The sequence below is a fragment of the Pyxicephalus adspersus genome, chromosome 5, assembly GCF_032062135.1.
Source record: "Pyxicephalus adspersus chromosome 5, UCB_Pads_2.0, whole genome shotgun sequence".
Lineage (NCBI taxonomy): Eukaryota > Metazoa > Chordata > Amphibia > Anura > Pyxicephalidae > Pyxicephalus > Pyxicephalus adspersus.
In genome coordinates this window covers 61,285,788-61,357,876 of record NC_092862.1, presented here as the reverse complement: position 1 = coordinate 61,357,876, position 72,089 = coordinate 61,285,788, and the positions used below count along the sequence as shown (strand labels likewise).

The 72,089-nt window shown below is 37.8% G+C and overlaps 3 protein-coding genes across 4 annotated transcripts in view; 2 read left to right on the top strand and 1 right to left on the bottom strand.

Moving 5' to 3' along the window:
* The window catches only part of NEDD9 (neural precursor cell expressed, developmentally down-regulated 9), a 75,902-nt gene extending 47,402 nt beyond the window's left edge, over nt 1–28,500 (top strand). Inside the window, exons 1-7 of one of the 2 annotated variants that reach the window (XM_072411686.1) lie at nt 4,558–4,687; nt 13,509–13,925; nt 22,401–22,499; nt 23,259–23,348; nt 23,971–25,110; nt 26,704–26,793; nt 26,878–28,500. In XM_072411686.1, the coding sequence (XP_072267787.1) occupies nt 4,676–4,687; nt 13,509–13,925; nt 22,401–22,499; nt 23,259–23,348; nt 23,971–25,110; nt 26,704–26,793; nt 26,878–27,387 (2,358 nt within the window). In that variant the 5' untranslated portion in view covers nt 4,558–4,675 and the 3' untranslated portion in view covers nt 27,388–28,500. Of the gene's footprint in view, nt 1–4,557; nt 4,688–13,508; nt 13,926–22,400; nt 22,500–23,258; nt 23,349–23,970; nt 25,111–26,703; nt 26,794–26,877 lie in introns of those variants that run through there. The other variant, XM_072411687.1, reaches the window with a different exon arrangement.
* A 15,693-nt stretch (nt 28,501–44,193) lies between these two features.
* On the bottom strand, nt 44,194–52,019 carry SMIM13 (small integral membrane protein 13). Its single transcript, XM_072411685.1, has 3 exons — nt 51,872–52,019; nt 48,359–48,443; nt 44,194–47,300 (listed from the first exon to the last, which is right to left on the bottom strand). Exons 2-3 carry the CDS (start codon nt 48,432–48,434, stop codon nt 47,107–47,109), a joined length of 270 nt encoding a protein of 89 aa, XP_072267786.1. The 5' UTR covers nt 48,435–48,443; nt 51,872–52,019; the 3' UTR covers nt 44,194–47,106.
* A 13,682-nt stretch (nt 52,020–65,701) lies between these two features.
* ELOVL2 (ELOVL fatty acid elongase 2) overlaps nt 65,702–72,089 on the top strand; it is a 54,034-nt gene continuing 47,646 nt past the window's right edge. Inside the window, exon 1 of the mRNA XM_072411684.1 lies at nt 65,702–65,782. Coding sequence (XP_072267785.1) covers nt 65,780–65,782 — 3 coding nt within the window. The 5' untranslated portion in view covers nt 65,702–65,779. The remainder of the gene's footprint in view (nt 65,783–72,089) is intronic.

The following is a 72,089-nucleotide window of genomic DNA, read 5'->3' as shown; positions in this document are numbered from 1 at the left end:
ATTCCTGCTGTGCATATTTTGGTTAAGAGAGGATGTGTTCCTGCATTGTTTAGTAATCTCTTTTGGCTGGCTCCTTGTAGCCTCAGGGAACACATTTGTAAAGCCTACATGCATGCTAATGTACTTGCATTTACAAAGAGCCCTACACTTTCAACCCAATTTGTGAAAAAAAAAATCCTGGGCATTGATAAGATAGCTGTACTTTGCAATTGTTTACTGCAGATATGTTAAACGATTACCTTTGCAAGCACTGGGAAATGCTGGGGTAAACTAGCCTTTTCCTGCTTGCAAAAAACTCTAATATATTATTTCTCAACCTTCCTACTGTGAAATAACTTACTTTGAAATATCTTTCGGGGCGTAGGGAATCCCTTTTATAATTACTATATCCACAGCTCACAGTACATTAGTGTGGCGGTCAGTGGGAAGAATGTCTCCTACATTGCCGGCCAGTGGAAAGAATGATCCTTTTGGCTGTAGGATGTCACCAATACAGATAAACAAAGTCTGTAAAGATGACATTCTACAGCCAAACAGTCATTGGCATTACTGAATCTGATCTTTGTGGTACGAATTGCTTATTGCTAAAGGAACCCCTAACAACCTCTGAAGAAACCTCAGGGTTCCTGCTTGAGAATAGGCTCCCGTTGGAATTTTTAAGGAGAACTTATCATTGTCCAGTATGTAATATACCTACCTTCTACTTGCTCCCTCCTGTTCTGTACCATAACAACCTCAACCTTGATTCCTGTCTATGTTTTCTTTCTACACGTATACTCCTTCTGCCTCCATGTGACAATGTTTGGAGCTAATAACTGGCCAATCACGTACCAAGCGTTATACTGGGGGCTGGGTGAGTGTCATAGTCTCCTCCATACTGAAGGTCCATCAGTCTGAAGGACTATGTAACTGACCCAAATGATTGTGTGGATGAAGGAATGGGACAAGAATTATTTATCTATAAAAGGATGTGCCAAAATGTTTTCCTACAGAATAGCCCAGCATTGATTTTAGAGTGGCTGTTGAAAGCTGATGCAGGAGTTACAGACACGTCTCTGTGTCTGCACTTTCTAGCTGCTTGTAGCTATTCACCAAGTTATAATGGTTGATTTTTGCCTGAAAATTTCCATCACATGGATGAATATATTAATCTTTATGAGAAAAAAATTGGTATAGTATATTGAATTAGACCCAATGTCTCCTAGGCCAGATTCTTTCACAAAAATGCTAGCGGTGTGTAAAACTTCTGTGTAGAGCAGTACTCACCAACCTTTTGGAAGTCATGGACCACTAAACCCCCAGACTCTGGACCGCGCATGAGTGGGGAGCCGTGTGTCACTCAGTGGGGAAGAAGCTTCCCCCCGAGTGATGTCATGATAACAGAACCTGCCCCCTCTACCATCGCAGGTCTGACCCTGTCATGGGAGAGCGGGCGGGTTGTGTCCAGAGAGACAACCCCCCCCCCCTCGCCGCCTTTAGCCTGCGATGCATACGGTGGACATATTCCGTGGCTCTGGCTGGTGCACCCCCCAGCAGGGTCCTTTTCCTAACCCTGCGGCGGGGGTTGTGCACTGGCCAGAGCCACGAACCACCAAAATTTTCTCGCAGACCACCAGTGGTCAGCACACCACTGGTTTAAAGCACTGGAGGAAGTAGGGGTAGCTGCATGAAGACAGTTCTAAAGCCTGGGAAAGATACGGCAAATGGGATAGTTTTTTTTTTTTACTGCCAAAGCCTGGCTGTTGCTGTTGTATGAGACCCATAGACACTGGATCATCATCTAAAAGTAGTTACTGTACTGGTTTTACATCGGTGATTCAAAGAATTATGTGGAGTAAATTTTAGAGATATCAGTAAACTTTGCTTATCTAATAGGACAATATGAAATCTTTAAATGGCATAGTAAAGTTTCTTTGTATGTGCACATCATGTGGTACAGTGACAGCTATCTGATCACTGAAGACTTGGATATCCTGCAGCTACTTTATACTCAGTCTAGCTGATATGTTCACAGTGAAAAGACCATTCCAATGTCTCATTGACAGCTCCCACTTATTGTACAGATTTTCCAATATGTTTGTATGTTTTTAAAGCCTAATGATCTGTATTATTGGTATGGTGATAAATATTTAGAGGACTTTTAATAATCATAGTTCATACCACAAACAATGTTCTTTTAGAAACCATTAAAGTACTTATTGTAGCTTTCTTATAGTGATCCTGGGTATTGCCTTGTATTTACAACTTACTTTTAAAAACCCCACACTGCATCTTCAATGGTTATATCATTTACTTACTAAATCCAGATCTAATGAATACCGTTTGTTGATGTACTGTCTATCAATTCACATTTCTGGTCCCTATGCTAGGATAATTTCTCCATCTGTAATGACACACTAATGTTTAAGGACTGTGACAGCTGGAAAACTTAGATGTTCTCAAAACAAGGGTTTAAGAAAGAGAATCATTACACAACCTGCTCCCATGAAAGTAAACCTGTAGGTGTAGGTTTTCTGTATATCGGACATGTTATTGTTATTGCAGTTACCTCCCTGCTTTTCAACACGACCATAATCACCGTAATATGCCACCAGCAAACTCCAAGATTCTTTGACAAGTTTCCTCTTTTTTAGGTGCTCAACAAGCTTTTCTTTACCCCACAACTAGCAGTGTGCAGGCCTGTCCCACCAAACTGAACACTGAGCAAATGATAAAAAAAAGTCTATCCCAAGTCAAAACAATAATTGGATCCAATAAATGAAGGCAATTAATGTTATGTAAAAGTGTTGACTTTCTTGGTAAAGTAAATTTGGATGTGTCCCTTTATGCCCCTTATTGGTCCTTTTTATGGCACGATCACCCTAACCGATGAATAGGTACGTTTAAGAGGTAAAGAGGGCAAACTTGATTGTACAACAACATTGAGCTATTCAATACCTTATTTTGCTCCACCCAAATGATAACAAATTAGATAAGTAAACAATGGGAATGTCTTTGACTTTCTCTTTGTGTTTTCTCAATTTGCACATGTATGGACACTTTAACCTAATATACCCACAGGGAAGTGCTTGGAACACTTGGCTCTGAAGGCAAACACAGCCATCCCTTTCATAGTAGTGATAGTGTCATATGGGCTAAAGAAAGTGTCCTACCCAAAGCATGCCTCCTTTTATTACTTGAAAGTTATTTTTCATGGATGTGGATTGAAGCTGAAGCTAAAGGTGGTCTTACCTACAGTCTTGTTGTACAAGCTCCTTTCCTTTCCAGAAATTGCTGATTTCACTGCACAATGTGGGCTTCTCAAATTGAGCCTGATTCATTAAAGCTCTCCAAAACTGGAAAAGATAGACTATCATGGGAGAACCTGAGTGACCCAGCAAACGTGGAATGGATTTCATAAAATCATTTGCTTTTATTTATCTAGTCTAATTATCTAATCTATTTCAGGTTTACTTGATCACCCAGGTTCTTCCAACCTGAACCAGTCTTGAGAAGCTTTATTAAACCAGGCCATAGTAAATGGTCTAAAAGAACATCATTTATAACACCTTTTAGAGATTGTTTTGGCTGTGGGTGGTAAAAGATGAACTGAAAAAGATAAAGCATGATATGACTATTGCTGTGAACAAGATAAATGCTCAGCTGTCACCTTCATGAAATACTAAATAAAATACAATGCGCCATTATTATTAAAAAGATCAATAATCTTCATTTAATGAATTATCACAATTTATTGTACATTTTTACATTCTTTTTATAATACCTTCCAGTGCCTTCCGTCACAAAGTCAGTTAAAGCTGAAAGTCTTTCCCGCGTTTATTCACAGGTCTGATTAGGTAGCTATATAATATCTCATACACATGGACCAATTTTCACTCATGGCCCAATAAAATGATTGGATTTGAAGTGAATTTTAACAACCGAATGATTGTAACTAATAATATTTTTTGAGCCTTGATTGAACGTGAACAACAATCAATCAGACATGTAGGTAAATATTGATATAAAGTACACGAGTTGAGTCATGTGTAAGAATGATGTATCAAATCCAGACAAAATCCCAAACACTTTCTAAACAAGGACGGAACATCATACACGTGTGTGCCATGTATGGACTCCCAACTGATCCATTACAGATCGGAAAATCAGACCGGGCTCATGCACAAAATTGTCAACAGATCTGTCTGTGTATAGTAGACATTATTAGAACTTGTTGCTGATTGAACAGGATAGTATTTCTGGGCAATCACTTGTAATTGCCCCTGGAGAAATGCCCCCCTATCCATAGCCCAGCTCACCCATAAGGACAAATTATCTAGCATGTGAATAAAATGTGCAGGTTTACAGCAATCTCTTGTCAGTACATAGCTATGTGATCGTGCTTCCTTGTGTGAATACAACTATGCCCCGATATAGAAGTCTCAGCACAACTCCTAACACCATGCACACACAAAGGAATGGCAGACCTCACTGCCAGGAAGCACCACCTCACGGCCAATCAGGACAGAGTATGCAAATGAGTTCCCACTCTGCAATCCGCTCTCCCAAACAGCGGTATCAGATAGCAGTGCGGCTCGTAGTAAGGACAGATCGCTAGGCTCCGCTCCACCTCCCCTCCTATACAAACCATTCCAATGCGGGATTTCTAACAGCTAGCACGGGAGATCGGGCTAACATGAAGTACAAGGTGAGGAAATCCCTCTCTCCCTCATAGAACTTTGTGCTTGCTGACCTGTATAAGTTTGTAGAAGAGTCCAGTTCAGTGATAAGTGACAGCAAGTTGTTTTAAACTTCTTTCCTGGCTGATGTATGTGTAAAGCTTTGCTATTGTGTATCATGTGTTTGGTGTGATACAATGGATTATCCTGATGGGGATTGGAAATTCCTTGCTTATTATAGTAGGAGTCTGGATTGCCCCCAGCTCCTCTATGTCAATGTAGGATCACAGTCTGATTTTCTAATGAGACTCTATGGCAAAGGTTAACCCCCAGTGTACAGGCACAGGGGCTTTCATCATTGTCCTGGTAGTCTAGGGGAATTTGGCAAGTCTCCTGTATTAAGTCATTGCCAGCAGACTTATCCCTGGATTTACTATGGGTCCTCTATGCTAAAGGCTTGTGTTAAAAGATCCCATTGGCTATGTGTGTGCTTGGTAAAGTTATGATTTGGCAGATGCCAAGGAAGGTCATGTAGGTTTATTCAAAATGGTAATAAACTTATGACAGCTAGTATAAATAAAAGTCCTTGTTGGTCTTGGCACTGCCTTTTGAAAAATGGCCAAAAGCACTGAGTATTGAGGACTCAATGCATGTAATGGTCATACATTGGATAATGGTGGAATGTTGGGTTTAATGTTCATCTTTGGCGACCTGGATACTAGTTTATCCATTTAAATTCCTCAGATCCCAACTGGGTATTTGAGATGAACACATGCACTTAAAGTGAATGTAACCTTACCAATGTCCTTTTCCTGTTTGATCCCTTTTGCACTGCATAATATATCATCAAAAGTAAAATCTGTTGCTGATCTTAGAAATCCTGAGCTGTCCTGTGCACACTTCCTGTGATATCTCAAAAAATTCCTTCCAGTTCTTTTCATTCACTTTTATTTTGCAGAGATCTAAGGGCTCTCTTTATAAAACAAGGAATCTGACATTCCCTGGTGGGAATCAGTTACTGCCATTGAATTACAGGGAGATTCCCATGAGGGAATATCGTATTCCCTGTTTTATAAATAGAGACATATAAGTGATTGAGTGATTTTCAAAAGTCACATTAGGCAGGGCTGACACCACCAGTGTGCAGGGATGAGTTGTATTGCTAAAAGATCAACAGGTATTGTTCTGTACTTGTAGGGATTTAAAGGTATAAAATACGAGAAAATTTGCATTATATATCTTTTTCTTGTATTTTGCCTTAACGCACACTTTAATAAATGAGCCAATTTATCTCTATATAGCAATATATAAAGAATATAAATATTCTACTTGTCTGTTTTTTATACAATGTGCTATTTGAGTTGTAAGAGTACAATTGAATATATGTATGTGAATTGCCATGGCTAATGCAGAGCCAGGAGCTGCTAAAGGTCACCATTCATGTAGCAGCAAGCAGAAGAGGTGAGGAGTTCCTGTCCCAGCCTGTATGCATCCTCCGGCCTCATCTACATGACACTGTGTCACTGTAAGGCTCCAAGGAGGTTCTTTGTCATTTCTCTTCTCATGTTATCTCTGCCAGAATAAAAGACAGTTTGAACAGGACTGAGCACAATACACTACTTATTATTCTTCAGGGTTTGTTCACAAGACCTTGAGGCAACCATGATCAGTCTAAAACTCCCATTCATCTAGCTTTAGGGTTTGTTAACCCTACCCATAGCAAGCATTCTGCAGAAAGACTTGAAAATCCTTCATAAGCACATTAACATCTTTCAAACTGATTCTAAGTGACACTTTCCCACAGAATCACACAGATTATTTTGTGCCTACAAATTGCATTCCACAGATATGCTAGGATTTTATTTTCCTTTTAATATTGCTTTATACTTTAGTGGTAGGAGGACACAATTTGTAGATTTATTTACCTTGCAGTGACAGGTATAAACACCTGTCTGTCATTTTGCTTGACATACTGAAAGGTGATTAAATATAAAATAGCTTTACCCAACCCTCTCCTGATTTCTGTTGTCTGTGTTAGAAGCATATGTCAGATTTGGAATGTCATTACACCCCTCCTTACTGGGAGTACCACTAGTGCTTGGGAATTGTTAGGTTACCAGATTCATTTAGATAGGTAATGGTTCTGACCAAGCAAGGCACCAATGATTAGACTAGTAGACTAGCCTTTAATATACCTGTCTGAGATCAAAATAGGACCTAATAATTTATTGTGATAGCTAATAATTCATGCACAGAATGTACTGGTCCTCATCTAGACACAAAGGCATTGTTTCCAGGGCGCACTCCTTTTTGGCAGACCCAGAAGCTTGAGAGTGTTATATGCAAAGTAACATAAATACCAATACGCCTATTTCCTTTATAAATGTAAAATAAATTAAGATTGTTGTATGCTTGGCATGTTTCTGTTCCCTCATACATTCTTATTTCCTCATGCTGATATAGAAAACCATACATCACAAACCTCCTCAAACATTGTCACTTTGGTCTTTATTTTATAAATCAATCTGTAATAAAACTATATTAACTTATTACATCATTCTGCTTTGCTTTGCAACACTGTGATTGTGCTTTACAGCACCCTGTGATAATGTCTATAAGTTGGCCAACCAGATATCTGGTCTTTTAGAAGGTATTAAGGAGTCAGGAGTCATTTGTGGATAAAGCTACGTACACACTTCCAATTATTATCGTTGGAAAACGAACGACGAACGATCCTGCACGATATCTACGAACGATCGTATAGCACCGATCCTTCGCTCTCCCCCTCCCCTCTCCATAGAGCATGAATGGTGCTGTATGTACAGCATCGTTCATGCATCTTGCAGCACCTTGTCGTTGGAAAGGATCGTGAAAGATCCTTTCCAACGACAAAAATTGCAAGTGTGTACGCAGCTTTAGTCACAATGAACTTAGCTCCCACAAAACACATTTCATTTGTACTTAGAAGATCAGATGTTGGGTGGAGCATTGTTGTTAAGTAAACAATTTAAACCTTCTAAGAAGATTACTGACAATGACTAGATTCCATGACTGTAGATGTAAGAAGTGGCATCTTCTTCTGTTTGTATAAAGCAAGGTTTAAATACTAACCGAGAACTAAGCTAATCGCCTGTTTCCATAATGAAATCTGTCATCAAGTTGTCATCAAATCCTAATCACTTTTTGTGCCTATTCCAATATACGTATAGCAATATGATACAACTATATGTTGATGTAGCAATTAATCCTGCCTTGGTTCATTAGATCAGTAGGCTCAGATTTCTGGGTTGGAGAAATGCTGGTGTTCAAACACAAGTTTGTAGGTTTTGGTTGTAGTAATGTCATTTTCTGGGCCTGGACTCTTGTGGTTTGTGTGTAGTTTTTTGCCAATGTTTACTGTGCACAATATGTGACTTTTTTATATACCCAATACCTGAGGAGAAATATTAAATATTACTAGTGTCAAGAAGTTTCAAGTTTTTACTGTTTAGATCCTCGTACTGCTGTGGTTTCCTTCCAAAAGTACCTATATATATAAGGTAGGTGAACTACAAAAAGTCAGTTTTTTTGGGTTCTGCCAACCACCATTATGTCCTGAACGCAATCTTGTCTGACATTTATCTACTTAGATCTACTTAGGTGATAGAATTGGAAAAGTCTTTTGGAGGGTTGGTTGGCCTTGGAGGTTTTGTAAGCTATAAATAGGAACATAATGTTAGGGGAAAAAAACACAAAATCTAGTAAGAATAGAAAAGCCCAAATGTTACCTTTGATAACCACAACAAAGTGATTTACCCCTCATCTCCTATTTAATTTCCAAGTTTTGACTAGAATTTACAGCCTGATAATGTAATGTAAATAAATATATTTACTAAAATGATTTACTAGATGGTCACAATGGTATGATAAAATGAAATCTCTGCTTTCCAAACAACTATGGGCTCTGGTCCCCTACATCAGTATTTCAGATATAGACACTATTCCACAACAGACACATTTCTTAAAAAAGTGCCGGCTGGGTTAATGATTCGTGTTTTACAAGCCATTGAAAATATACCCAAAAGGCAAAACTTTCTCCTTTGTCAGATGTTAAGGTGTGTCATTGTGTGACCAGGAAATGGGATAAGGAATTTTGCTGTCTGGAGGTACACTTTTATTTTTAAAGCTGAAATTGTGAAAGAAAATGAACCGCCTGTTTCCTGCCATGAGATAACAAATACTTCTGCACGTAGACCTGACTAGAGGGTGAATTCATTGATGAAGGATGAATACGGAAATTCCATTATTTTCTACTACAGCCCTGAAGATGACATGCATTGCTAACCGCCTGGATTCATGCAGTTAATAAACACAAAGATTGAAATGAACCAAGAATGGAGTTGTGTGATGAGATAAATAAATGAGCTGGTTACGCTCATGAATACAATAATCAAATCAGAAGTCTTTTAAGAAAAGTATCCTATTCACTGAAGGCCTGGCAGCTCACTGGAAGCAAGCCTGTGCATTCCAAATACACAATGGGTGCTGAAGGATGCAATAGTTGCTTGGGAATTCAGTTGAATTGGATATGACTGCTGGTAGCTTTTGATAGCTGGATACTTCATCAGCTATTCAGAATGGCAATGCTGCCTGCAAAGGTTCAAAGGAATGCTGTGAAACAACATTAGGAAATCACTGTCTAGATCAGGATAACAATAAATATGGTAATGGGCAATGGTCTTGGTGAACACTGAAAGGGGTTGTTTTCTGGTAATACCATATTACATAAATTAACATTTTAGTAAGTATACCATGTGAATGATTAAGCCACAGCCCATAATAATAGGAAAGACTTAAAAGGCTGCAAGGCACTACAAATATTATATATTGAAATATATCTGGAGTTAGGATTTAAAGTGTTACTAATGCTGCAACCTTTCTAAAAGAATAGATGACCATACTCTATTCAATACTGAATAATAATACGTTTTGTCTATAGATACACTTTCATGTTGTTACTTTTGAAAGGACAGGGAATAATTTCCATGTTTATATGTTTTTGTAATAGGTAGCTGTAGATGATTCTTTCATTGATGTCTTATTCTACAGGAACAGGTGGAGGTTCTTAACACATGGCAGCCTTTTAATCTTATTAATAACTGCTTAGCTTATTAATTAGTGTCTCTGAGTTCTAGTAGCCTCAGGCATCAACAACTATGCTTTTCTTTCCTAAGTACTTAATAACACACCTTGACAGCTCCTGCACAAGTGAGCATATAATTTCTCACACGCCTACCTCCGTACCAGTGTGTGTGTTCATACGTGTATGCTTTTACTTTGGTGTGGCCTCACTTGCTCACTATGAGATCATTTCACTTCACAATCAGTTGGTAGTTTTTGTATTCATTGGCCTCTCCTTTCTTGGACACTGACAGCCATCATTAGGGAAAAATAACAAATAGACATACCTGACTATTTTTATTAACCTGTCAAACCTTGCCCTGAATGCTCTAAAGATGCTAATAACAGGGTTAGTGGCACAGTGCATAAGTCAGATGTGCACATACACGTCTGTGTGCTTCTATAATATGTTTTCTTTGAACTTGTGAGGCTGTTAAAGTAAGTAGGAGAAGTTTACTGCACTTTTGAAAGCCAAGTTGAACCCAGGGTCTTAGAAGAATGCTGTTTTTTTACTCTATGCTTGGGAAATTCTGGTTTTCATTGTATTAAAAGACAAAATGTTGTGCAAAAGTTCCACACACTTCCAGCTGAATATACTTATCATTCCTTTGCGCCTCTACCACTTTGTACAGTGCTACAAGAAATATCCAGTACGTCTGGGTATAGTGGAGCATGTACCTTGCCATCCTTTTCCTCTATTGCCATTGGGTCAAAGAGAGTCATCATCCCTGCTTAAAGTTACAATAGTGGGATTCATATTAAGCCAAATTTCATGAGACAAAACTCTAGTACAAGTATCTTTGCCAGTGTTTCTCAACCAGGGTTCTGTAGAACCCTATAGCTTCTCTTTAGGCTGTATGGGGTTCTTTGAGCAATGAGCAGTTTGTGACTCTCAGGTCAGTTTAAATGACACCATCGATCTTTTTTGGATATCTGTAAGGGTGACATTCTTCCAACTGACCCGCAATGTAAGGCATTCTTTTTACTGACTACCACACTGTACCCTAGTAGCACTGTGAGCTGTAGATAATATCCAGGGGAAGACCTAAACGTTATTTCATGGCATTCCCCCACTGTAAAAAGGTTGAAATTAATGTTCCCCCTGTCTCCATTCTTGTGTAGTAAGGAGTCGCTATTGTTTAAGTATTGTGCCCTGAAAAATAAAACCAGGAAAACAATGTTGCCAAGTTGTAACGTAAACACTTGTAATAATATTTTGCCCGAATGAGGTCCATTCACAGGGTACTGTCCATGCCAGCTGGACTGGCAGGAACTGATAACATTGTATAATAATTGAATTTTTCAACAACAAAATTATACGTAATCTGCTGTTCTAATGCAAGTGTAAAGTGAGATGCCTATAAGAATAATCAGACCATAGAACCAGAGAAGAAGGAAGCGATGGGGGTGATGAGTCTAGGAAGCTTAACACATAGGTTTTGATTACTCCTGTCAACATACAAATTTTACAAAAACATATTTTGTTTCAAAGACAGCTTTGCCCTCCTCCTTTTTTAGGTTTTATACATTTTTTCCTGAATATATCATCAAGTGATATATTGATGAAAACTTCTGTGTTCATGACCAATAAGCCATCTTGACCATAAAAATCTGCAGAAGACAGTTTCATCATATAAGTACATAAAACAGAATAAACTGAATAGTTCTAACATAATACTCAATGAAATACAGTTTTCCTTTAGTTATGATGCTTGAGAATTCCCAGTTCTCCACCGTTCTAATTAATCTGACATTATTTTAGGTTAATGAAAAATAGTGTTTCTATTACCAAATATTGTGTACTGACCTCTATTACAATAGAAACCAGGTTTCTTAGGAGGACATGATAATATCTGTCTATAATTATTTTTATAAATTTCAAAAATTTTAAAGAGACACTATCAGGTTTTTTAATAAATTACACCAATATTTGTCTGAGAAAGGAGAGGTTTTTATATCTGGTTCTCAGATCATCGGGTTACTGATCAAAGGGGTGTTGGTGGACTAGTGCGCTACAACAATGCTTGGACGAAACACTAAAGCAATAGGAAGGTAGCATATGCTGCTGGAATACTCGCAAGATTTAATATTTAGGTTTGAGTGAAATGTGTTCATAAGTTCTATTATGAGTACTGAATGAAGAACTGTATGAGAATCTTTTGACTTCATGGTAACCTAACATAGATGCTTGCAGTGCCCTTTGCGTGTAAACCTGGGAGGCATCTTCCTTGGTTACATGGCAATAAAGGTAAAAGGTTTTCTTGGGACAATATAGAACAAATCAACAAAGCCATAACTTGCTTTATCTGCATAGTACGTGAGTTTATGCAGCTTTACCAGTTTATGGTGAATACAAAATTACTTTGTTTAGAAAGGGTTTACATGCTTGAAACTTCCTGTTATTCTGCAGTAAATTATTAACAGAATCTAATTATTTTTCCTTAGAAATCCCTGATCATGTTTGTAGTATTCAATAATGGGTTTGGATGAATGATTCAAGTACACTAATCTTGTAAAAGAAAACTGGCACAGCACTGATGAGCTCCAATGCTTTTAGGTCTAGTTATGACATGACCTGTGCAATCAACTGAATAATGACTGTCTAGAGACATCCTTAAACTTTAGGGCAGAGCCTGCATTTTTCTCATGAAGGGCAAAGTTTAATTTATTGGAGATCACACTAGCAGCACATAATTCTCTTTTTTGCTCCATGTTGTTAGTTGCCAGCAGTCAAATAAATAATGCAGATATTGGGAGGGTGCAAGTGTCTTACTCCACTCTTTCCAACATGACAATGTAGGTGTTTGGCCACTCAGGTTCCCATCCATGTTACATGGCTGCCTGAATATATCTTCAGCTAGTGGAAGGGTAGGAAGGGAGAGGTAAGTATATGCATGTTGCTTGGCATTAAAGTAGCATTAAATTACACTTTTTGCTTACCTTACACAAGTAAAGAACAGGTTTATTTTACCAACATTTGTGATTATAATCCCTAGAAAATTCTCAGCAAGTGCTGCAACTTTTATCTTGTAGTTCCACAATTGATATGTTGCCATGTATTATCTTACTTAAAAAACAGGAACATTCTAGAAGAGTTGCTATCATGAACTAACTATGAATGATTTACTGCCATAAAAAAACAGAAATACATTATGTGTCATTCTTATATTGGTGTTAATGTCACATATGCTAATTCAGACAAGCAACAACAGATAGCTGACATTCAGGTCAGTCCACTTGCAGCAACTTTAGCCAAAGGTAACCATATGCTTCTGGGAATATTCACTGTGAGACAACATTTTGCTGATTTCTTGTATTGTGAAAAAGGTGGTTACTCGTTCAGTGATAAGAACGCCCTGACACTTTTCACATGAGAATATGATAAGTACTGATACAGTTCTTGTTATCAGTCTAATTCCCAAAAACTTTAAATAGTTGAATTGGACATCATTATACCTCTGTGGCACACAGTGGGTTTCTTGCACCATTGCGCCATTGTCAACTGAAGCTTAAAGTAGTACTATGATGTCACCTTGTAGATAGTGTTTTCTATAGTTGTAAATATAGTTTCTGTAGTTATAGATGGACTAAAAGTTCATTTTTGGACAGTTAAAGCAAAAGTTATAGAAGTGGCATTGATTTGTAAGATGCAGTAATCATTTCCTAATTTATTTACTCTTTTTTTTTTAGAATCTTATGGCAAGAGCTTTGTATGATAATGTGCCAGAATGCGCAGAAGAATTATCATTCCGGAAAGGAGATATCTTAACAGTAATTGAGCAGAACACTGGAGGTCTGGAGGGATGGTGGCTTTGTTCATTACATGGACGTCAAGGCATTGCACCAGGAAACAGACTAAAGCTTCTCATAGGACCAGTGTCTGAGGCTTCCAGACATGACATTCCCAAACAAGAAGCATCACCGCAGCCTGTCTATCAACATCAGCCTTACCAGAGTCCAAAGTCTTCATTTCCAGATCCTGTCTACCAGGTTCCCCCCTCTCACCATAGTCCGGTCATGTTTAAAGCCTATCGGGGTCATGAATTAGGAGATTTCAAGCAAGGTGCTCCGTTTATGGAAAATGTGGATGGCTCTCCGGGCAACAAAGTAAGTGTTAATCCATAAATGTGTAGTTGCAGTACACCAGGAAGTTCAAGTCATTATTGTTCTTAATATAATCCTAAATTGAGTCCCCAGAACAGCACCAGAGAACAGATCTTCCAATAAGAACACTTGTAGCAAGAACTGTAAAAGAGGGAATTTCTATTTCCATTCCTTTGTATCTATGGGACTAGAAATAAAGTGAACCACCATCATTGAGACACAAGAAACATATAATACCCATCAGACATTAAGTGGGTCAGGTGCTAAGAGGGTGATCATGAGGGCATAGCCTGTAAGTTTTTGAAGATCTGTGTAGCATTTGGGATGGGATTGCCTGCTAAAAGATTACCCATACATGCTCAGCATGTGCAGCTGTTTATGCCAAAATTATTCAGTTTTGTGGCAATGACACCTTCCACTGCTCATCTGCCATTTCTGTGGGCAGCTTCATGGTACCCTAATATTTTTTATACTATTTTATTAGATAAAGTGTCATATGGTATATGCCTATGTACACATTCTATAAATTAGCATTTTGTAGTTATGTTTCCCTTGTGTTTAAAAAAGGCTTAAAATCAATATTTGCACCCAGCTTATAAAGATTATTGCTCAATTCCAGCATCAATTATTTCTTGGCTTCAAAAAAACCAATAAAGTCTAAGTACTTTTGGCTCTATTTCATCTTTAGTCAGCCCTTTGTTGGAAATATGAAATTAAGTTTAACAAATGTCAGCTGTTGATTTTAAATGAAAAACAAAACATTTGGCTGTAGAATAGTGCTTTATGTTGTTCAGCTTGGATGACAACATATAGATTTAAAATGTCAAAACACTTCATAGTTCTTACTAAATTATGATTCTATGTTAGGGCTTTAATCTTACTTAGTTGAAAGAAAGCCATATTTCCCAATTATAGTGAACCTACACCTATATAAAATAAAAATACACACTTCTTCAATCATTTGGGTAATGTGATAAGCATTATTTTGGGTTAAAATAACCCTGTCACCAAAAAAAAAAAAAAAGCTCACCCCAAGCAGCCCATATAAAAAAGTCTCTCTAGCCTCTGCAACTATTACATTTCAGTAAAGTCTAATGCTTGCCGACTCCCACCGGGTGCTGTGGTTCTTCTCGTCAGCTAATACACCGTTACAGGATGAACTAGCTGGTGGAAAGAACCACAGTGGCCATCAAGGGGTGAAGTAAGCCTTTAATTTATATGGTAATGGAAGGCTTTTTTTTTTAAACACCTGGCACCTAAGTAGCCCTTTGTATCAAGAAAAAATTGTTAATTCACATGAAAAACCAGTAAAACTCCAAATAGAATTCAGAAATACATTACAATCTTTTGTGTGTGTGTGTGTGTGTGTGTGTGTGGAGTAGTCATTCCAGATTAGTCGTTCATCAGCCTGCCGATGGACTGAAAAACAACATTGGGAGCTGATGGACACTTGCCAAATTTTTGCCTAGATAAGCGGGACTGTTCATCTTGGGGAACAATCATTTGATTTGTGTATGTAATTTTAGTTTCCTTGTTTTGTTCTACATTCCTGTTCTGTCAATCATCATAGTATTGAATAGGGAGAGAGCATAGACACAATATTTTCCAGGGTGTCAGTTCCCGAACTGCTCATTAGCTGCTCTTCCACTGGGAAGGGTTTAAATTGTCTGTATTTAGTGATCTGTGCAGTTAGACAGTTAAACCAGGTCTTGTTTTTCAATTAGAGCACACTTCTTTAAGCATTAGACTTTACAGGGTTGTTGTCAATATGTTTTCACCATTCCTGACTCTGCCAAGTAGACAAAGGCAGGACAGTGGAGGATATGCTTGGCTGGATTTACCGCTTTAGCCTTTGAACGCCAGCTTATATTGGCAGCGAGGTCAGACATTTTCCTCTCTAGACTTAATGCTGCTGCTTGCAGACCTTTGTAATATTTCTTGTGGGACTTGTACTCCAGACTACATTTTTTTGAAGCCACTATAATGCATATTTGGAAAACTGAGGCTCACATATGGAATTTCTGTTTCATAACACTTGCAGAAGCTCCTCCTGATTTCGATCAAAGCCAGGTGGTGGAATATTTTTCAAGCAGTGTACATTACCCGTAGCCTGTAGAAAGATCAGCTCTACAGCCAGTGCCTTTGTTTACAGGTCTACTCACTTAAGAGCACCTTGTTTTGTTAATCCTTTTCCTAGCAGTATCAAATACTAATAAATGAAGACATGCATAACATGGAATCTTATGGCCATGGAAGAGCTTAGACACAATACAGGTGGCATGGCTGTTATTTATATCTGAATTAAAAATAATGACTTCATTTTGAGGGTTTAGATATCAAAGGGTAAGAAACTGTTCAGAAAATAAGGATACAGGATTTCATTGAGTTGTCTGAAACGAAGCAAAAAGGAGCAATTACATAGCGATAATTCCTGATAAATCCCTACATAGTGAGGAGAGGATTAGGCTCTGTGTTACAGGGACATTGAGACTTGTTCTGTGAACTTGTTAAGTTTGGAGAAAGTTGACATATTATACTCATCCATCTGTTACATAGGAATGCAATAAAGAACTGATGAAAACCACCAACGAGCCACAGGGTGACCTTCAGCCAATCCTTGTAGTGAGTGAGAGCATTACTGTTGAAAAATGGCATTTCTAAAGCACCTCTGAATACCTTTGTTGGATCTTTTATAAGCATAAAGAGGCAGCCATTTGAGGCTTAGGTATTACATTTCACGATAATCAGTTCAGCCACCAAACCTGTGAAAGCATGATTAGGATAGTAGGGGAAATGAAGGTAATTCAACTATTATAAAAAATGCAGTCCAGGCAGATATATAGGCAGGGAGTAATATATTGATAATAAATATATTTAGATAGACAGCATCATGTGTTATTTAGGCAGGATCAGGTTTTCTGCACTGCCAGACAGCTGTGTAAATCTCACGATTGAATAGACAAAACAACAAATCTTTTGTCAGGCTCTCTATATGTATTTTAGCTGTGTATATAGCTGGAGTTCATCTTGAAGTATTATTTTTCTAGCATTTATTATTGGCAAAAATTATCTTTATTATAGAAAGAGATTACAGCTTGTTCGGTTGGTTGATCTCTTTGCAGGTGAATGCCAGTTCCCTTTCCCTTGTTGTAAAAAAAAACTGCATTCATGTACTACCTGAGCTAGAAAAAACAATCACACAATGCATTCATTATTCAAGGATAACCAGGTATCTTGTCAATAATCTACAGTTATCCACAATTGTACGGCCACCTTTACAGACTTGGCTTTATCCATGCACAGACTCCTCTCCTGTACTAAAACTGCTGAATCTGATTTCACTGCACACTGTGTCTGCTCACAGTATTCATTGTGATATGTATATGTAGAAGCTGCGGCAAGACTAATGCAAGGCTAATGGATATCCAGCATCTGCCAACCCCTTACACTCCAGCTGAACAGTCCCTGGCCTATTGGTTTTCATTATTTTGATTTTATTTCATCTAATCATGGAGACTCTACATCACATGTGGGCATTATCCAGGGTAGTCTATGTGAGACAGGGTACTTTGACATTTTTAGATGGTATGAAAAAGAATGGTATGCTTATAATGGACTGATAACCAGGCATTCACACTATAGAAGATGTCAACACAAAATATTCTATAAAATTCAGCCAATATGGTCACATAAACTTCAGTGGCTGTTACTTTGTGGTTGAATGCAGTAATACATTAATATGGTAAGGTTAATTTCCATAGAGGTGACTTCATATAAAAGATATCGGTCACAGTAAAATAAGCACCACAGTGTTATTTATTATCACAATATGATGGAATATTCCAAAGGTCTCAGAGATAACTGCAATGACTATGCTGTTTTCTGCTTTCTGCTCCAATCAGAACCTTTGTAGGAGACAGGTGCTCTGATGTAGTTGTGTAACCGGTGACGAAATGTATGCTCTATCTAAATTACTCATACTGCTCTTGCTTGCAGTTCTCAGCTAACAATACTTAAAAGTGTCGATCTGGCAAAAAGACGGGCTTTAATGTAATACATGGTGCCAAACTTTATCAGTGGTGTCAAGCTAAGGGTTGCAACTAGGCTTATGGTAGACCCGCAAGCCATCTATCCTACTTTTTCCAACAATGTGCAGGCATGCTGAATGACCTGTGATTGGGAAGGAATGCAGGCACAAACTGAAAATTACCACAGGACATAGGCTGTCCACATGCACAATTTTTTATGGCCGAAAAAATGGCCTCCGCATATCACGAGCAGCATATGTTATAGTAGACAGCAAAAGTGGTTTAATACCTGTATGTGTTTAGGAGTCTAAATACATGTCTTTTCAGATCAGCCCGATGTATCTATAAGAAACCCTTTTTTGAATAAACCATCCTCACCTACAAAGGAATCGATGATTTAGCGTGTTAATATAAAATGACTTAGAGAAGCTGCCACATTTATATAAGCACTTGTTATATTGGCCTCCCAGTGACTGGTTTTATTCATACCCATGTTGCTATGTTAGCAAACAGACTGAATCATTACTATAGCCAGGGACTTGTTGCTTTTTTTAGCCTCTGAGTTTCAGAGAAGAGAGTTGGTTAACACGATTCACATTTTTGGCCACACAAGAGTATTATTCAGCTTGAGAGCAAACACAGCTAGGAAGACGCAGAATTCACGAGTAAACACCATATGCCTCAGACCATTTGGGTGTAGAGAACACTCTACTAAATAGGCACAGCAATGTAAACACATTTAGTGGCTCAGTATAATTATATGGAACACTGTATACAGCAGTATTTATACTGAGCTATATTATTGAATCTAAATTGGACGATAGATATTTATAGACAGTGTTGCAATCTGTGAATTTCACACCATGAAAGCCAATTTAGCTTTTCTAAAGTAGTCTTTGAGCAGTGCAAAGCTTGCTAACATATAAAAAAGTTAGAGCCAGTTCAACATAATAATGCTATATTGATATATGTACAGCATAATGGGTTCTTTCAGCCCCTGGTATTTTTATGTCTGTAATACTTCTTGCCATAATTTACAGCCCTGTTTCTGTCTGCATAGGAGATTTGGGTGTTACCACCCAGTATTGTGCGATTCAGCACCTTCTGTTGTTCCTTTTCTTCATGATTTTAGGAAAAAAAATAGACTTCCTCAAAATTGACACAGTTGTTTGCAGGCTTGTATTAAGGTACAAATGTCTCACCATTTGAGAGATAAAATAAATTGTTTGATGGTATTATTCTTTACATCTACCAAAATGCAAAACTATCTGTTTTGGGTAGACTGGCCCTTTAGTTTTCAAAGGTAAAAAAAATAGGTATAATTTTGACAATTCAGGGCCATATTGGAGATCATCAAAAGATATAATGATAGACTTTCCACAGCATCAAGTATCAGTCTCGAAGAACTTGGTGGAAAATGTATGTCTCATGAAACAAAAATCATTACGTTGGAGAGTAAATAGTAGAATAGATAGTATAGAATAGTAGTAATAGAAATTACTCCTTACAAACAGGGCTTCTCCACCAATAAAAATACGTTACCCAAATATTCGATTTATTACTACAAAGAACTCACATAAGTGATCATAAAACTTTGATGTCCTTTGATTCTTAAAAGTCTGCTTCAGTTATCTTACCTTGTCTCCAGTTGTGTAATTAATGGGTTAGATGAATGGCATTCATTGAATAGATGGGTCCTGAATGTTCTGTTCTGTCCTGTCCTAAGTGTTTGTACAGCATGAGCACCTGCTGTTTGTCCAGGCTCTTCTGTTGCAATGGTGATTCACCTGGGACAGCTGAAAAGCTTTATTGAAAACCTTCTGAAATGTTATTTATATCCATGTCTTATTTTATACCGTGTTTCGTGGAATAAAAACGAGATCCTGGTACAATATATATGTTACATTTACTTTAGGTATCGATAACACATGTTATAAAAAAACATTTAACCTATGCATATCTTGTATTTTGGATATTACACTGAAACATTTGAAGTCAGTATAGCACTTTCTTGAAACTACAGCAAAATATATTTAAAAAATATGTCTGACGGTGTGGTTATGTATGCACCATTAAAGGTGCTGGTGGAAGTACTGAAAAGAAACACAGATGTGGATGATGGTGTAGTATGCTAAGTGTTAGGCCTTTCTTTATAGCTTTTTCAGGATCCTACAAACCTGAATCAGAAGGAATCTCAGGTGTCATAGTGCAATAGAAGCGTGATCTATTCTGCTTTTTTTAAGCAATGATGTACATCATTGTTAGTTATGGTGGCCAATCAAGTATGGTAGAATCAGTTTTATATGACAATATTGAATCTTATTTGTACAACTAATTAAACTATAAAAATATAATAGGAGAGGACATTGTTCCCATGTCAGTGGCCAGTACTGGTGACATTGCAAACCATAACACCTGCCTCTGTCTATAAGAAGTGACAGCAGAGGTCAGACCTCTTCCCTTCTGATCTCAGGCTGGTTTACAGGCTGTCACCTTGCCTTTCAGATGTCTGGAGCATGTCCAGTAGCGGAAAGAAATGATTTGCTTCACTATTATTTTCTCACACAACATCCCTCATTGTTTTCCCCACCGCTTCACCCTGAGAAAATCAGAGCCTTAATGGCAAGACCAGGAACCGAAATGTGAGCAACAGGACGTAGTGTAACCTCTGTGTATTCGGAGCTGCGGAGGAAATTACACAGTACAGTGTGGGCAGATACTGTAATAGGCTGCTTTTATCTAAGCCTCTGTATTCTTTCAAAGTCCATTACATTGTCCTTTTTGTTTCTCACATTTCACTGTGGACGCATTGTTTAAGGGCTTCTTCACACCAAGGGAACCATGATATGATACATTCACATTTAATTATTGTACAGTTAGTAAAATGATACAAATGTATCTACGTACAGGGAGTTATAGAATTACCATTTAAAACATGTTTTTTTAAACTGGTATGTTTCGTTTTCAATGCATGTTTTAATAGATTTTTGCTCAAAATTAAACAACGTGAATTTCCTTTTTTAATATAGAGTTAAGTTGTGTAAGTATATTTCTTTGTTTATAGGTGATATTCAAGCACAGATACCAAGTATATATTCAAAAACAATAACTTCATTGCTGATGGACTTCAAACATTTAATTTATGAGTAGTCCATCCAAGTCTAATAATAAACCCTCCATAGACATGGCATGGTAATGCCAAAATCAGCATTTGGCCAGCACTCCAAACTGAAAAATACTTTTTACAGAGGTTATAAATGCAAAAGTATAAAACAGACCTTATTCCACCAATTTTTCAGAGACATGGAGGTACCCTTTGTGAAGGTGACAGACACCTTAAAAAGGGGGAGACGCAAGTCCCTGAAACTGCTCTGTCTGTTTTTGTACTTTTGTACACATGACCTCATTAAAAAAAAAGGTTAAGGTATTTTTTCAATTTGGACAAGCGCTAAACGGATAGTGTTCTTTCTCTGGAGAGGGAAGGGGGAAGGACAACTAGGAGGCACCCCATTGCGTCCTCCTCTATAGGTCATTAGCTGACGGTTGTTCAGTGACCCAGCAGCAACGGATCACTAAACTAAGTCAGGGGACAACTGTGCAAATGCTAGATTTTTACCTGAGACAATCAATCGCAAATTTTTGTCTCGTGCAATGAAAATCTAGCATATGTATGTCGTTTAAGAGATCCACACTGCTTGTAGAAATGTGGACAGGCCTGCTTACTAGGTGTTTGGGTCAAGGCCTTAAAATTATCAGCAAGCTCTCCAGCTGTTTCTTTTGTTGCACAAGAAAGTGATTATAAGATTGGAATGTTTTGTTTGTTCCACAAAATGACTGCAGGAATGTAGTGGAAACCTAAATAAGTGAAATGGCAGCGAGTTCATTAACATAGAAGTCAGGAAGTACATTCCAAGGGAGGCAGCACATATAACCAAAGAAATAATTCCTTTTACTGGAATGTCCCTGTTTTTCTTCACTGGATAAGAAGTTTATAATAAAAATATTCCCCATTCTTTAGATTGTATTTTTCTCTCGAAACTATAAATAAAGACAGAAGGTTTTAATTCCTGTCATTTTAGTTATACACCATTTGTTGTAAATTACAGGAACATACAAACTATGTGTATGGTTAATGTATTGCACCGCACTGACATGAAATGGCAGAAATGTATGTAGATGATTATATTAAGGGACTATTATTGCCCAATTTTAATAATTGCTTGCAACATACTATATGTGTCCAAAAAAACTGACTTTGTTTCCCAAAGCAACCAATTGACACCACTGAAGCCAGTAGAATTCTGGCAATAACAGACTTCCTAATAAATGAACATTTTTATATTGTGCCATTTATAGAATAATTATATGCTTCATACTACATATGTATCGCAAAAATGTTATAAGTTATAATAAGTTTAATGTAAAGTATCTATTTTTTTTTTTGTTATAGGTCATAAACCCAAATAGACGTTGTCAAGGATATAACTATGAATCTTCTCCAAACTGGCAGGCCAGTGTCTATGATATCCCACCAGCTCGTTCTCAGGGGGTAGGTACAAAAATATATACTAACAACTCTGAATAATTTGTAACAACAAAAAGTTGTTGAAGTATTACATTTGTTTTCTGATCTGCAAGGTTTTTTGCGACATTTATTGCACTTGTTCTGACATACTAACATCCACTAAAATGACAACCACCAAACAGTTATTAATTGATAGCAACATAAGAAAAATGGCTATAGTTGTGTGTATTGCGTAGCACAGTAAAGTTTATCTTATATAAGCTAAATTGTCCATTTATCTTCACACTAAAGACCCTTTCTAAAGTAAACATACAAACAGTTCCCATCAGGGTGAGATAATGAGCAGGTGATAATTGTCACATGTAGCAGCAAATACCAGTAGAGAACCCCTTACAAACTGTTCTTTTTAGCTGGGTTCTGATATTTTTGCTAAACACTATAGTTTTGGGGCTGTACTATGTCTCCCAGCCCATCCTCCTCTTTTTTCCAGAATTATTATCTTCCACAATCAAGTAACATGAAGCAGTGAAGGAAAAGATTGTTTACCAAAAATGTGTCCTGTTTATTGCCAAGGAAGGAAATAATGCCTGCAAATTGAGGATGTATTTATTCTTCTGTGGGTTTTATGTTATTGTAAAGCAATGGTATCTAGTTAAAAAAGGACATTAACTATACCATTATTCAAAGTAGTTTTTATAATGTCCTGCTATTAGAGGCATTTTGCAAACTCTGTAATTCCAAAGACTATGAAACTCAAACCAGTTTATCCAACTTTTGTTCCAGGTATATGATGTTCCTCCAGCTTCTAAAAATAGCATGTGCTCAAGTCCAGCCAAAGAACAAGGAATTTATGATGTTCCTCCCCCACAAGCGGTAAGGATTTCTGTCTTCATTATTCATCATTTAAATCTTAGTTATCTATGAAGGAAATTGTATTTTTTATTCATGACAAAAATTAGGTACTTTTTTTTACTAGTTTACTTTCATTAATCCAGTTTAAAGCTGTGTTATTATGGCTGGATAGATTAATGATGAATAATTTGGTATTCTCGATGAGCTGGCCACAGGAACAAAGTCTTGGTCCTTTTTTTTTTGTATGTTCCCTCTGAAAGAAAGGATCGCCAAGCTCAAACTGCCTTATCAATACAAATGCCTAGACATGAAAGCATCACTGGAGAGACTTTTAAGCAGTTGTCCTTTACTGATACACCCAGGAAAAGACTGATAATATTTGGGTATTGGTCCTGATTAAGCAAGTTCACTAAGGCTGGGCAGAGTGGAACACAGAAAGTGTTTCCTTGCTAAGATAAACAATTCAGTTCATCTTTGAAGTATGTTATGGTATATTTTTTTCTTTCATATCATGATGGACTCTATCATAGTTAGTCTTATAAACAACAGTCTAACATTATTAAGTTGAATATCGCTGTAAACTGAAATGTCTAAATTAAGACATTTTTCCTAGTAAGTAATTTTGTTATATTTGTTTTTGTAGATCTATAACACATTGCCCCCAACTAAGGATAAAATGTATGACTTCCCTTCTTCAATGAAGCAAAATCCTGAAGCTGTATATGACGTCTTGCCTCCAAGTTCAAAACCATGTCAAGAACAATGCATGAAAATGAATGGTCATTTACATTCAGAGACACCTCCAAGGAAAGGCAGTTTATACGACTTTCCTCGTAACCAACAAAATCCGTCTGCTTCTGAAGATTATGATTATCCTAGAGGAGTCCATTTCTCTGAGACAGAACGTTTTCCTGATGATCAGGAGGGGATCTATGATTTCCCACCACAGGTACAACAGGACTGTAAAGGGATTCAAGATGTTACTGATGGTGTAAATAGACTTTCATTCTCTAGCACTGGAAGCACAAGAAGCAACATGTCTACATCATCCACAACTTCCAAGGAATCTTCTGTGACGTCCTCACCTTCTCAGGACAAAAAGCTCCTGATGGATCCTGACTCTGCTATTGAACTGTTGTTGAAACTTCAGCAAATGGTGGAATGTTCTGTCTCTAAACTGTTAGCATTTGTCAATGCTGAATGGCGTTCTTACGTTTACATGGAAAGGCATATTAATGAAATACATTCTGCTGTAGACAGAGTAAAGCAGTCCCTTTTTGAGTTTCTCCAGTTTTCAAAAGGGGCGACCATAAATGCATCTTGTGTTTCAGAGCCTGGACTTTATAATAAAATGAAAAGAGAGTTGCAGAGACTGGAGGACTCTCATCAGATCCTAACACAAACCAGTCAAGAACTTAATAACTGCAACTGGTCAACTAATGTTCTTTCTTTTAATAAAACTGCCAACAAATGTGACAGCCTTGAAAGGTTTATCATGGTTGCTAGGACAATTGTGGACGATGCAAAGCAGCTAACAACAACAATTAGTATTAATGCTGTGCATTTATTTAAGCCCGTTTCTTCTAATGTGCAAAAAAGGAGACCATCAGAGGTAATCAACAGTGTTTCTGAAATAATGTACAGTGACTCGAAACCTCATATTATACAAGATGACAACAAACAGGCTTTTCCACATATGGTGAAGGAGCATAACCCTCATTTTATGGGCCGGGATAGTACAATGAGAAGCTGGATGGATGACTATGATTATGTCCACCTACAGGTAATATTAAACTTACAGGCATATTTAACTAGTTTGCAGTTTTATTATATTCTAATTTAGTTTAGCACAGCTAGTATACTTTTGCAAAGAAAGCAAGTCAATTTATAATTTATCACCACTAGAATTGCTCCCACACACCATCAATAGGCTGGTTATGTCAAAGTCAAATACATACAAAGTCTTCAGGGGTCAGCTAGGTCAATGTGCAGCATTCCCTTTCACTTAGTAAGAAGGTTTTCTGAGGACTGAGAATACACTTGTTGCACACTGGTGGCCTAAATATTTTACATTCTTACTATATAAGACAAAACCTAATAAATCCATTATGCAGTTAAAGTGTTTGAAATGTAATCAGCATTTTCTTTGAACCCTAATAATATAAACGTCCCTGCTATTGTTAATAACCTGAGCAAATACAATCATTTTAATGCATTAATTGCTGGACACCAAATGGCATTACAAATGAGCTAGAATTTGATATTGATGAGCTAGTAAATTATTACAAATTCCTGTTGCAGTTGCTATTTGTTTTTCCCTAAGAGCGTTCAGAATGTCCCAAGCCATCCTGGTTTGCAAGAAAAGTTTTGTTGTAATTGTTGTTAGTAAATTCCTTATCCAAAAACTGAAACATAGAGTTGTATCTATTAGATGATAGTTCAATAATAGACAAAGGATCAGTGTAAGCATCATAGGTCATCATATATACAATGTAGTTAACTATAGCTAATAAAAAAACATGTTAAAGTTTTGTTCTGGCTTTACTATATAACAAATGTTCAGTTCCACTTTAACAAGACTCATTTCAAAACTACGCAAGCCATGATATCTATTAAGCATATGACTTTTTATGTACTTGCGTGTTGTATAGCCAAAACCTTTTTTTTTTTGTTCTCTAAAAATAGAGTTATGTTTGCATGCATAATGAAACTTCAGACTTTTCATATGCCTGTATTTGTACAAGGTTTTTTTTTATATAAGATAAGATAGTAGATTGTTTTATTCTTTAATAAAACTTAATCTTAACCCAGGTATCAGATATTTATTGATATAAAAATATTAAGTTATAATCTTGTAAAATTAAAGCTTACATGATGTATAGAATATCGGTCTTGTACTTAATTAAACCACAGTGCTGCATAGGACAAGGAACACCCTGCAAGACTTTTTCAGTCTAGGCTATCTGGGTATAAACATACTACAGACCAATGATAAAGCAGCAGATTTCTATATCACAAATGTGGTTTTCCTTTGCAGCCTTGCTATTAAATTAAATACCACATGTGTGCCATAGCCAGTAAGAACGCTCCTACTACAGGCAGCCGGTGGTGTTTTTTTATATTCTGGGAGTGCGGGACACTAAATGCCCATCAAAAACATTGTACTTAGATCATTTGCAGCATTCAAAGTATTTACAGACAAGCAGGATTAGTAGTTAAACACCACCTTCAGCTAGCTTTTACATTATGACTTTACCCAAAAAAATGCTTGGCGGATTCTATATATAGAAATGACCTCACCGTGATTTATATAATGATCTGGTGTTTCCACTACATAATCACTGAAATGTTTTAACCTATTTGCTTTCTTTCTCAGGGAAAAGAAGAATTTGAACGTCATCAGCGAGAGCTTTTAGAGAAGGAAAATATTATCAAGCAAGGAAAACCACAACTGGAACAGCATCAGGTAAGCAGTTTCCTCTTTCTTTTCATTCACCGTTATTTTTAGAGTTGACAGAGGAGATCATGTTTTTCATTATCTGTGTTGCAGCTGAGTCAGTTCCAGCAGCTGGAGCAAGAGATTACCACACCAATGGAAAATGATATCTCAAAGTGGAAGTCACCTCATAGCGTCCCTGCTGAAAACAGTACCCTGACTTCTCAAGATAAGAAGCTGCTGTCTTTTTACTCTGACCAATGTGAGAGAATCTTCATCTCCCTATTGAACTCCATTGATGCCTTCTTTAACTGCATGAGCTCGGGACAGCCCCCAAGGATTTTTGTTGCCCACAGCAAGTTTGTCATCCTGAGCGCTCACAAACTGGTATTTATTGGAGACACTTTGGCAAGACAAGTGTCCACAAAGGAAATCTGCAACAGACTAATGAATTCCAGCAACCAGCTATGTGAACTGCTTAAAAGTATTGTGATGGCCACCAAAATGGCTGCTTTGAACTATCCGAGTTCTGCTTCATTGCAGGAAATGGTGGACCGAGTGACAGAACTTTCCAACCAGGCACAGCTTTTTAAACTTTCTTTAGTTCAGATGGCATCCTTATGAGACAATCCTTATATATTATAGCTGTAAATATATATAATGTCTATGACTAGGGATTCAGAGATGTTTCTGTAAATAATAATGTTTTATTTTTGTAGATTTTTATATTGTGTAAAAACATTGTGTTTTTTTGGCTTGACCGTAACATTTAGAACAAAGATAATGTTCCTGGACATACAATGATATGTTACATGCTAATGTTTTTCCCCAAAATAAGCACCTTATGTGATGTAAAAAGGATATGGTGGAAACTTTTTTTTCTGTGTATGTATTCTTCTGTGAATGTATGGGACTATCAAATAACTTTCACCTTTGGAAGATACAATCATGGCTTTCCTATAGTAGCTATATTTCTGTTCTGTACCAGAGCATCAAGGTTTATTTTTATCCCAGCCATGCCAATTCTGCTGACAAGGTGGCCTTTTTTGCTGAAAAAAGATGATGTAAATAAAGTAGTGTGCAGTGTCTTTTAGCAAAGATATCACCTTCTATCAAAGTAAAAGGTGAACAATGGTTGCACGTGGTTGCTAAACTGTCTTCATCACCATTAACCTTAATGAAGCCCAGCTACGGTTAAGCTGCTTTGGAGTTTTAGAGCGTGTGCGGAAAGGTTTGTGTCTTTTTTTATCAGATTTCCCCTTACTTCTTCTTATCAGGACAGGAAGTAAAATGAAATGTCCTCAACGAAGATATGGACAGCAATGAAAACACATCAGAAGATTGAACGGGGTTTATACCTTATGTCAAATTCTATTACGGCCTATTTCATTATTCTATAGAGTTCTCTTCTGTTCCTGTCCCAGTTACACTATAGAGTCTAATGATTATCTTACCATCAATGTGGTTCAATAGGGTTTCACTGGACTAGGACATGAGTGGAATCCTTGGACATAGACATTAAATAAAATATGCCATTGGTTATTTTTATCCATTACTAAAGTAAAAAATATATGTATGGGTTGGGTTAGGGTTTAGCTTGGGGTTTCTGAAAGTGAAAACAGTGTCATAACTTATATTAATGTTTATTAGATTACTTTTGTACCACAGTTGTGTGAGAGAGAAATATTTAAACATTTTTATGTAAAAAATAAAATGAAAAACACAATTGAATTGAAACTCATCACAATTTACTGAAGTTTTATTTCCCTGCATGTTATGATTTATTAGCAGTGCCCATGTGTTTTTTCTAAAGCTCAAGCTTCAATATTTAATTAATTGAGCTTTTGCATAATGATGTAAGGAGTGACAAATATATAAAACTGCACCATAGTATTTGAACTTCCTTAAAATGTATGTGTCCTTATATATAAACGTTCATACAGATGTTTTTCATTGGCCAAAACAATTGCTCATAGTACTTTTGGTGAAAATATAGTGATTGTACAACTGTCCTACAACATTGTTCAGTGATCTTCTTTGCTGGATGACAAACAAGCACTAATATTTGTTTTCATTAGGCAGGGTGCCTTCTAATTGTCTTCCCCCTCCCTTCTCTATAGAACAGAAAAGCACCGTCTGTGCAGCACTTGTTTATTCTTCTGTTGCTGGAAACAATCACTAACAATAAATTCTAGAGACAACTATTGAGCCTGTGTACCCAGCTGAAGTTTCAAAAGTTTGGTGTGTATGCAAAATGTAACTACTATACTATATATATATATATATATATATATATATATATATATATACCAAATATTACCACCACCACCAGCATTACCAGTAACCACCACCATATATTTTATTGGTTTATGAGGATGTCTCCATCACCATTAAAGAGTAATTTCCTAATAACATGTTCTTTGGACCAGTTCAGTTACTGCAAATAAAAATTTTAAACATAGCAAATCATAAGAAAAAGGTATGTCGCTACAATCCACAAAATAACACCCATCCACACATACAGTAAAAGTAAAGTATTCCCCACATGTAGTGAAGAAATGTAAATGTCACTCTCTATACAGGGCAGGGTACTGGGTCTTCTTCTGGCTTAAGGTCCTACAGAAAACAGTAGGAGCTTGGTCTACCTTTGGGCAGAAAGTGACAGCAAAGTAACTTAACCACGGTCCTACCCAGTTGTACTTGCCTTTCTTTTATTCTCATGACTTTCCACTAATAGCAAAGTGAGAAGCTGTGTGAGCTTCAAGTGACACAGGGCGAGGAGAGGACCCTGCCCTGAAGAGCTTACAATCTAAGAGAAATACCATTTCACCTTTGTTTAAATGATGGAGGGATTAATCCCCCACTACAAAATATGTAGTCCCTATTTAGTTTAAAGATCCCTTGAAAGTTGTAGGTGGGTAGCTTTGGAATGCTCTTGATTCTGTTTCACCCTGGGGAGCTATGATAGGCCAGAAAAGGAACCCAGCCCTAGAACGGTAGGAACCAATCCAGCCTGGTGCACTACAAAGAAGAGCCTAGGAAAATGTAACTGCTCCTGGGGAGGGGTGAGTGCAATATAGACTTTATTCCTGATGCGTTTTGATAAATGCTACTGGCTTCACAAGAGAAATGTCTGTAAACAGCATAAGTGCCTCTGTTGGTAAATTAAGAAGTGTGATTGGACTGCAAAGACTGCTTACAGTAGGACAGCGATCTAAAAACGTCCACCACCATAGCGTGAACAGTGATTGCATGGTGACTTGATATCTGGGAGCACTGTCCATTATGTATCCATTTTACAAAAGCCTATTTGCTTAGGGGAGAAGTGGTAGTCCAATGTAAAAATCACAACATGCACATCTGTGTATCTTAACCTAATGGTGAACAGGGATATATCAAATCATTTCGAGCACGGGAAAAAAATGAAGAAAAGCAACCTACACAGTACCATGTTAAAACAAACCAATATATTCCCCAAACCTGTAAGCATAGTAATACCATTACAGTACAATTCTTCAGCTGTTTCAAAAACACCTTTTTACCTAAAATACACATTTTTTGTCAGTATCTAAACATTATTCTTCATCTCAAACCCCGTAGTCTGGCAGAGAACAGCGACATATGACACAAGAAGATCAGAGGTATCACTTACATGCCTGCTGTGATTGACAGCTTGGATTTAAATTCTTAATACTGTCCCAGAGGCAAGATGGCCGTGCTGGGGGGGGGGGGGGGGGGGGGGGGAAGTAATTGGATCTTGCAAGCTAGACTGGTACAGAGTCTGATTATGCACCAGTAAATTATAATTGTATCCAAATAAATTCATTGGATTTTTCAAACTCAACAAAAAGCTGAATGACATGGCTACGTATGCCACCTTAGATTTAAAGCAATCAGCCCATACATCTTAGTAAGCTTATAAATCATCTAGGTGTCAGTATGTACAGGCTGACATTCAAAAATGTACCCATCTATAATCCGGTTTCTTCAGATTTCCAGCGCATTTTCAAATTCACCGTGTTGTTTTCTGGAGGCACCGTTTGTGTTTTGATGGCACTGTACTCCAGAATCAGCTGTTGGGTCTTGCTTGCACGTGCTAATAGGCATTTCTGCTCATTCCTTCCCATTTTATCATTTATTTCCTGCTGTATAGTCCCATCATGGATTCAACAAGGAAAAGAGGTAGCCCATCTGCTATTTCTTTTCAAGGGTACAATAATGATTAAAATTCTGAGGCACTATTTTATTTAGTTGAATTAAAATTCTTTAGAACTAATTTATTTAGTTGAACTAAAATTCTGTAGAACAGTTTAGTTGGTGAACATTAAAAGTTCATTTGCTTTTCATTTAGTGTTTAATTTTCTTTCTTTGAAGGACTCTACAGGTAGTCATTTTCTGTTAAATTAATACAAAATATATAACCATAAAAAATCCGGCATTTTTGAAAATCTGGCACTCCTCAGGTCAGGAGGTACCCGGATTTTTGAATTTCAACCTGTAAAAGAAATTCATACAGAAACTTCCCACATTGTAATGACACGGTGCTTGTGGATTTCAGGAAGATACGTCCCTTCTAGCACCTAGGAATTTATATTTATATATATGACTATTCAATCTATATATATAAAACTGGATGTATGTGTGTGTGCATGTATGTATGTATGTTCCACCACCACTCAAAAATGCATGGAGACATTTCAACCAAACTTGCCTTACATATGACTGAGACTCTGTACAGACTTTGTAAAGCGCTGTGCTATATGTTAGAGCTATATTTGGATGTGTGTATGTCATCACTGGGAAACGTGTGGAGGCATTTAAACCAAACTTGCTAGACATATGACTCAGACTCATGTGAGTTCACCGCTGATCTTTGTGCAGCACTGTGCTATATGTCAGAGCTATATTTGGTGATCACTAGGAAATGCATGGAGGCATTTCAACCAAACTTACTATGTTCCACCATCACTCGGAAACGCATAGAGACATTTAAACCAAACTTGCTGGACATATGACACAGCTTACCTTTGTACAGGGCTGTGGTATATGTCAGAGGTATATAAATGTATATTAATAGTGTGTGACTGTGGGGGACATTAGAGTGTCAGCTCCTCTGTACAGAGACTGGTAGGCCTAGCTCAGTGTTTCATTGTACAGCACAATGGTATATGTCAGAGCTATATAAATCTATATATATAAAATTGGATCTATGAATGTGTGTATGTATGTGTGTATGTTCCACCATCACTCGGAAACGAATCGAGACATTTAAACCAAAAATGCTAGACATGTGACTCAGACTCATGTGAGTGCACTGCTGATCTTTGTACACCGCTGTGGTATATGTCAGAGCTATATTTGCATGTATGTATGTATGTATGTACAGTATGTACGTATGTGTGTATGTATTGCTCAGTGACAGTGTGCCTTTTGCTTATATTTTTACATACTTTTTTGGATTCTTTTACAAATTTCTGGCCTGTAATAATGCCTTTGGGAAAACATAAGGCAATTGGCTGAGTGCAATCAAAGGCAAAAAAATTAAACAACACTGTAGACAAGAAAATCACTATAGCTTTATTTGATTTCTTTTCCTGTATAATATAAGATTACAATAAATAAATACCTGGGCAACACCGGGTTATCAGCTGGTTATATTAATAAAGTGTCAAGGTATTACTCAGAGCTGTACATAAAACAGGGTTGCAGAAGACAGACAGATACAAACAATGACACAGGAGGAGGGGAGGATCCTGATATTACATGGAGCATTATATTTAGCATAGGTGCTGCTAGTAGTGTGCAATACCAATGGACAGTTTGCAAGTGTCCCTGCAGCTCATTGTAAAGGAAGGCCTCTACGCCATTCCTTGGCTCGGTCACATGGCACAGCTGCATAGGACTGAGTACTGGGGCAGAAACATTTCTGATGGTGGAATGGTTGTGCAATGGAGTACATGGGTATGTACTAGGGATTTGGAAGGAGAATTACAGCTAGAAATGAGAGAGGAGATCAGTTCAAGAGGAAGGCATTTTGTTTTTGCTCTAAACTACACAAAGCATCCCCAGCTGCATACGTAAGAGTCACATCATCCAATCAATGAACAGGATAGCCATCTCCAGGAAAGTCTGCCGTGGAGCCAGCCATAAAGATGGCAGCGCCCATCCATACAGTCATCGATGCATGGCCAAAGCACAAGGTAAGCATGTAGCATATATATGAATATGCCACCCGGGGGTAGAATTTTTAGAGGGGATCGTTGTACTCAAATTGAGGAACCAGGAAGGGGGCTTCTGCTCTGAGAAATTATTCTTGAGCGGGTTAGATTTTTACTGGCGATGGATTTCTTGCTTGGAGGCACAGGGAAGGGGGATCTGTTGTAACATTTATTTTCTCTAGGTGCCTATTGTAAATAATGTCATAAAAGGGTACTGGTTCTTGCCAAAATGCACAGAACAGGCTTCTTGTTTTTGTTTAAAAAAACACAAATCAGTGAATAAAATTATTTCCTGCATTAATAATCGCCAGAAGTGTCTTTTAAACACTCCCTAACATTCTGAATATTTCAATTTCCTTTCACCTTTGTAAAGAGTAGATGTTTATTCTTTTTGAACATGGATCCCATTGTGAGTGTATGCTTAGAATAGCTTTATATGATCTTTAAGTTAAAAGAATGACCCTTGGCCCCCAGGAAGGGTCAAGGAAAACTCCTGAACTCCTTGTTTTCTTAGAGACTTTAGACATTTAGCCATAAAAATCTTTTAGCACATCTTTCACTAGCAATTACATCTAAGCATCCTCCTAAAGTCTTGAATGATTAACTTACTTTTCTTTGTCTGTTGACAAACTCAGTGGGAGGTATCAGAATTGTTCAAGGTTAACTGTGAATACCTCCTTCATTAATCACGTGTTGTTCTTTACATGTGTTAAACACTTTTATAGAGCTGTTTTTTCAGGGGGTAGAATGTTGCAGATTTAATATTAAAAAAAATATCAGTTTAAATTTATCTATGGTCCTCTGGTCATTGAGGAACATATAAACATGATAGAACATTGGCATTTTCAAAAGTTTGAAATGTTATAAAACCCAAAAAGAAAACTAATTTAGTAATAAATCCAGGGATTTATTCCTTAAAATTCCTATTTAAGTGATTTTTAATGCTTTTATCTAGGAATCCCATATAAATTGTTTTCTCTTGTACAAAAGCATTGTCAACTTTGGAAAATACCCTGCAAATAAACAGCAAATGTTATTTTACATGTTATTGTCATAATAATAAAATGTGTGAGTTTGTGGGTGTGATTCTGTTGACTATATGCACATTCCTTTACACTCTAACTTAGTTCCATCAAAGTTTGCATTGCAGACATAGTTCAGTTTGGCTGTAAAGACCCCCCACCTGTTCTAGATCTGTACAGAAGGTGGTGAAATCAGTCGGGTGCTTAAAGACTTTAGCCAAGAATGCATTTTTTTAGAGGTTACTGGTCTTTACCGGAGGCATTTATGGTTTGATTGAAATTTGTACAAAAAAAGGCATATATAGGAAAGTGCAAAGTCTGCAGCTGCCCAAAGGCCCCAGACCCTCCCTAGCCAATAAGGATCCCCAGAGCGGCTGATAGGCCCCTCGTTAGTTCTTCACATGGGCCCACTGTTGGCTGTGGAAGTGATCAGACTGCAAACACGGATATGGATTTTTTGGTGGCAACTGGCAAAACAGACAAACCAAGGTTGGACACAAAGAGACCCATACTGATGTCAGATAGACACCGGGGCAGATTGATGAACAACGTTGGGGGACCTCTGTGCTCTTGCTAGATTGTAGCTCAAGGTGACCACAACCGTTCATCTCTGTGACAATCTTCTGACGTGTGGGTGTGTGTGTGTAGTTTAGGGCTAAGAAGTGGTTATCTAGTTCAGGCCAAAGGTCAGATAACAGGAAGTCAAACAGTGCAATCCACCAGGGCAGAGACAAAAGCAAGGTCAAGAACAAAGCAGAGGTCAGGGCAATCAGATGAGAAATCAGGTCAGGCAGGAAAACTATCTTAGCATCAGTGATCAAGTTTTATCCAATCTCTAACAAAGCAAACACACCTCAGTAAGCATTGCACCCTAGGAGTAATGGACTACTTAAAGATTGCAGGGTGAGTTTTCAAAGTTGGGTGATTTTTTAAAGTTTTGAAAAGATAGTCCTTACTGCTATCTAGGGCTCCAGATATTTATTCTTACTTACCCAGAGATAACAGGAAGTGAGGGAAAATATGTACATCCTGTTAGACACAAAAGGAAATTTAAAGAACTCATGTCTAAATGAGGAAATTGTTATCACTGGGCAATTGTCTTCATTTGAAGGTTTCTCCTTTATTCATGTTGTATAATACTAAAATTTGTATTCACTTTCAGTTCCATTGACAGTGGTTACCAAGAATTAAAGAGTGAATATCTTAATTGGGGATGTTGACAAAAACTTAACAGGGCTTGTAACCGTAACCATCCAATTAAAAACTAAAAAAAGTTTGATATTAGGTACAGCAAATGGTACTGTGCCGTAAAACAAGTGTTAGTCAAAGCCTGATGGCCTTCTCTTACCATGATTTAGTCATGATGCTATTGATAATGGAAATGAGAAAGTGGAATTCTTAATTCTTTCTTAATATTACTTAATGATTCCATTTACAAGTTTAAATTTGGAATTCTTAAATTAAATATTTCTATCTTGATTTAAACCTAAAGCTGCGTACACACGTCAGATTTTTCTCGCCCGATAATCGGCACGGGCCAGATATCGGGCGAAAATCTGGCATGTGTACAGTCGGGGTCGTCCATCGTCCGAACGACCGTCCTGGTGGATCCACGGACGATGAACGACGACCGATCCTAATGCAAGGGAAGGGGGAGAGCGCGCAGCAGGGTGCCGCTCCGTCGCTCTCCCCCTCCCCTCTCCATAGAGCAGTACAGCACCGTTCATGCATCGTGTAGTCCTTTGTCGTTGGAAAGGATCTTTCACGATCCTTTCCAACGACAAAAATTGCACGTGTGTACGCAGCTTTACAGTCCTAGCTCTATGACAATCAGGACCACACTGAGAAGACCAAGCAGTCATAATCCACCCCTGGCCCCTTCTCCCAACCCTTCCATTACCGTGCTCCCCATTGTCTGACCCAATACCTTTTGTTGTACCTGTACTCTTTGACTTTTTTTCTTTTTTACTTCAGTATCTATTTTTGTTTCTAGCCTTATCATTTTTAGGTATATGCATAAATCCAACCACCAAAAAAAAAAAAACGAACACATATTTTCTAATATTTAATTTCTATATTGTTCACATGCTTGTACCCCTTGTCAGGTAGATGTGCACTTATGGCTCTTATTGGTAAACATCTAAGCATGAAATAACATGGTATTTTATTGTACTTTTGTAGTTTTATAAACCAAATTCTTAATTTTCCCAATGTTAGCAACATCACATAACTTTCCTGTATCAACAATACATTAAAATACACTTTACAATCATTTAATTTGTAAATGGTATATTTATTTATACAGTTGCCTACACCAAAAAGAGGGCTAATATTAGGGAGCAAGAAATAAGTATAAACAGAAGATCACTGACAGGAGATATGTCTGTGTTTACTAGTTAATCAGTAAAGTGGCAGCTAAATTTACATTCTCAAGGTGAAAGTAATCTGTACTCTGCCTTTAAATTGCAGATTGTTATATGGCGCCATCTGGTGGTTGTACCCTTTAACTAGAGCATGGGTAATAATAAAGCACAAAAATCTGTTTATATAAAAGAATGTTTTTTTTATATATTTCATTATGGGACTGACCCCCATTCACAGTATGTGAATTACTTGTGGTAGAAAGTATTTAATTAATGGAACAATCAGAGAAGCTGGTACAAAATGCATGTACAAAAATGAATTCAACTATATAAAAAAAACCTTTAATAATTTTAATTAAACCACTATTATGTTTTCTTAGCTAAAAAATAATAATGATTGCAATTTACACATCCAGACCACAATGCAAAGCTATATATGGGATAACTCCTCCTCTTGTGTCATTGTTTGTACCTGTCTGTCATTTGCTACCTCTATTTAATGTGCAGCACTGCATAATATGTTAGCGATATATAAATACTGTTTCTGATTATTATTATTATTTTTATTATTATTAATAATAATAATTATAATAATATTAACTGCAAAGTTCAGGTTTACAGCTTCCAATGCCATTACTCCGCCTCAATCTACTTTCTGGACAAAAAATCTAATCATACAGAACTGGAAAATGACCCAGAAAGCTGTATAGCCAAACCAACCACTAGCAGAGCGTCATTCCTGGCCTAGTAGTTGCATGTATGTATATGGTAATCAACAATGGTTTCACCAGACAGGGAGTCAGGATAAATCTCCTAAAAGCCAAAAAGAACTATTTTTTAGTAGAGTAGGGAAGGTTAAAAAGTAAGCATGTTTGACAATGTGGGTGCTGCTTTACAGTGTGTGGCTTGTAGTACCACCTTTCTCTGTTTGCTTTGCTATGGTTTAGACTAAAGCTGCGTACACACGGCAAATTTTTCTCGCCCGATAATCGGTATCGGCCAATTATCGGGCAAAAATCTGCCGTGTGTACAGTCGGTCGTCGTCCATCGTCCGACGACCGTCCTGGCGGATCCATGGACGATGGACGACGACCGATCCTAATGAAAGGGAAGGAGAGAGCGCGCAGCAGGGTGCCGCTCCGTCACTCTCCCCCTCCCCTCTCCATAGAGCATGAACGGTGCTGTATGTACAGCATCGTTCATGCATCGTGCAGTCTTTTCTCGTTGGAAAGGATCGTGAAAGATCCTTTCCAACGAGAAAAATTGCAGGTGTGTATGCAGCTTAATAGGGTCTGGGATACACTGAAGAAATTTTGGGTGTAAAATAATTCCCATTGATGGTGTGAGTGGCAGCAATGATAACCCCCAGCATGTATCAGGACAAGCAGTAACTCCCAAAAGTGTTGGGACAGCTATAATGGCACTGATAACCCCCAACAAGTATAAGCACCAGTGATAACTTCCAGCAAATGTTAGAATCACCAACATCCCCAGAAAATGTCAGAGCCTTCACCGATTTTCCTTAGCAAGTGTCAGAATCCACAATTATTCCCAGAAAGCATCAGCACCAGGAAAAAAGCCACTAATAACCTCCGACTCTCTCACTTCATGTTTAGTACAACCATTGACAGCTGTACAGTAAATAAAAGGGTATAGTGGGTGGTGAGGGTATCATTCCAAAACAGTCTGGTATAGAAATAAAAGTCTGCAGGGATTCTAATCCCCCCTCTGTATCCAAACTGAAACATTTTGCCTAGACATACACTTTATTGGGTAAATGTTTCTGCGTCTTGATATTGGACCTATACTTACTCAAGTAATCAAGAACATGTAGATCAGGAAAACATTACTAAAACTTCTTGCTAAATTGTAAAAACTTCCCTTTCCAAGAGATTAAAAGGGATCCTGGCTTCTCTCTTCTGGCTACCCTGATAACAGTAGAAATGGTGCCTGATCTCGCTCTGCAAATGTACAAAAATAGGTTATCTGATGTTTGTTCCATGAATCTAAATAACCTTACGTGGATCTCACCTTGTGCATAGAGAGTCATTTACATGTGTGAAACATCCCTTGTTGACCCAGAACCCAATTTCTCACCTATGATGTGCACTCTTCCCACCTTCTTCAGGATTATGTGGCTGGGGAATCCAAAGAGGGGGTGAGTTTACCTTTCAATTCATCCCACTGCTGCAAAAAACTGAAAAAGTTAGTAATGTAAATAGAAAAATGGAAAAACGCACACCTTGGTTAATTTACAGGGGAAAGCAAGCCTTTAGCCCAATGTGATAAGTACACTTTAATCTGGATGTAATCATGCTACTATATTTCTGACAATTTCAAAACTTTTAATTTAATTACACTTTTAGGGTGTGCATATGATAAAATTCTCAGCAGAGATTAACAGACTGATGACAATAAGTTTGTGAATAGCAACTGTCCAAATGAAGACTTTGGGAAAGCCAGGCAGTAAACTATTACATAAATTAATCAGAGTTTACATATTATATGTTTTATAATATTGCATAATTATCAGAGAAAATTAACTTGTGTGATGGAAAGTTTGGATGGGAGTCGGTTAACCACTGTGTAATTTTCAGTATTGTGCATTAGGAATGGACCACATACACTAGTACAGGCTCCATCCAGATAGTGGCCCTGGTGGAAATAAACCTCAATACTACAAAGCATGCATAACCAAGCCATTCCCCAGACATTAAATACTTGGGATGAAAAAACCTAATTACATAAACAACTGAAAGTACCTCTATGTGCTACCTGCATGATCAGAAACTTCAGCAGGGATGCCTAATAAATGGAAAGTTAAAATCTCTCCATTCATGTGCGTAGCAAAATCTCATTACAACATTAAGCCCATATCATTGTACCTGAGCCTGCTTAGGTGCCCGGGCCTGCCTATGAATACCTACCTTTAGATAAAGTATATTTCATTTGTGTCAATGTGTCTTATTATATGAAGCATCATACTGACAGCAGCATTTAGCACATCTGAGATGAACTTATTACAACACAGGGGCAGATAAATATGGTCACATCTTGAATTAATGTTGTGGTTAAATGTGTGAATAATTGTTCCTTTTATATATAGTAAGTTGTATTTTTGGTTTACATAACCTTTAAAGAGAAAATAAAATTCATATCTATACAAAAATGCCCAGATAGTTTGTAACCTTGAGAAACCAGAGGAAGTTCATAGTGTTTTTAATGTCTCATGTATGAAAGGATGTGGGTAGAATTGTGTAGGTGTGGATTGTACATCTGATTTCATTATTGGAGCATACTGAGTTTACTTTAATTTCACAGGTAGTGACAATTGCAATTTACCTCTTTTGGACTGTACATTTAAAAAACAATTGTCATAGTATGCTCATCTTGAAGCATAATAACACTGAACTCCAGGCAGATAAAAATATACAAATAATACAGCTATGTGATTAATAATACATTTTTAAATAATTTTCTTTTACAGAAAGTAATGTAAGTGCCCGAATGTGCTTATAAAGAGCATGCTGATAAGTGGAAAGAAAAGAGAGATCAGCTTATCATTCATTGTTTCTCTTTTTACCACCAACACATGAATGGTGGTAGGGACAAGACTTGTAAGCATTACCAGACTGAATTAGGAAACCATCAGATCTCCTGCCCCTTATAAATTCGACATAACTATTTCTTCTGTGTGTACTTGCATGGAGATCAGACGTATCCCTTTGATCTTGCATTGGGAAGTGTGGAGAACAAACATACTCAACATTAACATCTTAAATACAACTTCCCAATATTCTGTAAGATATTTGGGGTTCCTATTTATAAAACAGGGATACAGACATTCCCTTGTGGGAATCTTCCAGGCTCATGTTTTTCACTAACAGAAATTGATTCCTACCAGGGAATGTCTGATTCCCTGCTTTATAAATAGAGGCCTTAATGTTATATGTGTGATATCAGTACAATCAATGTACATTGCAATAATATCTGGCTGGCTGGTAAAGACACATAACAGATTAATGATTTCATTTGTTTAGGATTTATATTGCAGTAATTTACTAATATATTTTAGAGATGTAACACATTTATTTTCATTGGTGTGAAATGGATACAGCCAAAAAAACCATACCAATATTTAAATAAGTAAAATTGTCTTTTATACCAATCACTTGATTCTTGGGGTTTAATCAATAGACTTCCTGGCATTGCTCATACTCAACAGAGCCGCTACAAGCACTTCACTTTCTACTCTACTGAGCTGCCTTTACAAAATGGAAGGCATTAAATACCAGGGGCAAAGAACGTGAAAGTGAAGATCAGTGATATCAACTATTCCATTTAAAGTGTAATTTATTATGTATTAGTTAAAAACTATGGACCAAAAATAATTAAAAATAATATATAATGTAGTCTAGGCAGATAACCCTTTAAAATAAAGTAAAAATTTACTTAATTTTTTTCACCCCCCAAATGGTTTTGATTTTTGACGGCAGTAAAGACTGAATGGGAGCACAGAGTTAGGGATACCTACATCACATAATCCAGGAGGCTTCGGGCTGCTCCTTATGCACATGTCTGATATGAGGCATGGGCAGATGGAGCTTTTCCAGGCACTAAAAAAAAGTGTATCTCTTGCGCATGCGCAGATCAGGTGATGTAGCCAAAAGATGGAGGAAAAAGATGTCGGTGGCGCTGGGATAAAGGAGGATTCCAGGACGGCTCAGGACCTAATTGAGGTCAGGTTTGGAGAGATTGGGGGCACTGTGGAAGTAAAGGGACGTTTTCTCTTATTTTTAGTACTGATACACTTTCATTTCATTCATTTGCACCTACAACAAATATGACAAATCAAACATAAGGTAACATAATGGTTGAAGGATAAAAAAAAAAGGAATTTAAACCTATTACTGCCACTGGGGCTTACCACACATTATGACATTGGTGGTTTGTGGTTGCAATAATGGCCCATGTAATTGATTTAAATTTGATCATCAGGATCTTGGCATTCAGAAATGATGACAGTCATTTGATCACTCCTGCATGCAGCAATAGTGCTTCTGCTCTGCTCCGCTCTGGCAGAAAAAAATTACTGCAAGGAGGAGAGAGATACTCTGAGCACTTCCCAAAAAAATGTAAATGCCAAATCCAGTACAAAAAAAGTAATTGATCTGTTAGGGAAATTTAATTTATTTTATATATCGGTATATATATATATATTCAGTGTTTAGCATAACATAACCAATGTTTTATGTCCCTTAAACTATAAATATACCTTTCAGAGTAGTGAAAGGAGCATTCCCTTGCAAATACCATTTCCCTTCAGATACATCTATGGACCTCAGATTGAGATACTTCTGGGAGTTGATGTTTATGTTACAGTAATTTCCCTTATAAACAAGTGTTCAGGCTGTAACCTGAGGGAAAAATAGATACGTAAGTAATCTCAGTCAGTAAGCAAGTTTTTAAAGCATGATGTTTTTATCTTTATCTCTGTAATTACTTGTTTTACCTTTTTTAGTTTTTAATGTTTTCAGTGTGTTTTGTAACCATTGTTACATAGATGTGACCATAAATTTTAAAGGCCACTTGACCCTGGGTGCCTACATCAGCTCAGCTTAACCAAGAACCATGTTTGTGGTGGGTGGGGATGCACTGGTAGACTGCTCTAGAGCTGCTTATCACAGAAAGTACTGATCCAGAATAGAGCCAACTGTCTAATCTAGCCAAACAATGGTCCCGACTGTCTGGTAGCCTTGCACAGGAAACTTACTGTATGTACAAACACTAGATACATACACAATCCATACAGCTATTTTGTCCACCCCTTTGATTCTTTATACTGTTTCCATGTGCTAATAAAATTTTCCTTGTTCAGTCTTGGGTTTGGTTGGACTTTAAAGCAAAACCACTAAAGAAAATTAGTGATTTTGTCTCCCTTAATTACCCCATCTGGAGGTTACTGGCACACTGTACAGTATGCACATCAAATTTACATATGAAAATAGACTTACGATTAAAAATGATCCCCTTCAGAGCTTCAATTTCCATGCTTCCATTCTTCCATGTTTCAAAGATTCAAATTCCTGATTTATCAGGCCAAGAATAGATAACTGCCAAAAGTGTGCAGGGAGCTTCTGTGCTGCAATGATGTAATTGTTACTTACTGTATGCTGAGCCCCTCATGCAGCTTAGTGTATTCATCCTAAATTTCTCAGAGCTGAACCCTTCAGAGAATGATACATCTTTAACTTTCCTATCAATGCCAAATCGGGCTCTTTGCATACATAAACTAATCTGTACCTGGATACAGAACATCTTCCATATTACCTGAAGATATCCTATATAACTGTAAAACATTTGCAGGGTGTGTTTTTCCTGCAACCCATGACTAAAGGCTAAAATCCCTATTGAGGTTGAGCCTCTTGCTATACAGTAGGTATATTAAAAGGTGTTTCAGTTAATTTGTCCACATTGTATAGTTGTATCTGCATTTTAAACATCCCTGATAATTCAGCTTTTCAACTATCCTATTTTATACACATTTAGTTTTACACTGGAGATGTTACATATAAATATGACTAAATCGGAAACTGTAACAGTGCAAAACATGTCAAAACACTGGAAATTCTAAAACTTGTATTTGTCATGCTTGTGAATGTAATACTTTGGAAAATGATATTATTTTGAATATACTTACTATAGAATGTTTTATTCATAAAAAGAAGTTATTGAAAAAATATATTTTATTCATTTTATGTATAAATGTTGAATGCTATACTTCCCACAACAATGCCACCTTGATTCTCCCTCACTATATGGTCGCTTTTCTATTACAGACAAATTTCTACTGTACAATCGTGTGTTTAGGCAGAGACATTCAATCTGAGCCTCTCCCTCTAAAGCCTTCGTAAAGATGTCACACAGACATCAGATTTCTGCTGCTGATCTTACTTGTTTCCAGTGACATGCAATCGAACGAGCGCTGTAAATGGGGGGGGGGGACCAAGCAGCACTCCACTGTGCTCTCCCTATAGGAAGCACAGCAGTCATCCCCAATAAGGCAGAGCCAGAGACAAGAATGAGTGTTTGTCTCGGGCAAAATTCATTTAGAGTGTATATGTAGCTTAACAGATTTAGTCCTTTACTGAGCTTAACAGAAAACACAGAGAAACAGAAGTACCAGAAGCATGAGTCATATTCTAGGACACACATAAATAGTAAAGAGGTAAGAAGTTGTGGGGAAAAGTCAATGAAATGATAAAACCAAAGAGCTGAAGTTCCCAGTCATTTCCCCAGTCCTAGAGGCTTAATGGGCCTGTTTTATTAAAGCTCCGAGAGGGGATACACTTTCATCAGTGAACCTGGGTGATCCAGCAAACCAAGAATGGATTTGGTCAGATTCAAAATATTTGCTAGCAAATAGCCAATGACTGAAGAAATCCATTCCATGTTGGCTGATTCACAGAGCTTTACTGATAAAAGTGTATGTTCCCCAGCCTTGGAGAGCTTTATTAAATCAGGCCCACAGAGTGAATGCCTCCAGATCCTCCCTCCCCAAAGATCTGGGCAGATTTTCAGTGGTGTTTAGTTGAGAGAGAATTTGGCAGTAGGGTATCCTGTTCTGGTGACAGTGTTTCAAGACAAGATATCTCCTCACTTCCAAAATCTCTCTGGTAGGACACAAAAAAAAAAAAAAAATAGAAAGGGAGTCAATGCCTTAGAAGGTCCCCAGGTGAATTTGATATACTTAAGTTACATACAAATATAACAAAAAAAATGTTATAACTTAACAAATAAAAACATGTTAAAGAAAGAAGCAAAACATTAGTTTGTATCGTATTTAATCATGACTCATAACACTGAAAAGGCAAATGCTAAGTCAAGGCATTCCCCAGCTATTTTTAACAAAATGCCCAACATAATGATCCTAACAGAGACAAACCTTAAGTTAACACAGATGCCATGTGGTGTAAACATATGATGACACAGCAGGTAGACAATTGTGCATATTGCTGCTGGTGCAATGTAATTACACAGGACAAAGTCTGCTAGGGATAATTACACAACTGCAATTTTCCCTTTACAAAAAAAAAAAAAAAAATATTATATATATATATATATATATATATATATATATATATATATATATTTTCCATGTGACCTAGGCAACAATTCTTCAATGATGAAAAAACATACTGAAAATATCTGTATGTGCAGTAACCATTGAACTTTGATGAGTACAGTATAAAGTGCGTTTGGTGAAGTACCACCAAATACAGTTTCAAGACACTAGCTTACATGACAAGTATATGCATGGTATGGTAATGATGGGTCAATGCCATTTAATGGCAAAATAAAGACTGTATTTCTAAGGCAAAGTTGTCCTAAAACAAAAGAAGGGTTGGACAGCCTCAACTAAAACTTATTGAAACTGTTTATGAAATACATATGCCATTTATTAAAATGCAGGTCCTATTCAAGAATTACATCATGCCAGCTGGAACCGTAAAATTGATTAAAACATTTATAAAATAGGAGGAAAACAATATACGCACATAGAGAGCACCCCACTGTATCTTTTTATTGGTTGTTGAACTAAAACACTCAGCACGCTCTGCCATTCAGCAATATAAGGATGCCGCTACAGTGCTAATGCACAAGCACTGCAGTCTAACACTAAATGTAGACAATTAAAGCAAATTTAAGTAATTATTAGTTGCCAGTTTTTTTCAGCTTTATGCGTGTTTTTAGAATTTTAGAGCAAAACATACTTAACCCCAAAGAATGTTAGGACACTCTATTAGGCTTACTTATTAAGGCAAATACCAAGGTACAAAGGGCATGTAACCTTTCACTGCTAAGACTATAGTAAACATTATTCTGCTTGTTTTCTATGGCGTTATATCATTGCTCCTTGTCAGCTTTAATATATGCATGATACAGGAAATAATTCCACTTATTTCAGTGCTTAGTGCAGTGAAGTAAAAAAAATGGATTTAAAACATGAGGGGCTACAACTGTGTCCCACTTTTGAGAGCTCGATGGCTTTTTAAAAGTGTAGAAAACCTTCTCTCCAATAAAACAAGGATATTTGGAAACCATTCTTACCCTTCGAAATGTCAACAGTTTCTAACTGTAGGCTCCTGTTTACCCATGGTGGGCGGGTGGTGTTATGTCAAATGTAATGGCCAAGAGATTCTGATTGTTTTTTGCACCAGGCCATTGGAAAATTGAGGTATGCAATACACTAGATTAAAGTCAATGTTTTGTTAATGTGATCAATACAATTATGTCTCAATGCATTTTCTTAGACATACTTGATTAAACCATACACCTCTCCACGTGTAAAGTGTTGATATTTTTAGTACTCTAGAAACCCTTATCATAGATAATAAATGTCAGTATATAGTATATTCTTTAGTGGTCCCCACAAATTACTCCTAAATTGATGTAGTCATATAATAACAAAATTATACTTTTTTTTAAAAAAATGCATTTAGTTTAGAAGTCTTTACATTGTACTCCAGAAATACATTGCAAAGAACTTTAATTACAAACCTAGAGAGCAAACAATATCCTACACTTCTTACTTGTATAAATAGAATAAACCGAGTTCATTTACCTTGCATTGGTATATGTAAAAAGACATATAAATATTTACAAAGTCACATGTTATGGTAAGCAACTGAGATTTTAGCCAAGATGAAGCAGATTTTAAGCAGAAAGCATGCATAAACACTAAATTAATTATTAGGATGAATATTCTAAGATCGAGTATGGCTTTTCTGCAGTTATGTGTACTGTAAACAAAGATGCTTTAGTTATTATTTGTCACTAGTAGACAAAGTCACATAAGTGAAGTCCTGCATGAAGCTATCATGCCATCTCTGCACAGTCATTTATTAGGAGAGGTTAATAACAGCCGATTGGTTACCCAGTGCTTGTTAAAATTGCAGGCTTGCCATTTACAGTGGATCATCCAGTGAGTGATCAGATGAATCCATGCTGAAAAAGAGCTAGGGTCCAGGATTAGGTTTAACCACGATGCTTGCTTGAGCCTGAAGTAACAATGCTCTCTTACAACTATTATTATATGCAATGCAAAAAACACCTAATAAACAAGCACTTCTGACACACTGCAGTTATGAATGTGATGAACATGGTTTTAGATGCCCCTATAGTACTTTGCTCCTGCATACAGGAGAATACGACAACTGATAAAAGACGGAATTGCAGCATAAGGACCTGCATACTAAACGTTTCTGTCATTACATTTTGATGGACATCAAGGCAGCAGAATGAGTTCATAGGTGAGTTTTACACATTTATAAAATATAACAAGGCGCTCCGTTATAACAGCTGACATTCTGCATCAATTACTATTGGTAACTGCAAATTCAATGTACCTACTAAGAAGCGTCACATTAAATAATCCAGGGTCGTTAACATGAAACAGAAAATTAAGCAGCCACATTTATACTTTACAGCTCGTTGAATAATTAGTGCAGTGGCAAAATAAAAGTTTTGTCCAAATCTAGGTTCATGCACATACCGATTCATATCCTTAGGAAGCATAAGTATTTAAAGAAAGGTAATAAGACTTCATAATCGATATCATTCATTGTGCCATACTTCCTCAAAGCTATTATTTCCATATAGTGTTGACTCCTACAGTGCAGATGCTGAAAGCATGATGTCAAGATTGCCACCTATACAGTCCCAGCAGTGTCACCATACTTAGGTTGCCTCTTCAGCTGGAGCTCTTCTCTGTCGGGCAGATTTTGCTCTTGTCCTCTGTGGTGTCAGTGGGGATTCAGGCTCTGCAGCTGACTCAGATGATTCGCTTTCTCCTTGAAGAGAGGCACTATCACAGACAAGTTCTCGAAGAAACTTGAACTTAGACAAGAAAAGATGCCAGACCACATACCAGCCTAAAAGAAATTAAAAAGACATTAGGGGAACAGCTTTGTAGCTGAATGTCAGGCAGATTGATAAACACCATTATAACATATGAACGATCTTGTAATCACCTATAAAATAACACTCAAAATAAGAGGAAGCACCTAACTAATAAGGCTCTGTACACACGTCAGAATATTCACACCCAATACGAATGGTCAATGCTTGTCTCGGAAAAGAAGCTGACGTGTACAGCGGTCGCCTGACGTCTTTCATGGATAAATCAGGACGGATCCATGTATGCAGCCTAACTGCCAAAAGGAGCTACCAATCTCCTACCAATGTTCTTACTATATTCACATGTCACTAACAAATTCTAAGGACAATATTTGGAGGAAAGCCAACTAACCTAACTGCATTTTTTGACGTGTGGGAGGAAACCTGAGTGCCTTTAAAAGTAATTACATTTTTTAACTAGTTGTAATGAAGGATATAAAATTGGCAGTCCAATGTCTACCACCATGAAAACATTTTCATCCACTGCTTTTGCCACATCATAGTGAGAACAAATCTTAAAATAGCTAAACTGAACCTAAATGGTCCATACGTTCAGTTCCAGGTGACCTTCCCTCTATCATTAAATAAAAGTAGCTACTAGTGTCAATATCTCCCCCCTCTGTGTAGGATTTGGATCCTGCAATAAGGGGTCATTTTGCTGATCACACTTGGCCCACAATTATAGACTTACAGCAGGGGCTAGCCAAAATCACAAGGAGCTGTATCACTGCCCATAAAAAAAATGTACAGGAACTGACTCACTTCACATGGCTGACTTGCCATTCAGTGATAATAGCACCCCCCAAATGCACCTTACCAATGCACTAAAAAACAATATGCAGTCACTTTAAAAAATGCACTTTTCACTACATTTGTGCGCAATGTGCAACACTGACCGACCCATTTAAATAAATGGCCTGCCAAACCTGCCAAATGTGTGTGATTCAGCAAAGCTAACCACAAATCTACAGTGGGAATGAGCCCCAATAGCATACACATACAGAAAATTACTGTCTCCAGCAAAAATACCTACCACACAGCATAAACAGCAGAACACAGATTAATGTGGCCACAAAGACCAAGAATGTCAAACCAACACTCTGCCACATTTTTGTTACCTGTAAGGCAAAAATAAAACAAGATTAAAAACAGTAGAACTATTATTAGCAACAGGTATATCCTAAACAGACCCCTCCCCCAACAGGTAATTAAAGAAAATAAAGCAAATTCTTAGTGTTTCCTGTTCTTTCTGCCATGTCATAGCCCTCTTTTCTTCTGAGAGTAAATTACTCTTCCTTCCAAATCAACTTTTCTATCCCTCGCCCCTTACATAACTTTTTATGTAGCTGTCGGGGGGGATTGTCACTTGAGTGAGTTTGCTGTGAGTGCTGACAACACTTTCAAGATGGCAACACCTAGCTCAAGTCCCAAGACTTTTGTCTACACAAGGGAGGTTCTCACATATAACTAATACACATAAATAGATTGACAAAATCTTGCATCACCAGAATAGACATTAAAAAAAGCTGCAGATTTACAAATTTCAGTTAACTTTTGAAAACATTTTTATATATCAGAGTTTATTATAAAGTTTAGATTTTAACTGGCCTTACATTTACTTTGAGAAAGTGTATGCCCTGTTTAAATACTATTACACTAATCAGCCTTGGGATGATGGAGGGAAATGTCTGCTACAAGGTTTCTAACAGAGGTTGTTAGAATGTCTAGCAGACATTTTGTAAATTCCACTCCTTTATTCTGAGTAGAGGTTCTCTCTAAAAACAGATGTCAGCCTGGGAGAACACTTCATAGCAGCTTTCATTATTGCACAGGGTGGCATAGAAAAATAAAACTCAACTCCATATATTTTTTTTTGTTTGCCACCAATGAGTGAAAACAAAAAAGCAGCTCTTTTGAATGTAATACTTACCTAATCTCTGGTCCAGTCGCCAACAGTAATTCCTGTCCACCACTTGAGTTAGTTTATAAATTTATAGCAGCCAATAACTTACTGAAATTTGTTTGTTTTAGAAGATACTATAAGTGATCAGTATTTATTATACTCTGGGCTACATACATCTCCTCCTCTGCCGTCTGACAATGCTTTAACCTTAAGACTATTTCTGAAGTATTGAGCACTGCATAATGGAGTACATGGGCAGAACAAGGGAAAATCCCACATACCCAGAAGTACCAAGTAGAGGGCATATTGCTTATGATCCATCCTACAAAACAGTGGTTTCAGACCTCACAGATCATTAAATTCATCATTTAAAATCTGGCGGCATTTAGTAGAAGCGAGTGCACATGCTCCCGGTCCAAGATCCGGGGCAGCGTGTGTCACTTAAAGGGGAAGAACCTTCCCCAGAGTTATGATGCCAGAACCCTCCCACTCCCCTATCTCAGACCTGCTTGCTAAACATCTCGGGGGGACAGTAGCGCAGGGCTGTGGACACAACAAAAGTTGTGTCCATACAAAGGACATGATCAGGGGGTCAGGAAAAGGACCCCGCTGGGGGGGGCGCACCGACCAGAGCCACAGCGCACCAAAAGTTTGCCACAGATGGACAGTTGGCAACCGCTGCTACAGAACAAACCTGAAACTCTTGACTAGTAAAAGCTATGTACTGGTTTGCCTTATTAGATTTGATTATTGAACTGATGTTAGTGAGGTACACTAGTATAACAACATGTGTATTTTTATTGGCGAAGGAAGGTGTGAAGAAGATGCATATACAAAAAACTGAGCAAACGATCACTGGGACATCATATTTTTCTCTTCCACAATGATTACGTAACTCATTTCATTAAGCATTCATAAACATTAACAAAGAACATTCATTTGCACCTTTCACATGCCAAATGCCTTGGGGTATTTGCTGAATATACATTAGGAAAGATATATAAAATAAAGCTAGCATGGCAAGCTGCTGTAGACCTGCAAGCTCCCTAGCTGATCTCAATATACTTTGACTGTGACGGAATGCTTGGATTAGTAGTTCCACTTTAACTGGCACATTACCAGTGGTTTGTCAACTCAAAGCTCAACTTGCAACACTATAAAACCAACTGAAGGACAACCACACAACCTGTTAGTCATTTGATCATAAAGTATGTCGAGACCTATGTTCCGCATTGACCACTACTACTTGAGGTAACCACTACTAATATGGTTTTTATAACAATGGGTTGTAAGCACTGGTGAGAGATCCTAGACTGGTAACACATGCAATAGTTTTTGAGAGCAGAGAGTGCTTGCGAGAAAGTATTTTGGGGAAAGTGCATGTGAATAGTGTGACGGTTAAGCAAGTGGAATCACAGTATGAGTTCCAGTTATACAGGGGGCAATCAATTAGAAGGTGCATGAAACAGAGACTGCTCTAATGTTGTCCAAGGTATAGAAAATATAAATGAGGAAACCATTTCTAGGGACTTTTCAAATCTGAATTCCAACTTGCAAATCTGGTTGGATTTCTTAAGTGATAATATTAGTAGATGTAACCCATCTCAGATTGTTTCCTTTCCATGAACCTCTAGGGATACCTACATCACGCATGCCGGGTGGCTCTTGGTGAAAAGAGAAAAATTTGCTGATCTCACGCATGTGCAGTGAGAACAGCAAGTTTTCTTCCAACCTATGTCACCAATCTTGCGCCTGGGCCGGGTGACGTAGGAAGAAGAACCCGGAAGAAGAGGAGAAGATGGTGCCACCTGGCGCGCCAGCTTGGAGACGGATGCCGGGACAATTTGGGACATGATGGAAGACACCTCCGGACCGATCGACTGCGCTATGGGATTAAAGGTAAGTGTATTTTGTTTTTGGCACTTTTCAGTTCCTCTTTAAGCCCTTTGTGACAAGGATCTCCATAGAGCCAGGTCTCCATTGACAAAGAAAACGTCCTGCAGCAATCACATGACCACTAACCAGACCTGAAAAGTATGTTGTGTTCACAAGTTAAAAGGGGCAACTACCATCTACTACAGCAGTGTAAACAACAAAAAACCAAAATCCATTGCATACAACATACTGATAAAATACCAGTGAACCCCGATTGGCAAAACATTATCGGTTACTATATACACATACAACCTTTGCAGGGCATACATAATGCGATTTTCTCTCTCTGCTGTTTTTGATTAATATTATGATCACAATTACAATCTTACTTGTATTCTGGATCTGCCCATAAAGTTATTGTGTCTAATAATTATTTTTGTCTCATGGATCATCCAATCACAAACCAGCTTTAGTTCCTTGCGCATTATATGGGGTCAGTGTTATGATTTGTCCTCCTATATCTTTGTATAGTAGTAATTGTCCATTGTAGTACAGATCTTCCTTATAGCCCTCTCCCTGAGCTGACCATCATCCAGGAATACTGACTGCCATTGTTTATGGAGCTGAGCTCAGGCTATGGGGACTTCTGTTACAATGGGATTTATACCACAACCCAGCACAGACATGCAAGGCACACACATAAAGGATACATACACCTCCACATAAACAGCAGCAAATGGAATGCATTCTATATGCAGAGCGCATTACCTGTGTAGGAGCCTTATATATGTCTGGAGAGCTGTGTGCCGGCTGTGAACACACCACGAACCAGCCTTGTCTTTACATGTCCTGAGCCCAAGCCAATATTGCAGTCAGGGTCGCTGTGTGTATGGAGCCACAACTCCCATCGTGCACTGCGAGCACTGATATCACACGCGCCCCTCCTCCTTCAGCTACGTGCTGTCCTCCTCCTCAGTCACAGCAATGGCGGCCTGAGTGACCTGAGGAGAGCTTGTCTCTTTGTTACCATGATAGACACGCTGTAGATGCGGTGTATGGTCCGTGTCATGGCGTGCCTGGTGGTGCATAGAATGAAATGGAGTTGTACAGGAAGTAGAGAGATAACATTAGGGGACATATTACAAATGTGCATCTTTCCTCAGAGAAAATTTGTATAACATATCCATAAAATACAGTAATAAATGATATATCGTATAAACACAATAAGAGGGGCATGAGCTGTGAGAATGGTGTATATAACGTGTTCTGCCTTTTAAAATTCTTACTGCTACAGTGCTATGCAGTCATATTGCATCAAGTTGCAACCTATTCTGATTTCTGTGCACCAGTGCAGCACCTTAATGCAATAGGACATAAAACTGGCATGTTCTTGCCCAGCACTTGTGGTGTGATTGGTCATTGGTGTTGTCCTTGTACTAGAAACCATGATTAATCTGTAGCACCATGGAGTAAGATACATGTATAACTGGTATAAATATAATATACTGAGGGCTGCACTGGGGTCTGTCACTGAGGGTTTCCGAAACTGAAGAGTGCGCTGGAGTATGTCACTGAGGGTTCTAATATCGAGGGGTGCACTGGGGTCTGTCACTAAGGGTAATAACACTGAGGAGCGCAGTGGGGTCTTTTACTGAGTGTTCTTATACTGAGGAGTGCACTGAGGTCTGTCACTGAGGGTTCCAATATCGACGGTTGCACTGAAGTCTGTCACTAGGGGTTCCAAAACTTGCGGAGTGCACTGGGGTCTGTCACTGAGGGTTCCAATACTGAGGAGTGCACTGGAGTATGTCACTGAGGGTTCTAATATCGAGGGGTGCACTGGGGTCTGTCACTAAGGGTAATAACACTGAGGAGTGCACTGGGGTCTGTCACTGAGGGTTCCAAAACTTGCGGAGTGCACTGGGGTCTGTCACTGAGGGTTCTAATACTGAGGGCTGCAGTCAGTTGCTGAGAGTTCCAATACTGGCAAATGTACTGCGGTCGGTCACTGAGGGTTCCAATACTGAGGAGTGCACTGGAGTATGTCACTGAGGGGTGCACTGGGGTCTGTCACTGAGGGTAATAACACTGAGGAGTGCACTGGGGTCTGTCACTGAGGGTTCCAATACCGAGGAGTGCACTGGAGTATGTCACTGAGTGTTCCAGTACTGAGGAATGCACTGGGGTCTGTCATTGAGGGTTCTAATATCGAGGGGTGCACTAGGGTCTGTCATTGAGGGTTCTTGTACTAAGGAGTGTACTGGGGTCTGTCACTGAGGGTTCTAATACTGAGGAGTGAATGTGATCTATCACTGAAGGTTCTAGTACTAAGGAGTGTACTGGGGTCTGTCACTGAGGGTTCTAATACTGAGGAGTGAACGTGATCTATCACTGAAGGTTCTAGTACTAAGGAGTATACTGGGGTCTGTCACTGAGGGTTCTAATACTGAGGAGTGTACTGGTGCCTGTCACTGAGGGTTCTAATACTGAGGAGTGTACTGGGGTCTGTCACTGAGGGTTCTAATACTGAGGAGTGAATGTGATCTATCACTGAAGGTTCTAGTACTAAGGAGTATACTGGTGCCTGTCACTGAGGGTTCTAATACTGAGGAGTGAACGTGATCTATCACTGAAGGTTCTAGTACTAAGGAGTGTACTGGGGTCTGTCACTGAGGTTTTTAATGCTGAGAAGTGCACTGGGGTCTGTCACTGAGGGTTCATTGATGTAGACAACACATTTCTTTTAAGGCATATATTGTTTTTTTTCAAAACAATGTCAATAATAATTTCCATTTCCATTTAATAATATTGTTTTAAAAAAATTCATAACATTTTCAAAGCATTTTTAACATCATATTCACCAAGACTAAATTCTATCCTAAACACTTTGTGAATTGCAATACCAACCGGGCCATTTATCTTTTGCTTTGTGCTTGTAGAGCCTTCTATGTTAAAAAAAAACATTCTGCCCTTTAAAAAAAAAACGGATATATTATCATGTGTATGATATTAAAAACTCAAATGTAATGTACCCAATAGAAAGACATTTTATAAAATGCCAAAAATCATATCCTGACAATGTACATTTTGTAGCCCTGGATCATATACATCCTGATCTACGAGTTGGGGGGGGGGGACTATGATAAGCAATTATTACAATGTGAGTGTAAATGGATCTACCAGTTGAAAGCCAATGTATACATATACGCTTTAAAAGTTTAAAATTGGACTTTACATACTTTCTTATTGCTTGACTGTTCTGCTGTTTGTTTGTTTTTTGTTTCTGATTTATTTCCTGCACCTCTTTTGGCTATAGACTTGCTATTCTTCTGTGTTAATTGTGCTGCTACATTTTTTATTTTGCTGCTAATGCTGTGTGGATTTTTGGCTTAGTCTTTTACTTTATTGTTCTGTTTTGGTCTATGTTTGTATTTCAATGTTTAAACAATATTTGAATAAATCTCTCTCTATGAATACTAATATTGTATATACCTTCTAAATGCTAATTTAATTTCAAAAGTTATTTTCAATTTTCATTAACACTAAACCCAACAGTTCCACACTAGTACCCCAGTTGATGAGAAATCGTTGATGTTAATTCTAATATGGAGTACATACACAGGAATTGATTCCACTTTAAAAAATCCCCAGTCAGGCAGGTGAATATTACAGGCAATATCCCTATTGCAAAAATCCCTCCTACCTGTCTGATCACCATCCAGAGCTGAGCTGCGCATGCAGGGTACCTGACAGTTCTGGCTTCTGCTTCCTTTCCTGGGACTGAATAACCTTTACTTGATCCTGGCCCTGAAACTCAAGATGAACAAGGAGAGAATGCAAAATGAGGGTGGCACCCTACAATGAAACAAGGACAGGTGAGTATAGTGCGTTTGGTTCTGCTTTATTGCATAAAAAGTAAAGGTGACCTTTAATTTAAAAGTTGTGCAGCACAAGGCACAACATGTATTTTGTGATGCATTTCACTGCAATTACTTTTCCTGCTACTATAGTTGTGATTTAAGGATCCATAATAAATAAATGGCACTGCTGTGTCACTGTCTGTATCTGTCTGTCATTTGCAACCCTTATTTCTTGTACAGCCCTGCGTAATATGTTGGTGCTATAAAAATTCTATTTATTATTATGAATAATAATAATAATAATGTCATGAATAGTTGTCTTTGAGCTGTAGCAGAGACATTTTCATTACAGGAAGTGTATCCCTACTACCCGTAATATTATTTATCTGCTGATTGTTTTTGCCACTGACAGCTTCTAAAATGTAACTGAACAGGTTTCTGGAAACATGGGTAGCTCTGAGCTTTACATTTCACAACACTATAATCAGAACATTTTAGAAATGTCTGCATGTATTTTACTTTTGTCTTAGTATAGTATTTAAAAGTATAATATGCATTAACCTAAACAGATTCCAACAATATACCCAAAGCAAAGATGACTAGGAGATAAAAAAAACTGTCAGATCAGTTCTGAGTGTACCCATCGTGAAAGCAGCATGCAGTACAATGCACCTGTATACTAATCAGATAAGGAATTGATCAAGTCATCCCATTATTAGTGTCATGGGTGGAATGTGTGCATGCCTAGACAGGTGTTATTTGTCTACTCCTCCCAAACAATACCAGCTTAAGTTTTAGTGATGTGCTTTCTTGTTAACTATATTTAGTGTCACATATAAATATACCATTGGACTAAAATGTACACACAACACCCACACCTTGCCAGAACATATCCTCCCCGGAACCAGTTCTCTTGATAAGGAAGCCACATACCCCACTGCTTCATTTGTCTGCAGGTGTACTATGAAATTCTGGTATTTCTGGGGATGGGGGAGCATGTTACCCTGTTCCAGTGTTAGATATGGGAATGCAATCACCACACTTCAATAGAAGGGGAGAAGGAGCTCACATACCATAGGTAGGAGGGATGTCAGATTCTCTTTAATGTGGATGTGATAGGGTGCCGAAAAGCTGCCCAATCCATTTTACAACCCTTGGCCCCCTGATCAGTTTAGTTGCCCTTTTCTGCACTTTCTCCAGTTCCACAACAACCTTTTTGTTTACTGTTGCCAAAAACTAAACTGCATATTGCAGATGAGGTCTGACTAATGCTTTGTACAAAGGCAGGATTATGTCCTCACGGGAGTCTATACCTTGAGTTTTTCATGCCAATATTAAGTCTTTGATTTGCTACAATACTCAGTTCCTTCTTTTCATTGAGCCCCCCAAAGTTTTCATCCCGCTACAATATATGATGCTTGCACATGGCATGATGATGTATGATGCAGGTTATTTGCCTCCAAGTGTAAAACTTTACATTTATCAACTTTAAACCTAATTTGTCATATACCTGCCAAATTGAAACGCTTTGATAAATCATCGTGTATGAACGGCATTCCATTACATTGTTCAGTGTCATCTGCAAACACAGAAATGGTGCTTATAATCCGTAAACCCTATTTTATTTATAAATTATTAAAAAGTAATGATCCTAACACTGAGCCCTGGGGTACACCACCAATTATTGGAGGCAGCAATATAATCATGTGAACAGAACTTGGGATTGATACACATAAGCACAATTTGTGTACTTGAGTTGAACTCCATTTTATTGGTAATACTGCAGCTTTACAATTTGGGATCTGGAGTGTATGGGATAGAATGGGTGGGCCAAACACTCCATCCATTTCCCAGCCCGGGATTGGGAGATAGCTGTGCAGCACCTGCCAAATCCCAATAAAAAAAAACTGCCAGGGCAGACTGGGGGATGGAGCCTGAGCTCAGGGGGAGGCCTGCGTGGGGGGGTGGGGGTCTGAGGGGAAAACCCTCCGGTAGCCTTGTGTTTGGCACGGTTATCTGTTATCTTTGACTTGTCCTAGGTTAGGATTTAGTTTTGCTGCCTAAATTTGATAATTTCTGCTTCAGAAAAGCAATGTTTTCTATTTCTGAACGCTGGAAGAAGCTATTTTGTGTCTCTTACACACTGTTTTGGACAGTACGGCTGTGATCTCAGTTCCCACAAATAGAAGTATATCAGTATAATAGTATAATATACTCCCACAAGCATATACGTATAATAAATGACTGGCTTCTTCTGAAAGTCTGTCTGGTATTATTATTTTGAAGTGGCAGACTCAGAAGAAGCAGCTCAGAATATATTCAAGCTAAAAGATCAGCATGACAGCTGCCCATCCAGCAATTTGACAAGAAAAGTTGGGTGGCCAACACATTTCATAGGACAGGTTTTACACTAAGCTTATCCGTTATACAAATGAGTCCCAAAAGGCTGCAATTGTGTTCATGGCAATAAAAGACAACAAGAGATGACTCGGGTGTACTTTGTGTGCAGGGTTTCTCATATTAGAGTATTGAAAACAAAAAAAAGACAAAAACTTAAGAACAATTAGACCTTTGAAACCTTTAGTTTGAACCAGTTTCTGGAAACAGAGGGTGGTTGGTAGCCCTTTATATAGACACTAGTGAATGGACAAATAAATGTTTGACATATACTGCAAAGAATATGGAAACTAAAGCCTGAAAAATAAATTGTGTTCACTCATCACAATGGCCTGAAAACATTGCAATTTACTATTTTTCCACAAGAGGGCGATAGAGCGCAATAAATCCGGCTCTGCGCTCATAGTCCAAAATAGAAGCAGGTAGAGGATCTGTACAGATTATTCACCTTGATTTATTATGTCTGCAAACTGCTGGTCAACCTTAACGTCCAAACTATGCAAGAATACATTGTATACGTTCTGCTACTGCACCGCTTTTTGCTGAAGCAGAAACAGTGAAAAATTACACTGACTATTTTAGATTTTGGCATAGGTCACCCCTCTTAATCATTTTACGTGTATTGCTACTATGCATGCATGGCTCAAAGAACCTCAATTATAAACAGGTTCTGCATGAATTTTAAGTCAGTTTATTAATTACATCTTAATCTAAAATTAATCAATGTCTGAAACACATATGCTCCTAATTTATAAACAATTCCTGAACTCAAGCTTTGTGTACATTTGTCGCCAAAAAAGGTACAAGAGATTAGTTGTATGAGGAGGGACATATTATAAGGGCCTATAAAATATCAGATACCCTTATGTTATTGTATATAGGAGGTTCTATCGATCACAACCCTCACTAACTAATCCAAAGCAGAAACATCAATGATCTACAATCAGGCAGCTCGCACATATATGTGATTTTTACCTGCCAAAATTTCTATTTTTCTCCAGACATTCCTGAGATATACATAGCCAGGTGCATGATAGTACTAAGTTAGGAAATACAAATTGGCCATCCTTCTACCTCTAACCTACTCATTGGACAGTAAAGGAGTAGCAGCATTTCAGATTGATGATTTTTTCATATTGATCCCCCTTTTTCAATAATTTTACATCAACATGAAAGTCAAATAAATTGGAAGCATCGTTCACATAATGAATATGCAGCTCAGGTGATCACCTAATATTTGCGCAGTTATCTGCATGGTTGTTTATGGTGTCTAAAACTACTGGCACTGAAAGAACTTTACACCCGGGCAGTTAGCATTCTTTACAATGAGTTCAGCTCAGCAGTGGCAGCTACATCATCTCTTAAACTACATACACACATGCAATATTTGTTGTAGGAAAGGATCTTTTACGATCCTTTCCAGTGACTAAGGACTGCATGATGCATGAATGAGTGCTGTACATACAGCGGCGTTCTGCTCTATGGAGAGGGGAGGAGGAGAACGATGGAGTTGCACCCTGCTGCGCTCCCTCCCCCTTTGCTTCTATTAAGATCGATGGTCATCCATCGTCCTTGGATCCGCGAGGACGGTCATTCGGACGATGGATGACGGGCGCTGTACACATGCCAGATTCTGGTCCCAAATCGGCCCTGAGCCCTGGCCAGTCGTTGTTCACTTTTTTGGTTAACGATTATTGGACGATCAGTTGTTCGTTTCCAACGATAATTATTGCACGTGTGTACATAGCCTAACACTTGCCACAAGATTGCACACTGGTGTGTTACCATTAGTCTTATTGAATTCAAAATTGATGATAGAGGCACTCAAAAAAGAAAGACCTTTAACATTTCATATTGTGCCCCTCTTTCTAAAATCTATTCTTCTTCTCTCCAGTCAGACCTATCAGTATCCCCCAGGAATTATGGCTTTACCTTGAAGTGTGAGGCTCTTATTCCCTGAACCTGCACCTATTACTCCAGAGAGTCTCCATTCTAAACAAATTCCAACACAGTACTCAAACTAAACCATGCTAAACATGTGATGCTTCCTAAAGTCCACCACCACCTGGTGCATGAAATGTGATATTGTTATTGATATGATAAGGAGAGCTGCATAAGCACCTGCTGGGTATCACTGCCAATGCATTACAGAAAGCCACATTGGGAAACTGATCCTGAATTGCACAGAATGACTTGCCTCTGTTTATATTTATAGCAGATTATTCCTTTTCCACTATAGACTAAATAGCTACACAGTAATCCTTCTTTGTAAAGAAAGATAGGGAAAATGGTGATGTTACCAGACACAAGGACATTTGTATACATACCAGCAAACCTGCTGTCATTCTCAGAAGAGCGAGCGTCAGCAGTATGCAAATACACAAGTCACCTAACAAAGCAACCAGACTCAAGGCTTTACACCAGCACATAGCTGCCATTATTTTAATATACTTTCCATTAATACTACTACTGTTTGCAATGCATCACGGCAAAGCTACGATAATACACTGGTTAGTCATGGGGTACCATGTTCATTTATTTTGGATAGGGTGCACCTAATAAAGCTTCCCATTAAAGCCAAACTCCAGTCAAATAGAAAAGATACTCATTATTTCAATAATACCTTCTATTTTTTGTGTTTTAAACCAAATAGTCTCAGTACCTGAATTTGGCTTTGTGTTAGTCTCTTACATTATACTATATAACAAAATTCATGGTGGGAGAGGGGGAAGCAACCAAGGAAGCCAATCTGTTATGCAGCAGTGCAAAGAGCATTCTGACATGAGGAGAGATTAGAGAGATGAGCTTATCAGTATGCTGCTTCTCCTTTTACAGTCCAGTCACAGGCTGGGGAAGCGACGGTAGCAGAAAGTATTATTACATACAGCTGTTAAAATTTAGGTAATCTTCTCTTCTAGGCAGGGCTGTGTTGTATAAATCTAAAGGCTTGATGAACATGTGTATTTTATCTGTGGATTTAACAGTTTGCCAGGAAATCAGCTTTTACTACTGAAACATATGTTTATTAGGGAATAATATTATACTGTGCTATAGAATAAAAAGGATACATATGATGTCTCCTAGGTGTTTAGGTCTAACGTCTTTGTGTTATTAACTCAAGGAAATAAATTACTCAATAATGCAAGAAAATTGAAGCATTGAAATAGTTAGTTTTAAACGTTTTAAGATTTTATAGATTTACACAGCTACACCTGGTTTTATACAATATTGATAGGTCAGCATTTATTGTGTACTATGAGAGCATTGTTATTACAGGACAACTAAAAAATATATAATATATTGTATAATGTTGTATTTGCAATCTCTTTAATTACTTTCATTCTCTTGGTATCATGCACACAATATGTGTATAAGGATAGCTGTGAATGTCAGCAGATCTGCGTGTGCACCGACCACTAAACCGATTGGACAACATGGTAAAATCTACTACAACCTGAATCAGCAGGGCCACGCCCCTTAACACACGTCACAAAGCCAGCAACACAAGCAAGCCTTGCATTGTGACGTAGGCCTTGTTGTAAGGAATAAAGCATCCCCAGCATCCCTTCTGATATGTATGCTCCTTGCTGGTCCTACTTGTACCGGCTAGCGGGGCCACAACAGCTATTTCATGGGATTGGGCCTTTCAATTGCATCTATTAGTGAGAGCAATTCATGCCGATGGTCATATACAGAGTTCTTATGACACTGTACTCTCAACAATCACTCAAAAACTCTCACAAAGTGCTACAAAATTGTAATTTTGTCTGAACAAGATGTGACCAGTCTACAAATCAGCCTAACTATAGAATACATATATCCAATTCCATTGCAGATTATGCCTCTGAATAAGCATCACATTTTATCATTAAAAAGCAATCATATCCCTGTGTTTACATAAATACTTTTTGACTTGACTTTCACACTTGTGGAAGCTTATTTTCCATATCTTTAATATGATGTTATTATAGATATTTGTATTGTAGCCATTGGTGGGAGCTGTGCAGTGAAATGCATTTTATTTCTTACTCTTTCTCTCTGATAGAAAATTTGTACTGAGAAAACTACTGGTGCTGCCAATTCTGATCCCCTCCTGAAAATGCCTGTGGTCCCCATCTGTGACCTGTCACAAGCAGGAAGATTAGAAAGTAACTGTGATATACATACTTACTCCAGGTCAGTGAGTCAGGAATTGCAGAAGACTGTCCTAAACAAATGGCACCTTCCTGCAACACACACACCCCACTAAATGCTCCCAATAGCTACAAGTTTTTGGAGAGCATGTTAAGCAGAAGTACAATAGCCTGTCTGAGCCAGTGAGGGAGCTGGGGTGTTGCGGGCAGAGTTTTTGGCAGTTGATTAGGTATAGAATGGGCATATGATTGATATATTGATCTGACATTCATAAGGAATGTCCTAGTTTTTAACAAATTTTTGTTAGATTTGATGTTTTTACTGATTTTTTTACATGTAATCTATTTAAAATATTGCATAGTGTATGGTCTTCTTTAGTTGCTCTTAACTACTGTTGAGATATGTGCCCCATAGGGAGTGCCTTATTTGTTTGTGAGTTGGCTGAATGATAGATGCACATTGTGAGAAGGAGCAGTAAAGCAAAATGACTGTGTAGTGATGCAAAGCAGGAAGCAGATCCAGAAACATCTACAAAAAACAAGTTTTTTTATATGCCAACACATGGATAAGAATATTTACATTATTGTACAGTATTTCAGATTAGCTAGAAAGATTGTTCAGGGAGAGTCTTCTGCTTCTCCCGTATTGACCAATCACAGCCTACGGGCAGGTAGGTGACCCACATGCACTGCTCTAACTGCAAGTCACCTGGCTGGCTCTGTAAATCTCTGGACTGAATGTCCAGAAATAAAAAATGTCAAAGAGCCCCAGTGCCCAGATGAATAATTTGTACTGAGAAATCAGACAATATTTGCATTGCATATTGTGCATATTGTATATATTGCAATGGTGTCACGTTTTCTAAAGAGAATTATTGCGCGTGTGTACCTAGCCTTATGCAGCAATCAATGACATACGGTATATATATAAACAGTGAAAGGCTATGGGCAGGTAAAAGGAGACTAGCAGCATTGAGACATTATAATTAAAAAAGGCAAAGTGATTGTTGTTAGAGGATGAAGAGAAGTGAAAGTAGTAAATCACATGTTTATTTTCAAAGTTGCTTTAGGTGAAAGTATTATTAATAACTTTTATAACTTTGCATACCAATGTACCAAAACTTAAACAGGAAATGATGCGACACAGGCGCCACGGTATGCAGAGGGCACCAGGCTGGCAAGTTGGTTCTATAAGGGTTACAGGACAGCAAAACAGCAATCAGTCTATAAAAACAATCCTATTTGTAAGTGGCTTCTCTTTTGATTACTTCTTGAAACTTTTACATACCCAATCAATACGGTTGTTACAATTATTTTCAGCAAAGTATTCTATGAGAAATGTTTAATGTTCAGGAAATTAAAATAATTATTTTAAAATAAAAATGTGCTGAAAAAATACAGAGGCTACCACTGATGACTTTTCGTACTGAAAATACTTGTTCCTGGGCTTTTAGGATACCTAGGACAAGCATGCAGATCAAGAGTACTGACCTTACTCTGAATTACTAATCTGCATGGCTGTGAAGTATTCCTACTACACATGACAGAGTTACAATATGTGTCATTTGGCCCTTCTCTGTTATCATCAGATTTTTAAGTCATAGATCTCACAAAATATGAATTATTAAAGCACAAAACACAAAATCGTATATAAGCAATGTATTAAAAATGTGTTCTTACTTTGAAAAAGTGTTTATGCAGTCAATATGTACAGAGGCTGCTGGTGGTTTCACTACTTTTGACTAACACTAGAGGGCAGCAGAGTGGCTGAAATGTCAGCTTCCAGCCTGCAAAATGGGTTGCCTACTGGTGGAAGACATCCTGAACAGAGCATAAGTTGCAGCCTCAGACATGAAGGGTATACAGTTCTCTGCAAAAGATGTAGGGTATTTATGGGAAGTAATTGAACACATTTTTAGAACAACAGGAGGAAGGAATGTATCATTCATATATAAAACAAAATAAATATATTCATTTTATTTATAATAAATATAAATGTTTTGGCTTTAGTTGCTTTAGTGACTTTCCCATTCTACAAATGTTAAACGTCTGTAAACAAGATACAAAACCATATACTTTTTAGTGTTGCAGGACCAGGTCATCCAGTTTATAGGCTAAGCAAATATTTACATACACAAATGAAATGTGTAAGTTTGGACTGATTCACCTGATTTTATGACCCGAACACCCCTGCAAGTCAACATAATTCAATATACTTAGTAAAAGCACTATTTCATCAATAACACATCTTCAGGATATTGACTGGACAGTGATGGAGAAGCAGCACACTAATAGAACAGCATAGCTCTTCAAATTGTAAATCATCCTGTAAATAATTTTTTGTGATAGTATTTATAAACATTATTCAGATTAATTTTTCTAACTCATATTGTTTAACTTGCAGAAAAAAAACATCCTAAAAGACTGCAGGATGTATATTTAGTTTATAAAACTAGTAATAGCTAAAAACATATTTGTAATAAAACCTGAATGAATGTAAGATGAGAATATCATTGTCTTCTCCCTCATACATAGCATTATTTAATTTGAGTATTGCTTCAATTTTGGGCGCTGGTATACACAAAAAGCTACTGTGGGGTGCAGAGATGGGCAACTACAATAATAAGGGTCAGAAAGGACCTCAGATAATTCAGCTAAATGCAATCACCTTAATAATTGATAGAAAAAAATGTTTAATAGTCAGCAGAGCAATGGGTTCTTTACAGATAAATCTGTGAAAGTTTGGAATAGATTTCTGCAGAAACGGATTAACCTGTTACAGTAGAACCCTAGTAGTATTAGATACTTTAAAATATAATTTATATACTTTAAAATAAAATATAAATATAACAAGTGGCTTAGAATTCTGCTGTGCTTTTAGAAAATTGATCTACAGCAGCCATTCTCAACCATTCCATGAAAGCCTGAGGTTCCTCCAGAAGTTTTCAGGGGTTCTTTGGTGGCTGATTGATCCCCCCAAAAAAGCCTACACGGTCAAAGCCAACAGCGCCTGGCAGAGCCAAGTGTATAAAACCAAGAACCATTTTAGCGGTCTGTTAAAGTGGCATTGTGATCACCAATGTATGGGGTCATTCTACCCGTGGCAATCAATACAAATAGCATTTTTCCAATTGACTGATTATAGCAGGGGTTACCTGACACCTTGAAATTGTTTGAAGTGTTCCTCAAGGGTAAAAGGCCGATCCAGAGGTTTATCCCACTGCTTTTGGAGCCTAGAAGGAATTATATTCTGTTAAACTAAACTGAATGGCACATTAAAAAGGTTTTCCCTATCTCTCAATTAGATGTGATGAATATTATTGTTTATGTGTAATAAGAAAACAGTAATTGGCTTCAAATTAAGGGCCCATTCACACTTTGCTGTTTCTGTGTGTTACATTAATGCACATGTGCTTTGTGACACATCAATGTGCATTGAGTTTGCCAATCACCTACAATAATGGTTTGTGTGCTGTGCATGCATTATTGTAGTGCATTCTGCAACTTATTAAAATAAATGGGCTGTCTTCCCCCAATGAATTGTAACAAGCAGCCTAACCTAGATCAAAGCATATGTGTCAACACCCTGCAACTTTACACTTTTGGGCAAGACTTTATGCCCATCCACATGGCCATGCACATTAAATGCATCGTGCGTTTATTTTGATTACAGCACACAGCAAAAAATTTAATGTGCTTTTCTATTTGCTGCATACAAAATTCTGCTGGCGCGTTTTGTAGTCCCTTGTCTCAATTAAAAAGGAAAGGACTGCTATAATGCAACACAAGTTAGTGTATATGGAAAATACAACATAACTGGCATGGGGTGAATAGACCTGTTTCCTGAACACAAACATTTGAAGAAGTTTCAACCTCTGCATCTTTTTTTTCAACTTCCAACAAAAGGTAGAAATAAACCAACAAACCGATCAATAAAGGTGACATAAAAGTGACTTGTATTTAAACAACGATCTTTAGCAGAGCTAGGAATGATCCTGAGAATGAGAAATAAGTTCTCATACAATAAGCAGGGAACACAATAAAAGTGTTGCAGCATTCTCCAAGCATGCAGGCAGAGAGGGAGGGAGGGAAGGAGGGGTCACGTGCACAGGGATGCCGAGGCTGCAGTGTATCCCCTGCCTTATACCCTGCACAGCTCGCAGACACATCCTGCAAGTCAGAGCGCTGAGCAGCAGCGCCGCTTCTGATACCCTGGACAGCGCTCACCCAATCAGCTCCAAGCCAGCTCCTCCACACTCTGCCTGCCAAGCTTCAACCTCTTCAGCATGGTATGTGCATTGTACAGGAGGGACACTCATACTTCATCCATCTTCTGCATGCATGCCTAGGGTTTATTAGAGAGGGCTTTGTGATGGGGGATAGGTATGAATGTTTATATATATGTACTGCAGCAACAAAATGCAGTTTAGCTTACATTCCCTGTTGCTACTAATTTTTCATGCAATTTGAAAAAATGTTGGAACTTCACTTCTTTAAATTGCAGGGAAGTGTGCCCCTCCTTGACCAGACACATGGTAATATAGCTTATCCTCTTCACCCAGACTGTATGTAAGGTGAAGCAGCTGTCTGCTTGGCTTGTCACATGTGTGATCTATCCAATATTACTGTAATCCCTATCAGGCTTCTGCTGTACCATATTGCATGTCCACCAGATTGGCATCCAGTGCTTGGGATGATTGTAGGTTTATTGCATTCAGTGTGAGCAGCCTGGGTAAAAGTGTACTTTGTAATCAAGGAAAAAACATTGTATCTCTAGGCAGCAAAGCCTCTGTAGGTCAGTCAGTCCATGCACAATGAACAATATATCTAGCTGTCAATGAAAGACAATGTGCACTTCACTGCTATTAGCACATGTCTGTGTATTAGGTATGTGATGAAGGTAGGTGGATCACATTAGCCATGCTGAAGCTGTCATCAGTTTGATATGCTCATCATTGTGTTGTAAGAACAAGCAAGAGCACTGATTATTGTAGTGTAAGCAGTGTACTAGATGGGAAGGGGTTGTACAAGGGGAGGAGAGCATGGTGGGCTGAGGATAGGGGCGGGATATTTCTTATTTCATTCTGTAAAGTGGGGGGAAAAGAGAGAATCCAAAGGGATGACCTAAAAACACTGCCAAGGAAACGCACAGCAATACGGATAATACAACTCTTTCACTGGGCTGATTAATGGAGCCGGATTCTAGATGGCTCAGACAAGTATTGTGGTATCACATGCTGCACTGAATAAATAAAAGTAATCATGGGGAATACCTGAACACTCCTGAAAGCTGAAACCTAGAGCAATTATCAAGAAACTCTAATAATATCTTCTCTATGTTTTCATTTTATTTCTATAGAACAAAATATTTATCCTCAGTAGGTAAAAGACACACATGCAATATTTATCGTTTGAAACGCACAATAAATAATGGCTTATAATCCCTAACATTAAAAGTGAACCACTGGTCGACGATGTACAAGGAATGTCGCTGGAAACAAACCACCGCCCCGGCGGATCTGATTGGGCGACGATCGTTCGCTATCTGTTGTGTGTACGGTCGTCCAGTGATCATGAATTGTTCTGCGGTACACTTTCTCTGGTACACGTCACTTCCTGCATCGTTTAAACAATCGTATCTAGTGTGTACATTATTGGTCGATTATATTTGAACAAGTGTATCGTTATAGCGTGTATAGAATTGTGCAATATATGATCGTTTAAATAGTCGTTAAATGGTCGTTCGTTTTCTAAAGAGAATTATTGCGCGTGTGTACCTAGCCTTATGCAGTGAACTTTTAACAAAAAAATATTAATGGATAATGATAGACCTCTTACACTGGGCCACATGTGTTCCAATGATATTTCCCCCACCTACTAGATTGTAAGCTCTTCGGGGCAGGGTTCTCCCCTCCTGTATCACTGTCGGTATTAGTCTGTCATTTGCAATCCCTATTTAATGTACAGTGCTGCGTAATATGTTGGCGCTATATAAATCCTGTTTATTAATAATAATATTAATAATAATGATAAATTGGGAGAAGTATCTGAGGAGCAACTGGATTCTTCTTTTGGTCTTTGACTAGAAAATCAGCAAAGATAATCTATCTTTATATGGGTGATTTATATGGGTGATGAGGCTCATCATTCCACATTGTTTAAATTTGCCATCATACTATATTTTCAAGCTAATGAACCCCAGCAAAAACAGAATCTTTTCACAAAACACTAAAACTAAATGCACAAAAATAAAAATGTCTTTAAATGTTATCTGTATGTACTGAAATTTTTATTGAGGTATCTCATCACTGTCCCCATATTTATAGTCTAATTATTTCACACCGATGATTTAGCTTACTAGTATAATCAAACAATGGGAAGCGAGCAAAAGTGACCAGGAGGAGTTAAACACAAACTGAGCTGAAAACAGTAAAATGCAGATGTTTTTGTGCTCTCTTAGGATTAGGAATATAGAATTCAGACAGCCGGGATTTGGACAGAATTAATAGAAGGTTGGGACAATGAAAAACTATCCCTCCTGTTTTGTGTTTTTTTTTATTGTAGCTTTGGTTTGCTTATGCTGTCCCATTCAGTAAATATATTGGCATTATCCCAGTGTTCCCAGCCACTAGGATACTAGCATTCTGAAACTTTTTGTTTCCTAGCAGTGCGTGAGTTGCTTCTGATGAGTCCTCACACAGCACCAAATTTGCATTCATACAAATGCATGCTTTAGTCCATAGATTCTCAGATTTCTTGTGGGTCTAAAACCGGCCACACAGTTTATGATCTAGTTGTACAAACTGTCTGCAACTTCTTATAAATTTACAATGCATATGAAAATCTGACTGCATGCTGTTTTACAATTCCTTGTTAGATTTACCAAGAATATATACGGTATTATGAGGTCCTACTTAGACTATCCTTCCAATTTGTATCCCATCAAAATGACTAATGTGCTATTAGATCTAAAGAAGATTGTATAGTCAGATCATATTGTAATGTGTGGGAAATTTTGGATTGATCAAGACTATTTATTGTGATGATCTACCTAAACAATTTTTATCCAACCAGGTTTTCGCTTGCATTACATAACCATAGTAGATCTAAAACAGAATATACAAACCTTTTTTATGTATTATTTTATGTATGATCAGTTTAATTGTTTCACTGTTCACTTTTTCTAGAAGTCCTTAATATTATTTTTATGGTAAGCTGAAATATGTTTAAGAGAACTAACAGAACAATATTACTGGGTCTCAACTTAGAATCTAGAGTTGCACATCTTCTCTCTAGTAGTACTGGATATAAACTGTCAGCTAATATAGGAAATCCTAAATTCAGAAAATTCCAGGTGGTGCTTTAAGTTTCACTCCAATGTGGTAAAGTGCACATGTATAAAAAGTCATATATGTATGTTTTACTGTAGAACTTCCCTCACCCTGGCATATTGGAGTTGAATAAAGGAGTAGAGCTCACTAACATAGTACAGTGAATGAGTGAATGATCATTCTGCAAAACATAATCCACTTGTTTTATATAATGTGGTGCAAATTCACTTTTAATATCCAATCACATGCAAGTACATGATAGTCAGATCATTGTCATGAATGGCGGCACGACTGTAAAAAAAAAAGATTTTTGTTTGCACAAGACTGTGGCTGACGTCAGTAGAGCTTCTCATTTACTAAAATAAGTAAATTATCCCTTGCAGAGAGCTAAGTGAACAGCTTAAACTGCTTTAGTAAATCAGCCTCATTGAGTGAATGGTGTTGAGGCTTTATAGAAAAAGATCTGTAATTTGCATTCATGAAGAATGTTGCCAAATATATCACTGGTGAAATAGCTCAGGACATTCATACAGGAAGGTGATAATGATGGTTATTATCAGTGCTGTGTGAGTAAACAGACATTTAATAACTGCTAAAACCAAAAAATAGTTAAATCACCTCTGCCCCCAGGGAATTCCATTGTTTTGTGCGAGTAGAGTAACTAAGCAATGGTGCTGCCCAGCAAACACTCAGTATGGTAAAGTCCCAGGTATCTCAGATTTCAAAATTTCATATTACAATTTCTGTGCTGTTATGTGCTCTTTACATAAACCAAGTTTGCATCCTGGCTGCTTAAAAAATATATAAAAAGATGCAGGTTTAAAGCAGAACTCCAGACAGATAAAAAATACTAATATTATAGCTCTGTGCTAACTGGGAAGAAGGTGAAGCAGCACAAGGAGCAAGTAATCTGTCCTTAGTGCTTATATGCTAACAAGGCATGCCAACAGTTGGAGGGATCAGGGTGACAGAGGGGTAATTCTATCAATGCTTCTCCTTTTACTGTCACAAGCTGGGTAAGGGACCAGAATGGAAAGTGTGGCATAACTGCAGCCGATATAAATCATATATTTTGCTCTTCCAGGCAGGGCTGTGGTGGGTGGTAGAGCTGTGTAAATCTCAGGATAGGATGGATAGACATACAGATCTTCTGGCAGATAAAACAGATCTGAAATATCTATTTCATTTGTGAATATAGCTGTTTATCTACTTTGAAATTTGAATTCCAGGGAAAGATAACTTGTGATGGTTTCCAAGTTTCCATTACCTTTGTGACAAACCTGGCAGTCTTAAAAATTAATTTGTTAATGTGAATGTTCACAAGCAGCGAATGTGAAATCTGTTTTAATGGTAACATCCGACTGGGTGACAAATGTTTACCTTGCCAAATGATTCGTAAATGGTGGTTGTCAGAGATGGTACCCCCTCCTAAAAGCCCCCTGCCAATGGGAACAGTGCTCTCTACATTAAACACCTGTCTGCTAGCAGGTTACCAAGTATATAGTGGGCAGCATTCTCATTGGCTGGTGAATGGGTGCATGGTAAAGATGGTATCATCAATAACAATCAACAAGCATTTGGGATGCTTCACACCCTAGCAACAGGCTCACATTGGGGCTTGGTATAAGCTTTTGAAGTGATTTTGCAGCAGGTGGACTTTCGCAATCTCAACTTGTCCATGATACAACTTTTTTTTTTTTTGCCTTCTGTAGAACAATCCCAGAGTAAGCTTATACCGAGTATAGCCACAACATTTTTAAAATTCAGTTTCTACGTGGAATTTCTGTATTTATAACAGCATGTGTTGGGAATCCTCTAGTAACAGAGTCAATGAACTCATTATCTGCAGGTGTCTTTATCGGCATGTAAAGTTCATAGAGCTTCTTGCTTTATTGAACTTGCTTCAATGCTTTGAATTGACATTCATATTTTACCAGAACAAGTGATAGATATTTTCTTTTCCAAATTTTAATATCTGCAGCGTACCATTTGTTGTATGAGCAAGTCAGGATGTTATTCAGAAATTCAGAAATTATTACTATGTCCCATGAGGGTTCATTCACACCATAATAAGCATTAAAATACAAGATATAATGTGATACACAAATTGCTGTGATGCATATCTGTGGTGCATTGAAGCTTATACCCTTGGTGAAAAACAACATTTTCAATATGATTCTAATACATTACATAAGACTGATTGTGATAGTGATGTGGAACACTACGTTATGGTGGGAATGGGCCTTGATACACCTTAATTAGAAATGACCCGCTCAAAACGCAGTACGGGGCAAAGCAGGTGAAACAAAGGGATCTAAAAAGATTTACTATTTACATAGTAGGTTAGTCCATCAAGTTCAACCACTAGGGAAATAAACAAATCCCAGATATATACTATAGACATAGTTGGTCCAGAGGAAGGCAAAAAAACCCCTGGTACAACTTGCTTCAACAGGGGAAAAAATTCCTTCCTGATTCCATGATGCAACCCTGGATCCAACAGTCTCTGTTATTTTTACTTTAAAGCCTTAATACCCTTAATAAGCCCCTTAATAAGCCTTTTCTTAAAGCAATATATAGTAGTTGCAGAAACTACTTCCTGAGGGAGCTGATTCCACATTTTCAATAACCTTACATTGAAGAATCCCTTCCTCATTCGGAGCTTAAACTTCTTTTCCTCCAGACACAAAGAATGCCCTCTTGTTCTTTGTAATGACCTCAAAATGAATAATTGGGAAGAGAGTTCACTATATGGACCATTTATATATTATACAGGGTGATCAGATCCCCCCTTATACGTCTCTTCTCAAGGGAGAATAGATTCAGTTCAGCTAATCTCTCCTCATAGCTGAGCTCCTCCATTCCTTTTATTAGTTTAGTTGCCCTTCTCAGCACTCTCCCCAATTCCACAATGTCCTTTTTGTGAACTGGTGCCCAAAACTGGACTGCATATTCCAGATGTGGTCTGACCAATGCTTTGTACAGGGACAGGATAATGTCTCCATCTCTGCAGTCTAGTCCTCTTTTAATACAAGAAAGTACTTTACTAGCTTTATATTTTGCAGCTTGGCATTACATGCTGTTATTAAGTCTATGATCTACCAGAACCCCCAGATCCTTTTCCATTTCTGACTCCCCAAATGTATTTCCCCTGGACAGTATGAAGCATGCATGTTGTTAGTAGAAATACAAAGTAGAAAAAAGGGAAAGTGGTTATATGTCTTGGTAACACCATGGTTTGATGTACAATAACAATCAATAGTAC

Coding starts and splice junctions, on each gene's coding strand:
- SMIM13 (XM_072411685.1), bottom strand. CDS start 48,434: ATGTGGCAGAGTGTTGGTTTGACATTCTTGGTCTTTGTGGCCACATTA. Junction 47,301..48,358: donor TCTGCTGTTTATGCTGTGTG/GTAGGTATTTTT, acceptor AATTTCTTTTAG/GCTGGTATGTGGTCTGGCAT.